Source organism: Daucus carota, chromosome 2 (genome assembly GCF_001625215.2).
Source record: "Daucus carota subsp. sativus chromosome 2, DH1 v3.0, whole genome shotgun sequence".
Classification (NCBI taxonomy): domain Eukaryota; kingdom Viridiplantae; phylum Streptophyta; class Magnoliopsida; order Apiales; family Apiaceae; genus Daucus; species Daucus carota.
The window spans coordinates 17818843-17890931 of NC_030382.2; the positions used below are offsets into that span (position 1 = coordinate 17818843).

The following is a 72089-nucleotide window of genomic DNA, read 5'->3' on the forward strand; positions in this document are numbered from 1 at the left end:
CTTAATCGTTCTAATTCGCCTAGATTTAAAGTAAAGGATTTGCGAATAATTTTAATCTCTGTGGACGAATCATAAATATTAAAACGGTGATCGTGCGCTTGCGATTTAAATGTTTTATTTCTAGCACATCACAACAAAGGCCTTCAGAGTCTACAATCTCAGAACCAAGGTGATCATGGAATCCATACATGTGTCATTTGATGACAAGAAAATTATTGGCTTAGCAGACATGGATGATCATGAAAGATTGCATTTTGAAAATGAAGAAATATTCTCTGATTCGACAAACTCTGATGAACAGTCAAACTCTGACTGTGAACAAAATACAGCAAACTCTGATGAAAATTTACAAGTTCATGATGATGAAGCACTTGTTGAGGGGGAGCATCAAAATGTTTCAGACTCTACCCAAGACTCATCAGAAAATGCTGACTCAAACTCATCAGAGAATACTGATTCAAACTCTGATAGCACAAATTTAGGGGGAGCTACAGAGAATGATCAACAGAATCAAGAGAGCATGGATCAAGGGGGAGGATCCAATGATGAAAATGGTCAACTTCCACATGCTAGGAAGTGGACAAAATCACACACACCTGATTTAATAATTGGAAATCCAGAAGCAGGTGTGCAAACAAGGACAGCTACAGCAAATGAGTGTTTACATCATTGCTTTATGTCACAAACAGAACCTAAAAAGGTGGAGGAAGCTCTTCAAGATGCTGACTGGATTCAAGCAATGCAAGAGGAGCTAAATGAGTTTGAGAGAAACAAAGTATGGACCCTAGTACCAAGACCTAAAGATAGATCCATAGTTGGTACAAAATGGGTTTTCAGAAACAAAACTGACAGTGAGGGTGTCATTACAAGGAATAAAGCAAGGCTTGTGGCAAAAGGGTATTCACAACAGGAAGGTATTGATTATGATGAGACATTTGCTCCAGTTGCAAGATTGGAGGCAATTAGAATCTTTCTGGCCTATGCTGCTCACAAGAAATTCAAAGTATTCCAGATGAATGTCAAGAGTGCTTTTCTTAATGGGAAACTGGATGAAGAGGTATATGTTGAACAACCTCCAGGCTTTGTGGATCCAAAGCATCCAGACTATGTCTATAGATTGGACAAGGCACTTTATGGACTAAAGCAGGCTCCAAGGGCATGGTATGAAACTCTGGCTCAATTTCTTCTTGAAAATGGATTTACTAGAGGTACCATAGATAAAACCCTGTTTTATTTGAATCATGGTAATGATCTGCTTTTAGTTCAAATCTATGTTGATGACATTATTTTTGGCTCCACTAATGCTAAACTCTGTCAAAGATTTGCCAAGCTCATGCAGTCTAGGTACCAAATGAGCATGATGGGGGAACTCAGTTATTTTCTGGGTTTACAAGTTAAACAGACTGAAGATGGGATTTTTATAAATCAAGCCAAGTATACCAGAAATCTTTTGAAGAAATTTGGTATGCAAGACAGTTCAGCTGCAACTACTCCTATGGCAACAGCAACCAAACTAGACAAAGATACTGGTGCATCAGTGGATATCACAAACTATAGAGGAATGATTGGATCTTTGCTTTATCTGACTGCAAGTAGACCAGACATCATGTATGCCACATGTCTATGTGCAAGATTCCAGGCAGATCCAAGAGAGCCTCATCTGATTGCAGTAAAGAGGATATTCAGATATCTCAAGGGAACCACATCTTTGGGATTATGGTATCCTAGAGAATCAGATTTTAGTCTAATTGGATACTCTGATGCAGATTTTGCAGGTTGCAAAATTGACAGGAAAAGCACAAGTGGGAGTTGTCAATTTCTGGGTGGAAGACTTGTTTCTTGGTACAGCAAGAAGCAGAAGTACATTTCAACATCAACAGCAGAGTCAGAGTATATAGCTGCAGGCAGCTGCTGTGCTCAAATTCTTTGGATGAAGAATCAACTGTTGGACTATGGGTTATCCTTTTCTAAAATTCCTATTTATTGTGATAACCAAAGTGCTATTGCTATGACAGGAAACCCAGTTCAACATTCTCTGACAAAGCACATCAGTATAAGATATCATTTTATAAGGGAGCATGTGGAGGAAGGAACCATTGAACTTCACTTTGTTCCTACTGAACAGCAGCTAGCAGACATTTTCACCAAACCATTAAGTGAAGCAACTTTTACTAGGCTGGTGAACGAGCTAGGCATGATATCAGGAACTGAGTAAACATAATGGTTAGATCTTTCAAATTTGAATTGTCAAATTACCATATGTTTTGCTCACAAATCTGTCATAATATACTCTGATTGTTAAACTCTGATGACATTCTCTGATGATATACTCTGTTTGTTAAACTCTGAATGACATTCTCTGACGCCATTCTCTGACGATATTCTCTGATGTTTGTAAACTCTGAATCTTGATAAATGATCTCATTTTTATTTCTCTGAGACACTTAACCTGTGAAGATACTATGAAGCATGATCTGAATTAGTAATCATGAATCTTAGTTAAGTTCCTTAATCTTGATCTCAATTTTGTGCTACTATTTTACACTATATGCATATTGATATCATTGAGACTCTATTACTTCACATATCTTAATTATAAGTGAGACTGATTAATTTGCATTTTCTCTCAGTAAATTAGACAGTGTTTATAAACTCTGATGCTATACACACCCCTGGAAATAAGCATAGTACTCCTTTGAGATCTTAGATGTCTATATGACAGTGACTGGGAAGACCCAAACATTTACTGGTATTAAGTAATTGCCAAGATTCTATAATCTATGGTGACCAGTCACAATCTCTGATTACTGGAGAAATACTGTTGCTAAATTATATTTAAAGGTCGTGATTCATTTACACTGAAAAGCGTCCTTGGAAAAAAAAAAGGGGTTAGTTTATTTTATATATTTCTCCATCAGAGTATGTCTGTTGTCTATGTCTTGAGAGTTTAAATAAATTATTCCTGTCTACCTTATAATTACGAAATTGTGAAATTCTCTAGTCTCTGATTAAATATGTTAAATCACACACATTATTTCACAAGCACATTATTGAGCTATGGATTTTATAACAAACTCTGATTTATTGATGAATATTCTGAAAATTATGTCTTTATTCTGAGGTATTTAGAAATTTATTTGATGTAAATCTCAGAGTTTAAAATTCGAGAGATTTGATCTTGATTTTTTTAAATCTTGTAAATTTCAGGAGTTCAAATATTCAGAGAATGTGAAGAGAGTATTCTAAACGGATGTATTGTTAGTGGGTTTACATGAAAAACATTTTAATAGGAGAACGTGTAATCAGCATTTATAACTGCACATGTTTTACTGCGCTCATGATTATTACTCTCTTTTCTCCATCCCACTAACTCTCATCTACCAGTTAAATTCTGACAGGTGTACAGCTGAACAAAAGCCCAAACGTGAACAACTACACAAAATCTGAAGAGTTTATCACATCAGATTTTATTGCTTCTTTTCAACTTATACACCTCATTTTACACACACTCTCTTCACAAACTCTTAATCTTTTCTCTCTGCAATTCAAATCCTCTCTCACACATTTTCTCAAACACCTTCCTTCACAAACTCTGTCCTAATGGCAACTACAGCTTTTACCTTTGCAGGTGTGGAATTTGTTCCCAACAATCATGCTGCCATCCTTGACATCACTGATGTTCCAAGTGATTATCATCCCTTTCAGCAACTCTTGGCACAGAGTGTCCTTGCCACTGCCCTTACAGCTCCTGCCAGACTCTCAGGAAGTCAAATCATTACTTTCTGGAGAACAGGGCATTATGACAATGGTGGTGAAGCTGGGTCACCATCCATTGTATTTGAGTATGATGGAGCACAGTATTCTGTTACTCCAGCCACCGTCCGAGCAGCACTCAACCTGCCAGAGCATGCTGGGTACATTACAAATGGAGATGCTAATCTCAGAACAATGATGATCGATTTGGGCTACTACGATTCTCTGGATAAATTGGGTCAATTGAAGTGTCCAGGACTCAGGAAGGAGTGGAGCTTTTTCTTTGATTGCATTACCAGGGCTTTCCAGAAGAAATCTACAAACTGGGATGCCATTCCAATGGACATGCTGCAGATTGGGTATTCTCTGATCTATTCTACTAATTTCGATTTTTGTAGATTAGTGATTAGAAATATTGGTGAAAGAATGCATGAAAATCGTAAGATTATATATTTTTCACGATTTTGCCAACTGTTGTTTAATGCCACTGTTGGAGAAGTGGCTTTTGATGCTGCAGATGAGATCAAATCTTTTAAACTTCATAAAAGGGTTTTCAAAGATCTCATATCTAAAGATGAGAAGAGACCAGTTCTCAGGCCTCTACAGATTCCAGCTCCATTAAGAGCTAGGCTGAATATGCCTCAGGCACCACAACAACAGACTCAACCCCAACCTCAACATCCAGTTTCACCTAAAGTCACCAGGAAACCCAGATCATCAACACCTAAACCATCCAAATCTACAAAATCTGATGCCCCTTCTACAAAGAAGACCAGAACCTCTGTTGCTACACAAGTTCTGAAGACAAAGTCTGATAAACCAGCAAACTCTGATGCTGTAAACTCTGATGCTGTACACTCTGATCCAATAAACTCTGAAGCTGCTTCTCCTCAAAAGCAGAAAAGAAGGAGACTGGTTGCAGCCTATGATTATGATGATCTTGAACCTGCACATGAAATAACCTCTGAACCTTCTCCTGCAACAAACTCTGAAAATCTACAGACCAGTCCTCAAACAAAGCCAGCAAGATTTAAAAGAAGGGCTAACAAGGCTAAGAGGACAAGGGTGCCCATAACTGAGATCACAGATTTTACTGTTGAAGAAGAGCAAGCACCATCCACTACAACTCCTGATGATCCATCTCAAGCTCTGATGGTGCTTCCTCTTCAGGCTGTTCCAATCTCTGCTGCCACAACATCATCTACTTCATCTGAAGTAGATGAGGAAATTATATGCAAGGAGAAAGCTACAGATCAAGCTGAGACACCAGTGTCTGATTGTAACAATCCAATATCTGATCATGGACCCTCCACACCAATTCCTCATTCTCCAATGACAATTCCTGAGGGTGCCATTGTTCATGATACAGCTCCAAAAACTACAAGTCTGATGTAGTTGATGAATCTGACAAGGTAGCATTGGAAGCACTGCAATCCCTTGCTAAGGCTGGTGAAGAGCCTAGCAAATCAAAAGCTGATGCTCAAGAAAAGTCTGTTCAAGATCCAGTTGAGAAAGTTGCTAATCCTGCATCAGATAATGATGAGGATGATGACAGTTCAGATGATGACAATGATGACAATGATGATGAAGTTCCTTTGTCACATTTACAGCAAAAGTGGGAGTCTACCAGCCAGTATAATGCCAGGCTACAAACTCTGGACACAAACTCTGAGCCACTTCCCAGGGATCTTCAGGTTGATCCACCAAGTGAAGTATGGGATAAACTCTGGCTGAGCCATCAACATTCTCTGGAGCCAGCAAAAGCTGAAGATTTTCTATCTATGGCAGAGAATAAAATCACAAACTCTGATGTCACAAACATACATTTATGGTCAAATAGATTACATAAGTGAAACAGCTAGCACTCCCTTTGTTTCTTTGTAGCAACTGTTTTAAAATTTCTAGTTGATTCTCATGAGTATTTTTTCTAAACTCCCAATATAAAAACATATATTCCAATCAAATCTTTCTCCTACCGTCTTCATTTTATGAAAAATAATCACTTACATATCAGAAGAATTTACGAGAAATGATAAATTAAATAAGCACAGGCCACAATAGTTGCGGTACCGTTAAGAATCTTAAGATATTATTTTTTTTATTTATTTATTTATTTTTTTTTTGAAAATGAGAATGAATCTCAACAATATGAAACAGCAGTTCACCGTGATAATTCTTTCATTCAAGAAAGCTTATTATCTAACCGTCGGACATGCAAGATGACCGGGGAAATTTAGACAATAAAACTTTAATGTCCGAAAAGAAAAACCCGTCTTCTTCCAAGAATCCTGAGAATAGAAGAAAGAAAACAAGAATAATATAAGTCGACATATATAACACAGGGCTTTCCAGAAGAAATCTACAAACTGGGATGCCATTCCAATGGACATGCTGCAGATTGGGTATTCTCTGATCTATTCTACTAATTTCGATTTTTGTAGATTAGTGATTAGAAATATTGGTGAAAGAATGCATGAAAATCGTAAGATTATATATTTTTCACGATTTTGCCAACTGTTGTTTAATGCCACTGTTGGAGAAGTGGCTTTTGATGCTGCAGATGAGATCAAATCTTTTAAACTTCATAAAAGGGTTTTCAAAGATCTCATATCTAAAGATGAGAAGAGACCAGTTCTCAGGCCTCTACAGATTCCAGCTCCATTAAGAGCTAGGCTGAATATGCCTCAGGCACCACAACAACAGACTCAACCCCAACCTCAACATCCAGTTTCACCTAAAGTCACCAGGAAACCCAGATCATCAACACCTAAACCATCCAAATCTACAAAATCTGATGCCCCTTCTACAAAGAAGACCAGAACCTCTGTTGCTACACAAGTTCTGAAGACAAAGTCTGATAAACCAGCAAACTCTGATGCTGTAAACTCTGATGCTGTACACTCTGATCCAATAAACTCTGAAGCTGCTTCTCCTCAAAAGCAGAAAAGAAGGAGACTGGTTGCAGCCTATGATTATGATGATCTTGAACCTGCACATGAAATAACCTCTGAACCTTCTCCTGCAACAAACTCTGAAAATCTACAGACCAGTCCTCAAACAAAGCCAGCAAGATTTAAAAGAAGGGCTAACAAGGCTAAGAGGACAAGGGTGCCCATAACTGAGATCACAGATTTTACTGTTGAAGAAGAGCAAGCACCATCCACTACAACTCCTGATGATCCATCTCAAGCTCTGATGGTGCTTCCTCTTCAGGCTGTTCCAATCTCTGCTGCCACAACATCATCTACTTCATCTGAAGTAGATGAGGAAATTATATGCAAGGAGAAAGCTACAGATCAAGCTGAGACACCAGTGTCTGATTGTAACAATCCAATATCTGATCATGGACCCTCCACACCAATTCCTCATTCTCCAATGACAATTCCTGAGGGTGCCATTGTTCATGATACAGCTCCAAAAACTACAAGTCTGATGTAGTTGATGAATCTGACAAGGTAGCATTGGAAGCACTGCAATCCCTTGCTAAGGCTGGTGAAGAGCCTAGCAAATCAAAAGCTGATGCTCAAGAAAAGTCTGTTCAAGATCCAGTTGAGAAAGTTGCTAATCCTGCATCAGATAATGATGAGGATGATGACAGTTCAGATGATGACAATGATGACAATGATGATGAAGTTCCTTTGTCACATTTACAGCAAAAGTGGGAGTCTACCAGCCAGTATAATGCCAGGCTACAAACTCTGGACACAAACTCTGAGCCACTTCCCAGGGATCTTCAGGTTGATCCACCAAGTGAAGTATGGGATAAACTCTGGCTGAGCCATCAACATTCTCTGGAGCCAGCAAAAGCTGAAGATTTTCTATCTATGGCAGAGAATAAAATCACAAACTCTGATGTCATGTCAAGCCTCAAGGCTACTGTTCTTTATCTAAAGACATTTCATCCTGCTCAAGCTCAGACATCTAAGTCCATAGATGGTCTTAGAACAGATGTAGCCAGTCTCAAGGAAACTCAAACTATGGGGAAGAAAAGGACTCTACTACCTCTGAAAGATGATGTTAAGAAGCTGGTGTCTGCAAATGAATCTCTGGAAAAGAGGATGACCACCATTGAGTCTACTCAAGAGAAAATGTCCAAACAGCTTGAAGCCATCCAATCTTCACTTTCTCTGATAACTTCAATACTGATTCCTGATGAGGATGATGTCAAAAAGGGGGAGAGAGTAGCTAAAGTCAAATGCAAGTCTACTTCTCAAGCTCTGAAGAGAAAGAAGAATGATGATGATGATGATGTGGATGACTTCACAAAGCACAAGAGATTTCAAGCAGGGACTGGTGGAAGAGTTTCAAACTCTGACAGTCAAAAACAGTCTAAGCAAAGCACAAAGTCTGCTCCAACACATAATGTCACATCTGGATCAAAGCACAGACCAGTGGCTGGATCAGATAAACCATTGACTGATGAAGAGCTTGCTAGATTGATTTTTGAACAAGAAAATCCAGAAGCCAAATTGGATTTGGAGTTGATTGCTGCAGAGGAAGATGAGCTGAAGAAAGAACATGTTGAAGCTATAAACTCTGGAAAGATCCAAAAGCCTGCAAAATCAACTACCAAGCCAAAAGAAAAAGGGATATTGATCAAGGAAGCTACTGTTGCTGATCAGAGTTTACCAGTCAAAAAGATATACTATGAAGATGAGTATACATCCAAGGGAAAAAGCAAAGTAGATGAACACCTTGAGAAAGGCTGGGATAAGAAGAAGTCTACAACCTCTGACAAAGATCAAGTTGTAAAGGAAAAGAAATCAGAAGCTGCAATCTCTGACAAAGCTCATGTTGCAGAATCACAAAAAGGAAGATTAACCTCTGACATAGCTCAAGTTAATAAGGAAGCAAAGAAAGACACAACCTCTGACAAAGCTCAAGCTGTGTTCAAACCAACAACTACTCCACTGGCAGGATTTGCAAAGCCTAGTCTGATGACTGAGATAAACTTTGAAAAGGGCTCAATTCAACCAATCTCTCATCGTAAAGCAGGAAGAGATAAAGGAGGGCTGAGATCTAAATATGAAAAATTTGATCAGAGTATAGGATCAATGTCAACAGACCCCTCATCTCTCTGTGCTCCCAAGACTGGAGCATTGCAAGAAAGAATGGACAAATTAGATTCAGTCCAGCTGGTGAAGAATGACAGAGGAGATAGCATTCTTATCTACTTCATGTCTGATGGAACAGTGTTTAGAGTAATTGAAGCTGATCTGTATGCTAAACACTGGGAGGAATTGAGATATGTCTCACACATATTTCAAGTAAAGAACAAGTCATGTCAACACATCTCCAATCTGCTCAAAGATCAAATCAGAAGAAAGATGGGTATTACAGGAAACAAGAATGCTGGACCTTTTATTCCTAAATACTTCAATCATCAAGGACAGCTGGTTGAGATGAAGAAAAATTCAGCAAAAATAGTAACAATAGCTGGAATCAGTACTCTTGCATTCAATGAAGAGTCTGATAAAGCTTACAATATCAGGCTGGATAGAGACATGAGAAGAAACAAGATCTATGATCTCAGAGCTGCAATTTACCAAACTGGAGTTTCAGATCCAGAGCTAAGAGAGATCAACAGACAGATGATAATAGCACTTGAAGAAGCTGAAAGAGAACTCTTCAGAGGATATCTAAAGACAGCTCATGGTGTCTATGAAGCCAAGGAGTAAAACTATCTGTAAGGTTTAAAAGTTTTCTGTTATATAGCTAAACTCTGTTGCATTTGACTTATATGTTTTGACATCATCAATTATCTGTTAACTTGCACATAACATATTTATGCACAAGTTGGGGGAGATTGTTAGATATAATTGATGATTACTAATGTTCTAAAGTTTGTTTTAGAACAGGCGTGATCAGAGTTTAAACTGGAAGCTGATCAGAGTTTGATGAAGCTGATCAGAGTTTAGTAAAGTCTGACCAGAGTTTGATAAAGTCTGATCAGAGTTTACATAGTCAAGACTCGTCAGAGTTTACACGTGGAAAGAGCTCAGAAGCGGATATACTTCAAGGAAGGATAGAAGCGGAGGAGTGATTTGCTGACTATGGAAACTAAACAGAAAACTGGAGCAATCTTTGATTGATAGAATACATAGCTGATTTATAGGATATCAAATTAGAGATTGATTTTGTAACTGTGTCTATATAAACACAGATTAGGGTTACTCTATAGGAGTTGAGTTATCGAGTACATTATTAAGAACCCTAGCAGCTCTTAGTGATAAAATATAAATCACTGAGAGAGTTTTTGTAACCATTCAAGCTTTGTGAATAAGAGTTTATTGTTTTCAATCTCTTATATTGTCATACTGTGTTACATATTGTGATCACTATATCATCTTATATAGTGAGTTTATAGGACCTAACATATGTATTCTATCAATCAAAGATTGCTACTGTTTTCTGTTTGGTTTCCATAGTCAGCAAATCACTCCTCCGCTTCTATCCTTCCTTGAAGTATATCCGCTTCTGAGCTCTTTCCACGTGTAAACTCTGATGATCCTTGACTATGTAAACTCTGATCAGACTTTATCAAACTCTGGTCAGACTTTATTAAACTCTGATCAGCTTCCAGCTTAAACTCTGATCACTCCTGTTCTAAAACAAACTTTAAGAACATTAGTAATCATCAATTATATCTAACAATCTCCCCCAACTTGTGCATAAATATGTTATGTGCAAGTTAACAGATAATTGATGATGTCAAAACAAATAAGTCAAATGCAACAGAGTTTAGCTACACAACAGAAAACTTTTAAAACTTACAGATACTTTACTCCTTAGCTTCATAGACACCATTGGCTGTCTTCATGTATTCTCTGAGGAGTTCTCTTTCAGCTTCTGCAAGTGTTGTGATCATCTGTCTCTTGATCTCTCTTAGCTCTGGATCTGAAACTCCAGTTTGATAGATTGCAGCTCTGAGATCATAGATCTTGTTTCTTCTCATGTCTTTATCCAGCCTGATGTAGTAACCTTTGTCAGACTCTTCATTGAAACTCAGAGTACTAATTCCAGCTATTGTTTCTATTTTTGCTGAATTCTTCTTCATCTCAACTAGCTGTCCTTGATGATTGAGGTACTTAGGAATAAAAGGTCCAGCATTCTTGTTTCCTGTTATACCCATCTTCCTTCTGATTTGATCTTTGAGCAGATTTGAGATGTGTTGACATGACTTGTTCTTCACTTGAAATATGTGTGAGACATATCTCAATTCCTCCCAGTGTTTAGCATAGAGATCAGCTTCAATAACTCTAAACACTGTCCCATCAGACATGAAGTAGATAAGAATGTTATCACCTCTGTCATTCTTCACCAGTTGGACTGAATCAAGTTTGTCCATTCTTTCTTGCAATGCTCCAGTCTTGGGTGCACAGAGAGATGAGGGGTCTGTTGACATTGATCCTATACTCTGATCAAATTTCTCATATTTAGATCCTAGTCCTCCTTTATCTCTTCCTGCTTTTCGATGAGATATTGGTTGAATTGAGCCCTTGTCGAAATTTATCTCAGTCATCAGACTTGGCTTTGCAAATCCTGGCAATGGGGTTGTTGTTGGTTTAAACACAGCTTGAGCCTTGTCAGAGGTTGTGTCTTTCTTTGCTTCCTTATTAACTTGAGCTGTGTCAGAGGTTAATTTTTCTTCTAGTGATTCTGCAATATGAGCTTTGTCAGAGATTGCAGCTTTTGATATCTTTCCTTTTACAACTTGATCTTTGTCAGAGGTTGTAGACTTCTTCTGAGCCCAGCCTTTCTCAAGGCTATCATCTACTATGCTTTTGCCTTTGCTTGTATATTCATCTTCAGAGTATACCTTTTTGATTGGTAAACTCTGATCAGCAATAGTAGTTTCCTTTATCAGTATCCCTTTTTCCTTTGGTCTGGCAGTTGATTTTGCAGGTTTCTTGATTTTGCCTGAGGTTATAGCTTGCTCATATTCTTTCTTCAGCTCTGCTTCCTCTGCAGCAATCAACTCCCAATCCAATTTAGCTTCTGGATTTTCCTGTTCAAATAACAATCTAGCATACTCTTCATCAGTCATTGGTTTATCTGATCCAGCCACTGGTCTTTGCTTTGTTCCAGATGTGACATTGTGTGTTGGAGCTGGAGCAGACTTTGAGCTTTGCTTAGACTGTTTTTGACTGTCAGAGTTTGAAACTCTTCCACCAGTTGCAGCTTGAAATCTCTTGTTCTTTGTAAAGTCATCATCATCATCATCATTCTTCTTTCTTTTCAGAGTTTGAGAAGTAGACTTGCATTTGACTTGTGCTACTCTCCCCCCCTTTTTGACATCATCCTCATCAGGAATCAGTACTGAAGTTATCAGAGAAAGTGAAGATTGGATGGCTTCAAGCTGTTTAGACATTGTCTCTTGAGTGGACTCAATGTTTGTCATCCTCTGTTCCAAAGATTGATTTGCAGACACCAGCTTCTTCATGTCTTCCTTCAGAGGTAGTAAATGCCTTTTCTTGTCCATATTCTGAGTTTCCTTAAAGTTGGCTACCTCTGTTCTTAGACCATCTACTGACTTAGATGTTTGAGCATGAGCAGTATGAAATGTCTTCAGATATAGAACTGTAGCTTTTAGGCTTGACATGACATCAGAGTTTGTAATTTTATTCTCTGCCATAGATAAGAATTCTTCAGCTTTTGCTGGCTCCAGAGAATGCTGGTGACTTAGCCAGAGTTTATCCCATACTTCATTTGGTGGATCAACCTGAAGATCCCTGGGAAGAGGCTCAGAGTTTGGCTTCAGAGTTTGCAATCTGGCATTGTATTCGCTGGTAGACTCCCACTTCTGTTGTTGAAGAGACATGGGGACTTCATCCTCATTTTCATCATCTTCAGTTTCATCATCCTCATCATCATCAGATGCAGGATCAACAGCACTTTTAACAGGATCTGGAACAGATTTTGCAGAATCAGATTTTGATTTGCTTGGCTCTTCACCAGCCTTAGCAAGTGACTGCAATGCCTCCAATGCTACCTTGTCAGAGTTTGTAATTACATCATCTGACTTGTAATTTTCTGGGGCTGTATCATGAATTATGGCACCCTCAGGAAATTTCAATGGAGAATGAGGAATTGGAGTGGAGGGTCCACGATCAGATATTGGAGTTTGAGGATCAGACAATGTTGTCCCAGCTTCAGGTTCCTTGCAAACTATTTCCTCATCTACTTCAGATGAAGTAGAGGATGCTGTAGCAGTAGAGAGTGGAACAGCCTGGAGAGGATGCACCATCAGAGCTTGAGATAAATCAGGAAGTGAAGTTGATGGTGCTTGCTCTTCCTCAAGAGTGAAATCTGTGATTTCAGTAATTGGTACCTTTGCTTTCTTAGGCTTGTTTGCCCTTGCTTTAAATCTAACTTTTCTGGACTGAGGGCTAGCCTGAGAAGGTTCAGAGTTTGTTGCAGGAGAGGGTTCCAGATCATCATATTCATAAGCTGCAACAAGTCTCCTTCTTTTCTGCTTTGGTGGTGAAGCAGCTTCAGAGTTTAAAGTCTTAGAGACTGTCTCAGAGTTTACAGTAGGAACTGTATCAGAGTTTGTTGGCCTATCAGACTTTGTCTTCAGAACTTGTGTAGCAACAGAGGTTCTGGTCTTCACAGTGGAAGGGGCTGCATCAGACTTTGTAGCCCTTGATGGTTTTGGTGTAGATGATCTGGGTTGTCTGGTGGCTGTAGGAGAGACTGGATGTTGTGGTTGGTTTTGAGGCTGTTGCTGTGGTGCTGGAGGCAGATTCAGCCTAGCTCTTAATGGAGCTGGAATTTGTAATGGCCTGAGAACTGGCCTCTTCTCATCTTTAGATATGAGATCTTTGAAAACCCTTTTATGAAGCTTAAAAGGTTTGATCTCATCTGCAGCATCAAAAGCCACTTCTCCAACAGTGGCATTAAACAGCAATTGGCAAAAGCGTGAAAAATATATAATCTGACGATTTTCATGCATTCTTTCACCAATATTTCTAATAACTAATCTACCAAAATCGAAATTAGTAGAATAGATCAGAGAATACCCAATTTGAAGCATATCCATGGGTATGGCATCCCAGTTTGTGCATTTCTTCTGGAAGGCCCTGGTAATGCAGTCGAAGAAAAAGCTCCACTCCTTCCTGAGTCCTGGACGCTTTAATTGACCCAATTTATCAAGAGATTCGTAGTAGCCCAAATCAGTCATCATGGTTCTGAGGTTGGCATCTCCATTTGTAATGTAAGCAGCATCCTCTGGCAGGTTGAATGCTGCTCGGACGGTGGCTGGAGTGACAGCATATTCCGCTCCGTCATACTCAAATACAATGGATGGTGATCCAGCTGCACCACCATTGTCATAATGCCCTGTTTGCCAAAAGGTTATTATCTAACTCCCAGATAATCTAGCCGGTGCAGTAAGAGCTCGAGCCAAGGCACTTTGTGCCAGAAACTCCTGGATTACATGATAATCCCCTGGAACATCAGTGGTGTCAAGAATGGCTGCGTGGTTGTTTGGTACAAACTCCACACCTGCATAGGTAAACGCTGAAGTGACCATTAGAGCAGAGTTTGTAAAGGAAAGAAGGTGTTTGAGAAAGTGTGTAAGAGAAGATTTGAATTGCAGAGAGAAGAGCTTAAGAGTTTGTTGAGAGAGTGTGTGTAAAGATGAAGTGTATAAGTGAATAACAAGAAATAAAATCTGATTTGATAAACTCTTCAGATTTTGTTTAGCTGTACACGCTTGGGCTTTTGTTCAGCTGTACACTTGTCAGATTTTAACTGGTAGATGAATGTTAGTGGTATGGAGAAAAGAGAATAGTAATCATGAGCGCAGTAAAACTTGTGCAGTTATAAATGCTGATTACACGTTCTCCTATTAAAATGTTTTACATGTAAACCCACTAACAATACAGCCGTTTGGTACACTCTCTTCACATTCTCTGAATATTTAAACTCCTGAAATGTACAAGATTAAAAATCAAGATCAAATCCCTCGAATTTTAAACTCTGAGATTTAAAACAAAGAAAATAAATTTCTAAGTACCTCAGAATAAGGCATGATGTTTAGAAAATTCATCAAAAAAAATCAGATTTTGTCAAAAAATCCATAGCTCAATAATGTGCTTGTGAAATAATGTGTGTGTGGACATATTAAATTAGAGATTATAGAATTTCACAATTTCGTAATTATAAGGTAGACAAAAATAATTTATTTAAACTCTCAAGACATAGACAAGGGACATACTCTGATGAAGAAATATATAAAGTAGACTAACCCCCATTTTTTTTTTCAGGACGCTTTTCAGTGTAAATGAATCACGACCTTTAAGTATAATTCTGCAACAGTATTTCTCCAGTAATCAGAGATTGTGACTGGTCACCATAGATTATAAAATCTTAGCAATTACTTAATACCAGCAAATGTTTGGGTCTTCTCAGTCACTGTCATATAGACATCTAAGATCTCAAAGGAGTACCATGCTTATTTTCAGGGGTGTGTATAGCATCAGAGTTTATAATCACTGTCTAATTTACTGAGAGAAAATGCAAATTAATCAGTCTCACTTATAATTAAGATATGTGAAGTAATAGAGTCTCAATGATATCAACATGCATATAGTGTAAGATAGTAGCACAAAATTGAGATCAGGATTAAAAGAACTTAACTGAGATTCATGATTACTAATTCAGATCATGCTTCATAGTATCTTCACAGGTTATTTATCTCAAAGAAATAAAATGAGATCATTTAGCAAGATTCAGAGTTTGAAAACATCAGAGAATGTCGTCAGAGAATGACAATCAGAGTATAACAAACAGAGTATATTATCAGAGAATGTCATCAGAGTTTAACAATCAGAGTATATCATGGCAAATTTGTGAGCAATACATATGGTAATTTGACAATTTAAACTTGAAAGATCTGACCATTATGTTTACTCAGTTCCTGATATCATTCCTAGCTCATTCACCAGCCTAGTAAAGGTTGCTTCACTTAGTGGTTTGGTGAATATGTCTGCTAGCTGCTGATCAGTGGGAACAAAGTGAAGTTCAATGGTTCCTTCCAGCACATGCTCCCTTATAAAATGATATCTGATACTGATGTGCTTTGTCAGAGAATGTTGAACTGGGTCTCCTGTCATAGCAATAGCACTTTGGTTATCACAATAAATAGGAATTTTAGAAAAGGATAACCCATAGTCCAACAATTGATTCTTCATCCAAAGAATTTGAGCACAGCAGCTGCCTGCAGCTATATACTCTGACTCTGCTGTTGATGTTGATATTGACTTTTGCTTCTTGTTGTACCAAGAAACAAGTCTTCCACCCAGAAATTGACAGCTCCCACTTGTGCTTTTCTTGTCAATTTTGCAACCTGCAAAATCTGCATCAGAGTATCCAATTAGACTAAAATCTGATTCTCTAGGATACCATAATCCCAATGATGTGGTTCCCTTGAGATATCTGAATATCCTTTTTACTGCAATCAGACGAGGCTCTCTTGGATCTGCCTGAAATCTTGCACATAGACATGTGGCATACATTATGTCTGGTCTAATTGCAGTCAGATAAAGCAAGGATCCAATCATTCCTCTATAGTTTGTGATATCCACTGATGCACCAGTATCTTTGTCTAGCTTGGTTGCAGTTGCCATAGGAGTAGTTGCAGCTGAACTGTCTTGCATACCAAATTTCTTCAAGAGATTTCTGGTATACTTGGCTTGATTGATAAAAATCCCATCTTCAGTCTGTTTAACTTGTAAACCCAGAAAATAACTGAGTTCCCCCATCATGCTCATTTGGTACCTAGACTGCATGAGCTTGGCAAATCTTTGACAGAGTTTAGCATTAGTGGAACCAAAAATGATATCATCAACATAGATTTGAAATAAAACAGGGTTTTATCTATGGTACCTCTAGTAAATCCACTTTCAAGATGAAATTGAGCCAGAGTTTCATACCATGCCCTTGGAGCCTGCTTTAGTCCATAAAGTGCTTTGTCCAATCTATAAACATAGTCTGGATGCTTTGGATCCACAAAGCCTGGAGGTTGTTCAACATATACCTCTTCATCCAGTTTCCCATTAAGAAAAGCACTCTTGACATCCATCTGGAATACTTTGAACTTCTTGTGAGCAGCATAGGCCAGAAAGATTCTAATTGCCTCCAATCTTGCAACTGGAGCAAATGTCTCATCATAATCAATACCTTCCTGTTGTGAATACCCTTTTGCCACAAGTCTTGCTTTATTCTTTGTAATGACACCTTCACTATCAGTTTTGTTTCTGAAAACCCATTTTGTACCAACTATGGATCTATCTTTTGGTCTTGGTACTAGGGTCCAGACTTTATTTCTCTCAAACTCATTTAGCTCTTCTTGCATTGCTTGAATCCAGTCAGCATCTTGAAGAGCTTCCTCCACCTTTTTAGGTTCTGTTTGTGACAGAAAGCAATGATGTAAACACTCATTTGCTGTAGCTGTCCTTGTTTGCACACCTGCTTCTGGATTTCCAATTATCAAATCAGGTGTATGAGATTTTGTCCACTTCCTAGCATGTGGAAGTTGGCTACTTTCATCATTGGATCCTCCCCCTTGATCCATGCTCTCTTGATTCTGTTGATCATTCTCTGTAGCTCCCCCAGAATTTGTGCTATCAGAGTTTGAATCAGTATTCTCTGATGAGTTTGAGTCAGCATTCTCTGATGAGTTTGAGTCTTGGGTAGAGTCTGAAACATTCTGATGCTCCCCCTCAACATATGCTTCATCATCATGATCTTGTAAATTTTCACCATAGTTTGCTGTATTTTTCTCACAGTCAGAGTTTGTCTGTTCATCAGAGTTTGTCGAATCAGAGAATATTTCTTCATTTTCAAAATGCAGTTCTTCATGATCATCCATATCTGCTAAACCCATAATTCTCGTGTCATCAAATGACACATGTATGGATTCCATGATCACCTTGGTTCTTAGATTATAGACTCTGAAGGCCTTTGTTGTCAGAGGATAACCTACAAAAATGCCTTCATCAGCTTTTAAATCAAACTTGGTAAGCTGTTCTGGATGAGTCTTCAATACAAAGCATTTGCACCCAAATACATGAAAGTACTTCAGATTTGGCTTCTTTTTCTTCGCCATCTCATATGGGGTCTTGCCATGCTTACACTACACCATATATGGTCTATCCTAACATTGCATAATGATGTTGCCACCAAAAACGTTGCCTTAGATGCTTAAAATTTGATTGAACTGGGTGTATACCAACATCATATAGCGGTGTTGCCATTGATCCGAAAACTGTTGCCTTAACCACAAAAAAATCGCAATGCCAACATCTTGCCAACATCTTGTGCGATGTTGCCTTAGAGAAGAGTTAAAATAAAAGAGGGAAACATCCCGCTTTGTTTTAATAGTCAAATTTTTAAACAAAATTCAGCTGCAACCGCCTTAGAAAAAACATATCTCCTGCATATCTCAGACAATTAAAACAAAAATTAAAAACATATCTCTCATCTCTCTCTCTCAGACAAACACATCTCTCTCCTCGAACTCACTCTCTCTCAGACAAAACCTCCCTCTCTCTCTCTCTCCCGCATCTCTTACTCAATCTCTCCCGTATACCTCTCTTCTGAATCTTCTCCATCTCGCTCTTTCATCTCTTTCTCTCATCTCGTTCTCATATCTCTCATCTCTCGAAGCTCGAATCTGCAAAAATTTGGGAAAGGGGGCTGGTTCGACGACTTTAAAGAAGGAGCTCTGTTGTTTTTCTCTCGTAGCTTTAATTTGGTCGAACTCTAACTATAAGGTATCTCTCTAAGTTCATCTCGTTGATTTGGGGGTTTTAAAACCCTAATTTTTAATTGTTAATTTAGGGTTTCTTCAGTTGGGGTTTAATTGGGTGTTGATTAGGGTTAAATTTGTAAGTCAATTGAAAAACTCTTGGAGTGTGTTTGCTTATCTGCATTTTCCAAGTTTGTATGTGCATTTCTGAATTCTTACTATGTGTTGATTAGGGTTCCATTGAAAGACTTCAAGATATTGTTAGAATATTGGGCTGATGAGAAAATAGCGGTAACATGAAATATAATTTTCTTTGTCACTGCATTATTTATCTCTTAAGGGATGTTCGAATTGTTTTTTCTCTCTTTTTCAGAAAAAAGCAAGAACAAATTCAGAATCTCGAAGGCTTATAACTGAAACACATACTGCTGGAAGTAGGAGTTTCGCACAAATAAGTCACAATATGGTAAGTGTTTTCATTTAAATATTTGTTAGGATTATGCTTGTCCTTTTGTTTGTTTCTATAAGTATGAACTGGTTGATGTGGTGAAAACCTTTTTTTTTTTTGCAAGGCACTTGAAAGAGCATTGAAGGCTACCCGTGAACAACCACCAGCGCCAATATCAGATGCTGATGTTTATGTTAAAACACGCAAACGGGAAAGCACAAGAACATACAAGCTACCTACTGAAGTTGTTGAGAAAAAAGTGGTAAGTTCTCGGACTTCATAATTAGAATACAAATATAAATTATAATCTGTACTGTTATATCCTTGATATTTAGTTTTGCTATTTTAAATACTTTTTGGTAGTTGTAGATGATCAAGACATTTTCTTGCTCAATGTATGCATGTTATTGTTATAGGAAAATGTAAAGAAGCTGCTGAAAGATGGAACAATTGACGAAGCTGATGAAGTTGTTTATGGTGGGAAGGATCACAGTCGCACATTTTTAGTGGGGAGGCTTATTGAGAAAAGGGAACCAAAGAAAAAAATTGCACGCCCTTTGCCTACCATTCCAGAGAAGTATGTGGCTAGTTTAACTGAACAGATTCGAGATCAAATTGCAAAGGAGATGGAAGAACAAGTGCAGAAGAAGGTTGAAGATAATGTCAAGCTCATGATGTCCAAGCTGGCAGAAAAGAATCCAGGCCTTAATCTCGATATCGAGCTAACCAGTGCAACTGAGCCAACAGTTGAGCCATCACAGGCCAACAATGGCAGTGATTAACAGCCCTTGATTGATATTTTCCGTATTCTGAACTAAACATGTCCTTGCTTAAATTTTATTTAGCTTTTATATTAAGATGAATTTGTATTTTGGAGAAGTTGGAGGATCTCGTTTTATTTTGAAAGATGTGATGTATTTTGGAGTTGGGGAATTGTCAGTTAGTCAGTACTGTTTGAGGATTTGGTTGTTTGTTTGCTTGGAAACTTGATATTGTTATTTATAAAGGGATGATCTAATTTTCAAACAAAAGCTTGCAAATTTTTTATTTGAACCTGTTGCCATAGCTTAGAAAAATGTTGCTAAGAAAATTAATTTACAGTGTTGCTATAACATTAAAAGTGTTGGCATAACCATATAATTTGATTTTAGTTATACTTTATGGTAACATAAAAAGTGGTGTTGCTATCTAAAAGAGGTGTTGCTATAACCTTTAAAGCAACAGTATAATACATGTTGCTGTTAACCAAATAGATGTTGCCATACACTCTATGGCAACGTTATTTACTATGTTACCAAAAAATGGACAAAGTGTTAGCAAAACCTCTATGGCCACATGGATTTTCGCAACATCTTCGAAATTGGAAAAAATGTTGCCTTAAACACAATAGCAACATAAATGATGGTTTTAGCAACGAAAATTCGGTGTTAGGATAGACCTTATATGATGTAGTGTTATTAATCAGTGTTGCATTTTGAGTGAAACAAGCTGTTTGAACAGCTTCTGCCCAGAAATAAGTAGGTAATTTAGCCTCATCAAGCATAGTTCTGGCAGCTTCTATTAGAGTCCTGTTTTTCCTTTCAACTACACCATTTTACTGTGGTGTTCCAGGTGCAGAAAATTGTTGCACAACACCTCTTTCTTTGCAGAACTCTTCCATTGTTGAATTTCTGAACTCAGTTCCATTATCACTTCTAATGATCTTTACTTTGTCTTCAGATCCATGGTCCAGTTGCTTCACATGATCCATCAGATGCAAAGCTGTTTCATCTTTAGAGTGAAGAAAATATACCCAAGTGTATCTAGTATACTCATCAACAATGACAAGAGCATATTTCTTCCTTGCAATGGATGGTACATTAACTGGTCCAAATAGATCAACATGTAGAAGATGATATTGCTTCTTTATTGAGAATTCAGTCTTACTCTTGAAGGATGTCTTTCTCTGCTTGGCCTTTTGACATGAATCACATAGACCATCTGAAGTGAGTAGTGATTCAGGGAGTCCTCTCACAAGCTTTTTCTTTATAAGCTCATTTATGGAGTTGAAATTGAGGTGTGAGAGCTTCTTGTGCCACTTCCAACTTTCTTCTGCAGAGATTCTTGTAGATAAGCATATTGCTTTTCCTTCAGAGTTTGTAGGCAAGTTGATTTCATAAATATTTCCATGTCTGTGAGCAATGACTACCACCTTGCCTGTTGACTTGCTTACTATCTCACTGTGTTCTTCATAGAAATCAACATGATATCCTCTGTCACAGATCTGACTGACAGAGAGTAAATTGTGTTTTAGCCCTTGAACAAGAGCTACATTTGATATGATGACATTTCCAAGATTGATGTTGCCATATCCCAGAGTCCTTCCTATGTTGCCATCTCCATAAGAAACACTTAGGCCAGCTTTCTCCACAAACTCTGACAGCAGGGCCTTATTTCCAGTCATGTGTCCTGAACATCCACTGTCCAAGACTAGGATATTCTTCCTGTTGCCCTGCAATCACAAAGACCACTAATTGTTAGTTTTAAGGACCCAGACTTGCTTGGATCCCTTGGCCTTATTAAGTTTGTTAGCTTTTGCAGCGGAATTATCATTATCAGAGTTTGAGCTAACAGACTTTGGATCAGAGTTTGTACTAGAAACAGATTTTGTACTTGCAGAGTTTTTATTAACCTTTTTCAAAGAAGGTTTCAATTGATAATAATCATAATACAAACTATGATATTCTTTGCAAGTATAAATAGAATGCCATAAACTACCACAATGAAAACATGGATCTTGTGGTTTATATCTAATACTACTTTTTCTAACTCCAGACTTTGTAGGTAAGGAGTTAATGTCCTTGTTCTTCCTGCAAAAATTAGCAAGATGATTAGTATTTCCACAGTTATGGCATGTCTTCCTAGGTGCATTTGGAATAGGCATGTAGTTATTACTTTTGTCTATTCCAACCTTGCCATTTCTATTTTTCCTAGGCTCCTTGTCTTTGTTATCAGACTTTACCTCTTTAAGCTTATGCTTAAGCTGTTTCTGAGTCATTAGTCCTATGTTAACCTGTTTGGGCTTATCAGATTTTAAATTGTTGTTAATCTCTGATTCTGGTCTACTCTGTTTAGACTTAAAGGATTCAGCAACAAATTTAACAGGTTTAACCTTAGGTTTTTGAGTTTTAACAAACTCTGTTTTTGATGACTCAGCTTCTGTGTTATCAGTGTAACCTAGTCCCTTCTTCCAGTTTCCACTACCTAAGATATCCTGAGTAGTTTTGCCTGAATTAGTCCATGTCTTAATAATATCCCTTTCCTTAGCAAGTTCTGATTGAAGAGATGCATACCTTTTTAATAGTTCATCTTTGACAATGACAGCATCATCTCTCTCTTTCTGAACTTCTAACATCTGAACTAATTCTTTTTCTAGATAATCATTCCTTTTCTTTAAACTTAGAGTTTCAGATTTTAATCTTTCATTTTCTAAAGTCTGATCTCTAAAGCTGATATGCAAAGTTTTAAGGAATAATCTTAACTCAGTTATATCTTCAGTATCAAAGGCAAGAGTAGAATGAGGTACCTTTGCAGTAGATTCAGAGTTGTTGTCAGTGTTTGCCATCAGAGCATAATTGACTTCTTCCTCTGAATCAGATGTATCTGTCCAGTTTCCTTTCTTGGTGATAAAGGCTTTTTCCTTTTCTTTCTTGGCTTTCTTGCATTCAGATGCAAAGTGACCATTTTCACCACAGTTGAAACAGGTATACATGTCAGCTTTTCCAGCTTTTCCTTCCTTGCCCTCATTCTTCCTGAAGTTCTTCTTATCATAAACTCTGTCAGAGTTTCTGTCTTTCCTTGAGAAACTTTTGCCTTTGTTGAACTTTTTGTAAGCCAACTTCTTGAAGCTTTTCACCATCAATGCTGCTAACTGCATCATCTCATCATCACTTTCTTCAGAGTCTGAGGGAACATCAGAGTTTGAGTCATCAGAGTTTGATGACTCAATGTCAGACTTTGTGACATGAGCTTTTCCTTTGCTCTTAGCAGCTTCCTCTTGAACTTTTAGAGCAACAGACTTTGATTTGCCTCCATGACGTTTGCTCCTCTGCTCCATCTCAAGTTCATGAGTCTTCTGTTTTCCAAAAACATCATCAAGAGACATTTCTCCAAGATCAAGATTGTCTCTTATTGTAGTGACTTTCAAATCCCACTTTTCAGGAAGAGCCAGAAGGAATTTGAGGTTTGAGTCTTCAAGATCATATTCCTTGTTCACCAGAGATAAGTCATTCAACAGTTTGACAAATCTGTCATACAGATCTGTCAAGGACTCACCAGATTTTGAGTCAAAGTGCTCATACTCCTGTGTAAGGATGGTTTTTCTGTTCTTTTTGATGGCTTGAGTTCCCTGACATCTGGTTTCCAAAGCATCCCAGATTTGTTTAGTAGTTTTGCACCCAATCACCCTATTAGACATTGCATTATCAAGGGCACTGTGCAGAAGGTGTTTCACCTTTGAGTCTTTACCAATTGACAAGATGTCCTCAGGGGTATAATCTTTCTTCTCCTTTGGAATCATCTTCTGAGGCTCATCTGCAATCCCAACAGAGAGCTTGGTGGGCATATGTGGTCCATCATAGATCCTGTCAAGGTATTCTGGATCGACAGAGTCTAGAAATATAATCATTCTTTCTTTCCAGACTGGATATTCACACTACAACAAAAACACCATTAGACAACACTGATCAGACAACGCACGGTGAAAAAAGCGTTGTTTTAAAATAAGACACAACACTTTCTTTTCGTCCTCGAAAAACTATTGTCTAACACCTACGACCTACAACGGTTAAAAAAACTATTGTCTAGTAAATTCAATCAGACAACGGTTTCTCAACTGTGGTATTGTATAATGATGCATGTTAGACAACTGTTTTGAGAGCCGATGTGTGAAGAAACTTCAGACAATAGTTCAAGAAACCGTTGTTGTAATTAGACAAGTGTTTTAATTGTTGTGTTGTTTACGAGCAGTTCAAACAAGGGTTTCAAATAGTGTTGTGTGACTGAGAAGCTAACATACAAGTGTTTTTGTTAGCATTGTATGATGGCCTTATAGACAAGCCTTTACTAACTAATAAAATCATTGTCTGTTAGATACTACAGGACAAAAAATACCTTTTTATAATAAGACAAAATTTACATTTGACTAGTATTGTTAAAAAAACAAACAAAATAAAGATAAAAAATTTGATTTTTTTATACATGACTAATATTGTTAGTTCTCGACATCCGTACGGTTAGATCATCAAAATAAATATTTATAAATTAATACAGAGCTAATCATGCACATAACAAAGATTCTATCCAGTACTTTCTAAATTGTAAACATAAAACACATACTTATACTTACGTTCGAATTACAAAATTGTCTTGGTATTACAAATGAACAATACGTGTTTGCATATATGCATAATATAAATATATACTTTAATACAAAGAGTAGAAAAACAATAATTGATCAAGGAAATGTGAATTTTTAACTCATAAAAATGAAAATATATTATATAACGGTTTCCTTCTCATAAACCGTTGTCTACACTACTTTTCTACAACGGTTTTTCCCTGAAGCGTTGTTTGAGCCTAATTTAGACAATGGATTCTCTTACAACGGTATAACGTGCGTAACAGTTGTGTCATTTTCAATGATACAACAGAGTTACATATAGAAACCGTTGTCGGTTAGACATTACAGGACAAAATTTACCTTTTTACAATAAGACAAAATTTACGTTTGACTAGTATTGTTAAAAAAACATACAAAATAAACATAAAAAATTTTAATTTTTTTTATACATGACTAATATTGTTAGTTCTCGACATCCGTGCGGTTAGATCATCGAAAAAAAATTTAAAAATTAATATAAAGCTAATCTTATACATAACAAAGATTCTATCTAGTACTTTCTAAATTGTAAACATAAAACACATACTAATACTTACGTCCGAACTACAAAATTATTTTGGTGTTACAAATGAACAATACGTATTTCTATATATGCATGATATAAATATATTTGTAAAGACAAAGAGTATAAAAACAAGAATTGATCAAGGAAATGCGAATTTTTAACTCTTAAAAATGAAAATTTATTATACAACGGTTTTGGGCCCAATAACCGTTGTCTACACTACTTTTATACAACGGATTTTTCCCCAAGCGTTGTTTTAGCCTATTTTAGGCAACAGAGTCTCTTACAACGGCATAAATTTCGTAACCGTTGTGTCATTTTCAATGAAACAACATAGGTTCGTATAAATACCGTTGTCTTTTACACACTGTAGGACAAAAAATAACTTTTTATAATAAGACAAAATTGACATTTGACTAGTATTGCTAATAAAACATACAAACTAAACATAAAAAATTTTGATTTTTTTATACATGACTAATATTACTAGTTCTCGACATCCGTTGAGGCAGATCATCGAAACAAATATTTATAAATTAATACAGAGCTAATCGTATACATAGAGATTCTATTCAGTACTTTATTCTCAATTTCAAAATAAAACACAAACTAATACTCATGTCTGAACTACAAAATTATCTTAGGAGTACAAATGAACAATAAATTTTTGCATATATACATAACATAAATATATTTGTTAATTAGAGTACAAAAACGTTACAATAGAGATGATTATAAGTTATAATTATTAAATATAATGTATATATGAAAAATAAATGATTACATATTAAATTTGAGCTAATAATTATTTTAATATGCACAGAAGAAATAATATAATACATAATCAAATTATTAATACATAATTTAATAATATTTTATGTCAAAATATAAAATATTATATAATAATTATATATAATATTAAATATATAAATAATAATTATGTATATTGACAAAATACAACTAATTTTTTTAAATTTTCAATTATATTCCAATATTATAATATATATGTATATATATGAATTTAAGTAATATAACTTTTAATTATATAACACATACTTCTAATTGTTTTTAATAAATTATTTAAATTAAAATAATTTTAATTATTCTTATGCTACGAGGGTCACAGATCGGGGTAGTAACATAAGGTTGCAGGGCTGTTAATGGAGGTTGGGGATTGTGTGTTTGAGGGTCGGTGGCGACGCCACCACTGTTAATCTAAGAGTGGATTGGGGGTCGCAGATCTGGGTAGCACAAGAGTTGTAGCACAACTGGGTACATGCCAAATGTGTTCTCCACACTCTCTCTCATCCATTTTGTCTCCATTAGAGGTGAACCCTTCTTTAATTTGTCTGAGCTCTGTATTAAATTCACTGGATTAATCAGGTTCGCTGCTTCTTTGTGATTTGTATTTTTTGTTTTGCTGTTTTGATTTGAAGTCGTGAAGAATTTGAATCTAGAAGTTTTGATTTTATGCTTTCAAATGAAGATTATTATAACACTAGGGGGTTTATTATGTCTAAATGGAAACAGAACAATTTGGAGGCGGTCTTCATTTTGAGTATCCATGTGGTCCTCTTGCATCTGGGTTTGCTATGCTTTTCACACGAGATTAACTGAAATTTATGTTTGTGGGCAACATGAATCTCTTATCTTATTTATGAGTTTAATTTAGTTTATTTGTGTTTGCGTGGCTTGAATTTGTATTTCCTCACTACTGATTGTTATTTTTTAAATTATCCATGTGATTTGGGCTTATATCAGGTGTTCTCAGGGGAATTTTCAGGGGAACTTTAAATTAGGTCATTAAGTTGCAGTTTTGGTAAATTGGGGCTTTCATTGTATATATTTGATTACATACAACTGTTAATATTTGAGCAGGCAAAGCTCTGGCAAGGCTCAAGAGCTCAAATGAAGACATATCGATGGGGTGACATGTATGGCTAACAATCCGAGTAATTTAAGGTATATTGTTCTTGACACTGGTTTTTAGCTTGTTGTCTTTAGTTTAGTTGTGAATAATGAGATGGTGCAGAAGCTCATTAAGTCTGCAATCATTTATAAATTTTATAGCATTATTAAGCAAGGTTTGGGTGTCTAGGCTAGATGTGCTTTGCTCATAAAATAAAGGTAAGAACATAAAAACAACATTGCAGAGTAATCAGTTGGCTATCTATCCGAGAAATTTTATAGCATTGATAAATAGTCCATTACAAATAAGAATAAATCACCCTAAAAAGCCGTGTAATAATTGGCAATACAGACTCAACAAGGAGAAAACAAACACAGGGGCTTAGTAAACACTATTAAATATGGATAAAAAATACGATTAACATTGCAAAACTAAGCCGGGACAAAATTCTAATCAGAAACTGGATTAGGAATGCTAGGAAACACAACATCAACTATGAGCATAATAAGTGATAAGCCACTATGAACCTCATCTGATTGAAAGGAAATAAGTCAAGGTCATTAGAGTTTCCATGAACAATACAGGCAGCACTGTTCTCAAATTTTTGCAAACATATTAGTAGGATTCAAATTCTCGTTCTTGTCACTATTCATAATATGATTAAGAACTGAAGTATGATTTGATATTTTTTTTTAATATCATCTCAGGCAAAAGAAGGGTGCATGGCCTTTTACTTGAAGGTAAACTGGTACATAAATTAGTGCATGCTCTATACCATGTGTTCTCTACTTTAATCAATACAAACATCTATATTAATATAGTTCATGTTGTCGAATACTGGTTGTTGCCTTTTTCTGCATTTTTTTTCAGTTGCTAATTATAAAAGCATTCACTAGATACTCTTGTATGTTTCTACATGCATTTAAAACGTGAAATTTAATAAAACTTTAAAGACTATCAAAAAAATAAAAGTATAGTGAGTGCTTAGTGTTTGTGATTTTTATATGTATATATCATAGAGTGATCTCTCATTTACTTGTGTTCTTGCAGTCATCAAACACGAAAACAATATGATAAGGGAACCAACCGTCCCAAAGAAAATCCTGCCAGCATTCCTCCAAGTTCTAGATAAACTTTAGATACTACAATTACGGCAGCACCAAGGTTGATGGAGCTCACATCTATAGAAACACATGCTGAATGATATGCAAGGCCAGGTTGATTAATTTTTGTGAGGTTGCAATTAAATGTAGATTCATGTATGTTTTATTTATTATATGTATTTTAGGTATTTATATATTTGGGATTTTCCACCCTTAGTGGAAATATTGGTGGATATTAGATGGTATATGTGGTTGGTTGTATCATTGGTTATTAACACATAATGAAAATTTTTGTTTACAAATTTTTGGCTTGTTAATTACATTCTCTAGCCTAGTTTAATCGAGTTATGTGAAATCATTGTATATTATGTTTTTAGCTAATGGGATAATATAGGACCATTGTCATATATAACATGATACAATGGCCATTATTCATAAAAAACATTGTCTCATAAAATTGAAAACAATGATTTTTGTTACAAAACCATTGTCTAAGCAAATGACTTGCAATAATGATGAAACAGAAACAATTGTTAAAACATGTAAAAGACAACTAACATTATAAAGAAAACCATTGTCTGACATAATTAAACACAATAACCTGGGTAATTAAAATATTGTTAGAACATGCCTTACACAAGTAGGCTGGTGTTCTAAACCCGTTGTGTAAGAGAGGAAATAACAAGCATCTCTATTTCAAATATCGTTGTCCGATCTTCTTACTAACAAGTGTAGCTAACTAATGAAACCGTTGTTGCAAGTCTTATTAACAACACGAATTTGGAAAATTACTGTTGTTATGAGTCGTTTACAACAACATTTCCTTTTAAGAATCCCGTTGTTGTTTCTGGGTGTCGCACAACACTTTATTAAATGTAAACTCTTGTATTGCTCAATCTCAGACAACGGTGCGCCCGTTGTCTGATATGCATATCAGACGGCGCCTTGATAGACCACGGTTTTCCGTGGTTTCAGACAACGGGCAAAAACCGTTGTCTGATGCAGTTTTTGTTGTAGTGTCAGATGCCTTAAGAACTGGAACTCTAAAAGACGAAGCTTGTGATTTTTCAGACATGATTGTGATTAAGATCTCACTGTAGTTATCTTAACAGAGCTGGCTCTGATACCACTTGTTAGGTCCTATAAACTCACTATATAAGTTGATATAGTGAACACAATCAATAACACAATATGACAATATAAGAGATTGAAAGCAGTAAACTCTTATTCACAAAGCTTGAATGGTTACAAAAACTCTCTCAGTGATTTATATATTATCACTAAGAGCTGCTAGGGTTCTTCTAAGAATATACTCGATAACTTTACTCCTATAGAGTAACCCTAATCTGTGTTTATATAGACACAGTTACAAAATCAATCTCTGATTTGATATCCTATAAATCAGCTATGTATTCTATCAATCAAAGATTGCTACTGTTTTCTGTTTGGTTTCCATAGTCAGCAAATCACTCCTCCGCTTCTATCCTTCCTTGAAGTATATCCGCTTCTGAGCTCTTTCCACGTGTAAACTCTGATGATCCTTGACTATGTAAACTCTGATCAGACTTTATCAAACTCTGGTCAGACTTTATTAAACTCTGATCAGCTTCCAGCTTAAACTCTGATCACTCCTGTTCTAAAACAAACTTTAAGAACATTAGTAATCATCAATTATATCTAACAAAGCATAATTTTCCCACGTCGAGAAAACAAAGACCAAAGCATGTCGCATATGTATAAATAGAGGCATAATGCCTAGCGTTTGAATTACTTACCTGGATGCGATCAATGGGCGATCAATAAGGCTCATGGCCTAGGTCAGTGACCTCCATTGCACTAAGGTTCATGGCCTAGGTCGGTGACCTCCATTGCACTGAGGAGGGGCCCATTGATTGTTAACTATAAGTTACTTTAGACTTTAGGGCTATGTACAAAATATTTTTACTAGTCACAATTGATTTTGCAATTTTGAGAAATTTATGAAATCGATTTCGTGAAAAATTAGTAAAAATATGTTTTTATGGTAGCGAGCCCAACAACCTGAGATTTGGTAAAATAAAAACGAAAACAGGAAGCAAAACCTTTAAAAACCATTTAGCACCTCTATTACCAGGACACAGTAAATTTCAGTAGCCTAAATCTAACACTTAGTCTAAGATTTGATTTGTATTTTTAAAGAATCATGCTTGTATTTGGATATTAAGAAGCAATATATTCAACAACTCGTATTTTTCTTTTGATAATTAAACACATGCACATACCCGCCTTGTCTTTGACAAGATTTGGACCCTCGATAACCCAATCAAACTATACTGTACTTTGCAATTTCATATAAACATAATTTAGATAAACATTATAAGAAAACTTGATCATACACCATTCATTGATCATACACCATTCATTGATCATACACCATTCATAACAGATGGTAAAAGTTTTACGCTGCTAAATTAGTTTGTACAAAAGTTATAAATTCATTCACCAAGGTTAGGCCAACGACTTGTAGTATCATATGCACATTTCTACTTGTGGATTTTAGTCTTAAAGTCAAAGTGAATTTCCAAAAGTTAGCCTTAAAAGATTAGTTAGTCCCTCATAAACCTTGTATCCATTACAAGGGATAATCCCCTGCTTCATCGTCAACGTCTTCATCATCATGGTTTCTTAAGATTTCACGATCCATTGAAGATTTTTCAATACTAGTACCCTGAAATTGAAATTATCTTCATGAACACAGGAAATAGCATTTCAAAAATGAATATTCGCTGCAAATACAAGAAAAACAAGAGATTAAAGCTTCACGCAATCAAAACTAAAACTGAAGAACCCCCCCCCCCTCCGTTTAACACACTTATATGAATATTGTTAGAATTCAAACCCTCATAAGTAGTATCAATAATGCATGGAAAATTGGCTTGCTGGAATCATGGATTCAACATTCGTGCACACAACAGCCAAGAAGAAGAATAACTGCAAGAGACAATGACTCCAGGTTTACTGGGGTTACATAAATAAGAATAGTTATCTGAATAAAAGGATAAGTAGCTGCCTAGTCAATGTTTACCGCTTCTGGATAATTATAATACAAACTGGAGCAGCTAGATGGTAGCACGTAGCAATAACTCTTTTTCTCTGTTCAACATAGAAAACTGCAGGTCAATTCAGAACCCTAAATATAAGGTGGGCTGGTACAAAGTTCTGATGCAGTGTTCTCCACCTTCAGTAAAAATACGTTGGTCATATGCAGTGACAGTTCTGCACGTGGCAGAGGTGGCTTTAACGGTGGCTACTGTGGTGGACGAGGACGAGGAAGGCAGTCCTTCAATAGAGGCCAGAATTCTGAAGGCTATCAGCCATCTGGTCGTGGTCAAAATTTCAGAGGCCGAGGACGAGGCGGATATCACTAACGAGGTGATAAGTCTCAATATCAGTGCTATAACTGTAATAAATATGGTCATTTCAGTTATGAGTGTAGAGCACCAAAGGTGAAAGGAAGAAGTCATTTTGCAGCAGCAAAAGAAGACAAAGATGTTGGCACTACAATGTTTCTCACTTACAAAGGAGATGGGGAAAGCAAGAAGAATGTTTGGTATCTTGACTCAGGGGCCATTAATCACATGACTGGCCAGAAGGAGTTATCCACAGAGATAGACGACACCATCAGTGGAGAAGTTACTTTTGGTGACTCGTCAAAGATTCTGGTCAAAGGAAAAGGTACTGTCACGATCATGTCAAAGAAAGGTGAAAAGAAATATATAAATGATGTTTATTATATTCCTGTATTGAAAAATAATATCATCAGTCTTGGCCAACTTGTGGAGAAAGGATATAATATACAGATGCAGAACAATTGCCTCATCAGAAATCAAGCTCGGGAATTGGTTGCGAATGTGGAGATGTCAAAGAATCGTTTGTTTATGATTGATATGCAAACGAAGGTATAGAAGTGCTTAAAGTTAGTCATTAAAAATAACTCGTGGTTGTGGCATTTGAGATATGGTCATCTTGGATTTTATGGCTTGAAATTATTGTCGAAGACAAAAATGGTGGACGGTTTTCCAGAAATCAACGAACCAGAAAATTTGTGTGAAGCGTGTGTAAAAGGGAAACAACATCGACAAAGTTTTCCCGTTAGGAAGTGATGGATATCCAGGAGGCCATTGGAGATTGTTCATACAGATATTGCTGGTCCATTTGATATCTCATCACTTGGTGGTAATAGATATTACCTAACATTTATTGATGATTTTAGTAGGAACTTGTACATATTATCACATGCACAAGTTGGGGGATATTGTTGAGTATATTTGATGATATCAACATTTACTATCAGAATATGAAGATCAAATTTTGTCTGAGATCAATACTTGACAAGCACAGAGTATATGAGAGTTTATCGTCAGAGAATGTTTCTCAGAGTTTGCCCCACACATGGTTGGTAGGAGATGATTGATCATAATCAAGAAGATATATACGGCAAAGATATGTCGGTTCTAGGACTTTAGTAATTAAAAGTTATCAATCATATGATATGTACTGTAATGCATAAATCATGTTAATCATATATTTAATCGATAGGCTAGTTGTGTAGTATATAAGCATAGATTAGGTTTACACTATATGTGTTAAGTAACATAGTTATGGTGTAACCTAGCAACTCTCAAAATATATGTTCATGCTTTGAGAGAGTAGTTGTTATTCAGTGTCCATGAGTTTTTAGCAGTCAATACAAAAACTTTTTTTGGTTCAATTGTGTTTATCTTTTGAATTAATTGTTACCACTGTATTCAACCCCGTTTTTATTGTGGACTAAGGCCTATCATTTCTAATCGAAAATTTTGAATATATAATACTTGAGTTAGAACTCCATTTAAGATGACTACACTTGACTTTTTTTATATATAATCATGTGGTTTTCTTTTACTTCAATAATCGCAAAAGTACGGTGTATTATAGTGACAAAAAATTGTGATGAAATTATATAATGATTTATTCACAAGTCTTTTATCTTAACTACAACAAATGTGCATTACAAGCCTCTTATAAATTCTCAATATAGAATGAATGACATATATCTCATGCAAGAAAATATTAGAATTAACATATTGTGTCCCTAAAATATATTTTCAAAAAGGATGCAAACTTTCTCACGATACTCCAATCATCACTCGTAGGCCTTCCATCAATGTTATTCAACTTGAGATGTTTTTTGTATCTAGGCTCTTGTGTATCATACCTATCAAATGCCCTTTCAGATTTCTCCACCACATCTAGCGTCTCATATGTTGAATTCCATCTAGTATCCACATCTAGAATAAAAGATCTTTTTACCTCAACTATCTCATATTTTGCACATTTCATAAACACCACCTCTTTAGCTGGTGAATGTCTTATATATTTACCGGAATTTCTCACCCTATTAATTGATGCATCAAATATCCCTAACCCATATTTGCCAACTAAATTTAAAATATGAGCTGAGCAACACACCTTATGTGTAAGTTCTCTCCATTCAAAACACTAGAATCCCAATTACTGATTCTACCTTTTAATCTCTCTAATGCAATATCATTAGAAATAGCATAATCTATCGTGATAGATAACACCCCAGTAATTCACCACTCCACCAAACACTCCTCAATAGCCAATACAATTGCCTTACCTTCATGGCTAGTAATCGGACAAAAGTTTAGTATTCTTTTATGCAACTTCCAATCTTTGTCAATAAAATGTGCGGTTAAACACATATAATTAATTTTTTGATTAGAAGTCCATGTGTCCGTACTAAGGCAAAGACGTTTTATTTGTTCAAGTAATGAGACATTTAAATTATTTCTCCTAAGAGCATACATTCCATAAGATTCACGTGCAACCGTCCATCTTGATGGAATTTGAAACATTGGTTGCACGGTAGCCTGAAATTCTCCGGAACCCTCCCCAAACTTAAATGGAAATTCATCAACAACAATCATCTTAATATAGTCCTCTCTCGCCAAATCCTTGTCAAAAGTCCAACTATTCAATGTTGTGAGGCCACTATCTCTATTATTTTAAAAAGCTAATTTGGATTGATCACCTTGAACACTATATAAGTTGCAAGTTTTCAAATGATGATGCAAACTACTGTACCAGTACTTGAAGAATTTGCACTTAACTCCTTACCACGATACTTGCACTTTGCTTTCATTTTGTTGTCCTCACTTTCAAATTTAATATAGTGATCCAATATTCGAGCTCTAGATTCCATTTTATTTTGCTTTCTCGGCTTTGAAGCTATTGTTTCAGTTTGAGTTTCGAGTCCATCTTAATAATCTCCTTCGTATTCCATCTACAAATATAATAAAATAACTCATACAAGTCCATGCTTGGAAGTCTATTGTGCCTACTGTTGTGTATACAACTATACAACTATACACAAGTATGTAACATAAATACACACAAATCTGAAATACACATAACTCATAACACAAGTATAAAATTCCCCAATTGGCAGTGGCACGCAAAGAAACAATAGCCACAAATCGATTCAAGAATAATGACATAAAACTGAATCGATTCAAGAATATATACCTGGATGCTGGATCACACTGGATGTGGTTGGGTTTGATTCTTTGAAGTTTTGAGCTCAGTTTGGAAGCTAATCGCAGCAGGTCGTAGGCTTGAGGCTCGTAGGTCGCGATGGAAGTTGATCGGTAGTTAATGAACTGGTTTCTAATTAGTTATTTAGGTTTAGGCCATAGTCTTAGTAGATACACGATTATAATGTTGGAATATTTATATTATTCACCTAAATACTATTTCTTATAAAGTAATAAAATCGGTTAACCATTCGGTTTTCGGTTATTCGAGGTTTAAAAACCAAAAAACCAAAATTTAGCTACCAAAAACCGAACTGAAATTTAATTTCGGTTAACCGAACATAAATTATTTTGGTTTTTCGGTTCGATTTTCAGTTAACCGAACCAAATGCACACCCCTACCTAGGAGAAGTTATATGTACTCAAGACCTATGAACTTGAGTTCCAAAAAGATGAAAAAATGGACAAAGGATGAAGGAACGGAAAGAGTGTGGCCTTCGTTGCAGAAAAGGATGAAGAACATGGGATGGCACTTTAGAATGTGAATACTAAAGCTACACCAAACTAAAGCTACACCAAATATGAATGCTTGTGAAGGGAGGACATAAGCTGGTAAAGGAGATGGAAAGCTGATAGAAGAGGATGATGAATCTTCTACACAAGCTGAGCTTGATGATATTGATGCAAATCTGGCCTTTTGTCTTATAAAATTCTTCAAGCATAAGTTCAAAGGAAACTTTTTTTATGTGTAAACCATTTAGAAGGAGTAGTCATCCAAAATCATCAAACTTGGTTAACAGATCAAAATTTAAATGTTACAACTGTGGTCTAAGTACTTGGTCAATTCTCTAATGAGTGCATAGAACCCATAGCTGAAAGGAAAAGCTCCTCAACTGAATATATTGATTACATAAAGAAATACTTTAACCTCTTAAAGCAAAAGAAAAGAGCATTCATCACTACGGAGAAAGTCTGGGCAGCTGTGGAGATGATTCATATGATGATCTTCTTGTGAATATTCCTTCATGGCTAAAGAGATGAATGAGAAGCCAAACACCTATAAGCAGTTGATAGTTAAAAACCACTAACACTTCTGAACTTTCTAATATTGTGAATGCTAGAAAATTATTGATGACATGTCAAATGAAATATAAAATCTTATAGTTTCTCTAAATCATTAACCAAAATTGTAGAATAAATAGCGCTAATGATTTATTGTTTGAGAGAAATGCTACACTAGACTCTGAATTACCTCAGCTTAAGAAAATCAAAAGGGATACCAATATAGCAAGGAAAGATATAGTGGTTGTGTATAAAACAGAGGAAATATTTAAAAAGCTGTTGGAAAGAGAGCAAAAAATTATTGCTAAGTGAAAGGATACCATCAATGTCATTGATGGTACGCAAGCCTCGAACAAAGATAGAAAAACCTTTGAAGAAGAAGTTGATGAATCAACAGATGATGATCATCCGTTCACGGATAATCCACCAACCGATAACAGTTATCCATTGAAGACTCGGAAATCAGTTAAGCTGAAAAAGCTTAATAAAAGATTTGGGTTCATCAACAAATATTTTGTAGGAGAAAGCAACAAAACCAATGGAGTTGAAAAAGCAAATATAGGGCACTTACCTTTTGACAGATAACTTGAGACGGCTCAAGGACTTCCATACAAAGATATATATTATATTTATTTTTTTGGCGCTTAACATATCCTAATTTGAAAATTTCCACGTGAAGTCATACTTTGCTTAAAGTCATACTTTGGACAACGAGCAGACATTCCGTCTAAAGTTAGGAGCAAACGACAGTTTCTATAACATCGTCAAAAGCTCCACAAGCTTAAAAATTTAAAATATTCAATGTCATCAAGTACTTTTGACGGCATGTTGACTTTGAGTTAAATTTAAAGTGGTCCATTGTTCTCATGAATTTCGCATTGGCGTCAAAAGCTCACTTACAGATATTAATACACTCACCAACCAAAAGAAATGATCTTCTTCAGCTTTATTTTTCTGTGATGAAAAAATACACTAGTAGTTTATTGTTCATCTTTTTAAGGACTTCGCTGTATAGTATATTTTGCACTTAAACTAAACACAAATAATTGATCTTAAGGAGTCAGAGTGACAAATGAATTATTATCATGTTATATATTACTTGCCCAAAAAATCATATATGGAGTGTTATTATAGTAACAAAAATTTGTCAAAATATTATACATTTATCTTTGTTACAAGGGTTTTTCCAATATATATAGCAATAAACATTTGATAAAATCGTTATGTATATTCTTGAGAGATATACCACAAACTAATAATAGGGTAGTAATTTTGAAATAAGGTAGTAATTTGTCCTGCATAAAAGAAAATCTTAATTTAAAGTTGATATGCTTTCCTTTTGACAATTACAAATAACTAGCACAAGGTTTATATACCAATGTATCCTAAATTTTAAAATCAGATTACAAACTAGTTTAACTATCACTACAACAAAAACTGCATCAGACAACGGTTTTTGCCCGTTGTCTGAAACCACGGAAAACCGTGGTCTATCGAGACGCCGTCTGATATGCATATCAGACAACGGGCGCACCGTTGTCTGAGATTGAGCAATACAAGAGTTTACATTTAATAAACTGTTGTGCGACACCCAGAAACAACAACGGGATTCTTAAAAGGAAATGTTGTTGTAAACGACTCATAACAACAGTATTTTTCCAAATTCGTGTTGTTAATAAGACTTGCAACAACGGTTTCATTAGTTAGCTACACTTGTTAGTAAGAAGATCGGACAACGATATTTGAAATAGAGATGCTTGTTATTTCCTCTCTTACACAACGGGTTTAGAACACCAGCCTACTTGTGTAAGGCATGTTCTAACAATATTTTAATTACCCAGGTTATTGTGTTTAATTATGTCAGACAATGGTTTTCTTTATAATGTTAGTTGTCTTTTACATGTTTTAACAATTGTTTCTGTTTCATCATTATTGCAAGTCATTTGCTTAGACAATGGTTTTGTAACAAAAATCATTGTTTTCAATTTTATGAGACAATGTTTTTTATGAATAATGGCCATTGTATCATGTTATATATGACAATGGTCCTATATTATCCCATTAGCTAAAAACATAATATACAATGATTTCACATAACTCGATTAAACTAGGCTAGAGAATGTAATTAACAAGCCAAAAATTTGTAAACAAAAATTTTCATTATGTGTTAATAACCAATGATACAACCAACCACATATACCATCTAATATCCACCAATATTTCCACTAAGGGTGGAAAATCCCAAATATATAAATACCTAAAATACATATAATAAATAAAACATACATGAATCTACATTTAATTGCAACCTCACAAAAATTAATCAACCTGGCCTTGCATATCATTCAGCATGTGTTTCTATAGATGTGAGCTCCATCAACCTTGGTGCTGCCGTAATTGTAGTATCTAAAGTTTATCTAGAACTTGGAGGAATGCTGGCAGGATTTTCTTTGGGACGGTTGGTTCCCTTATCATATTGTTTTCGTGTTTGATGACTGCAAGAACACAAGTAAATGAGAGATCACTCTATGATATATACATATAAAAATCACAAACACTAAGCACTCACTATACTTTTATTTTTTCGATAGTCTTTAAAGTTTTATTAAATTTCACGTTTTAAATGCATGTAGAAACATACAAGAGTATCTAGTGAATGCTTTTATAATTAGCAACTGAAAAAAAATGCAGAAAAAGGCAACAACCAGTATTCGACAACATGAACTATATTAATATAGATGTTTGTATTGATTAAAGTAGAGAACACATGGTATAGAGCATGCACTAATTTATGTACCAGTTTACCTTCAAGTAAAAGGCCATGCACCCTTCTTTTGCCTGAGATGATATTAAAAAAAAATATCAAATCATACTTCAGTTCTTAATCATATTATGAATAGTGACAAGAACGACAATTTGAATCCTACTAATATGTTTGCAAAAATTTGAGAACAGTGCTGCCTGTATTGTTCATGGAAACTCTAATGACCTTGACTTATTTCCTTTCAATCAGATGAGGTTCATAGTGGCTTATCACTTATTATGCTCATAGTTGATGTTGTGTTTCCTAGCATTCCTAATCCAGTTTCTGATTAGAATTTTGTCCCAGCTTAGTTTTGCAATGTTAATCGTATTTTTTATCCATATTTAATAGTGTTTACTAAGCCCCTGTGTTTGTTTTCTCCTTGTTGAGTCTGTATTGCCAATTATTACACGGCTTTTTAGGGTGATTTATTCTTATTTGTAATGGACTATTTATCAATGCTATAAAATTTCTCGGATAGATAGCCAACTGATTACTCTGCAATGTTGTTTTTATGTTCTTGCCTTTATTTTATGAGCAAAGCACATCTAGCCTAGACACCCAAACCTTGCTTAATAATGCTATAAAATTTATAAATGATTGCAGACTTAATGAGCTTCTGCACCATCTCATTATTCACAACTAAACTAAAGACAACAAGCTAAAAACCAGTGTCAAGAACAATATACCTTAAATTACTCGGATTGTTAGCCATACATGTCACCCCATCGATATGTCTTCATTTGAGCTCTTGAGCCTTGCCAGAGCTTTGCCTGCTCAAATATTAACAGTTGTATGTAATCAAATATATACAATGAAAGCCCCAATTTACCAAAACTGCAACTTAATGACCTAATTTAAAGTTCCCCTGAAAATTCCCCTGAGAACACCTGATATAAGCCCAAATCACATGGATAATTTAAAAAATAACAATCAGTAGTGAGGAAATACAAATTCAAGCCACGCAAACACAAATAAACTAAATTAAACTCATAAATAAGATAAGAGATTCATGTTGCCCACAAACATAAATTTCAGTTAATCTCGTGTGAAAAGCATAGCAAACCCAGATGCAAGAGGACCACATGGATACTCAAAATGAAGACCGCCTCCAAATTGTTCTGTTTCCATTTAGACATAATAAACCCCCGAGTGTTATAATAATCTTCATTTGAAAGCATAAAATCAAAACTTCTAGATTCAAATTCTTCACGACTTCAAATCAAAACAGCAAAACAAAAAATACAAATCACAAAGAAGCAGTGAACCTGATTAATCCAGTGAATTTAATACAGAGCTCAGACAAATTAAAGAAGGGTTCACCTCTAATGGAGACAAAATGGATGAGAGAGAGTGTGGAGAACACATTTGGCATGTACCCAGTTGTGCTACAACTCTTGTGCTACCCAGATCTGCGACCCCCAATCCACTCTTAGATTAACAGTGGTGGGGTCGCCACCGACCCTCAAACACACAATCCCCAACCTCCATTAACAGCCCTGCAACCTTATGTTACTACCCCGATCTGTGACCCTCGTAGCATAAGAATAATTAAAATTATTTTAATTTAAATAATTTATTAAAAACAATTAGAAGTATGTGTTATATAATTAAAAGTTATATTACTTAAATTCATATATATACATATATATTATAATATTGGAATATAATTGAAAATTTAAAAAAATTAGTTGTATTTTGTCAATATACATAATTATTATTTATATATTTAATATTATATATAATTATTATATAATATTTTATATTTTGACATAAAATATTATTAAATTATGTATTAATAATTTGATTATGTATTATATTATTTCTTCTGTGCATATTAAAATAATTATTAGCTCAAATTTAATATGTAATCATTTATTTTTCATATATACATTATATTTAATAATTATAACTTATAATCATCTCTATTGTAACGTTTTTGTACTCTAATTAACAAATATATTTATGTTATGTATATATGCAAAAATTTATTGTTCATTTGTACTCCTAAGATAATTTTGTAGTTCAGACATGAGTATTAGTTTGTGTTTTATTTTGAAATTGAGAATAAAGTACTGAATAGAATCTCTATGTATACGATTAGCTCTGTATTAATTTATAAATATTTGTTTCGATGATCTGCCTCAACGGATGTCGAGAACTAGTAATATTAGTCATGTATAAAAAAATCAAAATTTTTTATGTTTAGTTTGTATGTTTTATTAGCAATACTAGTCAAATGTCAATTTTGTCTTATTATAAAAAGTTATTTTTTGTCCTGCAGTGTGTAAAAGACAACGGTTTTTATACGAACCTATGTTGTTTCATTGAAAATGACACAACGGTTACGAAATTTATGCCGTTGTAAGAGACTCTGTTGCCTAAAATAGGCTAAAACAACGCTTCGGGAAAAATCCGTTGTATAAAAGTAGTGTAGACAACGGTTATTGGGCCCAAAACCGTTGTATAATAAATTTTCATTTTTAAGAGTTAAAAATTCGCATTTCCTTGATCAATTCTTGTTTTTATACTCTTTGTCTTTACAAATATATTTATATCATGCATATATAGAAATATGTATTGTTCATTTGTAACACCAAAATAATTTTGTAGTTCGGACGTAAGTATTAGTATGTGTTTTATGTTTACAATTTAGAAAGTACTAGATAGAATCTTTGTTATGTATAAGATTAGCTCTATATTAATTTTTAAATTTTTTTTCGATTATCTAACCGCACGGATGTCGAGAACTAACAATATTAGTCATGTATAAAAAAATTAAAATTTTTTATGTTTATTTTGTATGTTTTTTTAACAATACTAGTCAAACGTAAATTTTGTCTTATTGTAAAAAGGTAAATTTTGTCCTGTAATGTCTAACCGACAACGGTTTCTATATGTAACTCTGTTGTATCATTGAAAATGACACAACTGTTACGCACGTTATACCATTGTAAGAGAATCCATTGTCTAAATTAGGCTCAAACAACGCTTCAGGGAAAAACCGTTGTATAAAAGTAGTGTAGACAACGGTTTATGAGAAGGAAACCGTTATATAATATATTTTCATTTTTATGAGTTAAAAATTCACATTTCCTTGATCAATTATTGTTTTTCTACTCTTTGTATTAAAGTATATATTTATATTATGCATATATGCAAACACGTATTGTTCATTTGTAATACCAAGACAATTTTGTAATTCGAACGTAAGTATAAGTATGTGTTTTATGTTTACAATTTAGAAAGTACTGGATAGAATCTTTGTTATGTGCATGATTAGCTCTGTATTAATTTATAAATATTTATTTTGATGATCTAACCGTACGGATGTCGAGAACTAACAATATTAGTCATGTATAAAAAAAATCAAATTTTTTATCTTTATTTTGTTTGTTTTTTTAACAATACTAGTCAAATGTAAATTTTGTCTTATTATAAAAAGGTATTTTTTGTCCTGTAGTATCTAACAGACAATGATTTTATTAGTTAGTAAAGGCTTGTCTATAAGGCCATCATACAATGCTAACAAAAACACTTGTATGTTAGCTTCTCAGTCACACAACACTATTTGAAACCCTTGTTTGAACTGCTCGTAAACAACACAACAATTAAAACACTTGTCTAATTACAACAACGGTTTCTTGAACTATTGTCTGAAGTTTCTTCACACATCGGCTCTCAAAACAGTTGTCTAACATGCATCATTATACAATACCACAGTTGAGAAACCGTTGTCTGATTGAATTTACTAGACAATAGTTTTTTTAACCGTTGTAGGTCGTAGGTGTTAGACAATAGTTTTTCGAGGACGAAAAGAAAGTGTTGTGTCTTATTTTAAAACAACGCTTTTTTCACCGTGCGTTGTCTGATCAGTGTTGTCTAATGGTGTTTTTGTTGTAGTGTATATATCATAACATAATTTATCAATAAATTTCTCAAGATAAGAATTTGCACAATATAAATATTTGATCATTGGATTATTTAATCGATGGACCATATTTTACTTGGATAGTTTAATTTTGGTCAGAGAAACAATATCTAATAAAGTATTTATATTATTTTGTACTAGGTGGGCTGTTAGGTGGGCTTTTAGTTAACTATTTTGTCTGCATGAAGTATAGTTGGCCCATTATGGTGCTAATAATAATCAATACATATATTAAGAAAGAAAACCCTAATTAGTGTCTCGAGGCCACAATCTTTCAACTATATACAAAAATCGCAAGCTTCTACCTCTTCATTTGGCTGCTGGAGATTGATCTTCTGCTATACATTGACAGGTATTGATCATCTAATAATAGTATACCATTCAATTTATATATTTGATAATTTTGTGTGAGGTTCATGTTTTCTTAATTTCTTAATGAGACCCTGTGAGCATAGGAGACCTAACATATCGTTCAATTTATATCATCTTGAATACTCTATTAAATTAATTTACTCATCTATGTGAATTTAATGTGTTTTAGATCTGATTAATAGTATTGTAAATGAATTTAGAACCAAATGATATCTTAGCTTATTCTACCAATATCTACATTTAAATATTATCGGCCTCTGTAGTGCCTCTTTAGTATATATCACCTCATTGGAAAATATGCATTTTTTTTTCTCCCATCATCTAGTTGGTCTCTTTTTTTATCAAATAAATAGATATTGACAATAATTTAAAAGCTTACAACTATGATTAACTTGTCTTATTCCCACTCCAACCATCTTATATATTGTTTGGTTAGACGATGAAATGAGATCAAAATAAGGAAAGAAATTGTTTGGTATGAGGCTATAATTAACTCTATATTAAATCCACCTTTATGTATAATGTGTTTAGTATTATTTAGGTATTATGTGTTCTATAGGCTCTTAATGAAGTTAAGAAAAAAAATTATATTCTTAGCAATATTCATTTTAGGCTAATATTTATTTCCCTTGTAAACATGTGATTTGAGAAGCACTAAGGAAAACTTTTGTATTCAAAAAAGTAAAAGTAAAATTTTCTTTTTAATATACCTATATACAAGGTTGTCCTTTAAATATCATATTCACTATTTTAATTTTATATAATTACCCAAATTATATTATAATATACATTACACAATGTTTTTTTTATCTCTTTCAAGTGCTATAAAATTTGCACCTCTATCTCTCCTACATTCTTGAGCCAATCTTCTCTATTATTGAAATTTTCTAAAGGAGTGTAGTGATAATCCTTTTTGAGTTGTACCTTATTTTTGACCAAAAACTAATTATGCTAATATTTTCATCTAATTATTGCTACCAAAAATATGATAGTTTTTTAAAGAAAATTGAAAACCATGATCATTAATTATGAAATTTTCACTCGATTTCATAGTATTTTATTGCATAGGATTTGAACTCAACATTGAGGTTATATTATTATAATAGTATTACACACAAGTGTCAAGTATCACATTAATTATATATTTCTTAGAGCATTTTATCATTCAGTGATAATACACAAGTACGTCTTTCTCCTTGTCAAAGGTTTAATGTGCTTGACACCATTATCATGTGATGTGCTATACCGACAACATGAAGGAGTCATAAATTCATTTATTGTTATTAACGGAATATTTATTAAACAATACCAAATATATCTTTGTAGTACTAATGCTTTCTTATACTCGTGTATATGCTCATCATTTCCGCGAGATCATCTCAGAAATACCGTATTATCGTAAAATACAATACAAATGATAAACAAAACTATATGTCAAATTATGAATTGAACTTAATTGAAAAGATTAAGAGTTGATTTTAGGCTAAAAGGTCATGTGTCTTACTAATTTGATGTACTAGTTGTCTTTTCAATCTAAAATTGCTACATATTTAAAATCTCAAAAAAATAGTCCCGTAAGGTCTGAACCAAGATTAATATATTCGCTCAAGTAGAATTAAAGTTACTTTATTAGGAGTTGAGTTGATGCATGTTGTTGATATAAAATATGATCGTAGTAGACTTTTTTTTAACATCTTAGATTTGGAAAAAGTGTGTATGTGAGCACTCTTTGGTTATGATGTCAAAATTTTGTTCCCTCTTATTTCTTGTATTCTCAAAATTTATTTATTTCTTGTAATTTCATAATTTAGTATATAACACAAATTTACTAGACAGATAGGCACACATGATCCATTGTAGAAGCATGAATTTTCAGGATATGACCTTCTTTCTAAAACAACTCCCTTCTATAATCTAATATCATAAAAAATTATGAACATACTCATAGATTCTTACTTCAACAAATTACGAGCTATGCTTTGAGCCGAAGCGCAAGTCCAACAATTTATCTAAATGAGCTTCTAAGCTCAAGTAGAGGGAATGTAACATAAAATGCTGCTCCAACAGTATTAAAGGGATTCTCTAAATCCCCAAGACATCCTCAATATCACTAGTTAGGTCATATGGTTTTGCGGAATCCCTAAGCCATACTCAATATCACTAGTTAGGTCATATCATATTTTTTGGTAACTAGTAATCATTCCCTATTTTATTTTTTCGAAAAAAATTCAATTTTACCCCGTCCATGTCGGAGACAGCGGGGCAGTCGTTACACCTTTGGTGCACAGAGCCTCTAGAATAAGGAGGCTGCCATCAACCATTGACCCCACTATTTTGTAGATCTTAGGTCATTTATCCCCACTATATTACCCCTTTCATATTTGAAATACATAATTATGATCAGAAACATGATGAATATAGGGACAACTCTTTACTGGTTTAAATATATTATTATAATAAAATGAGGAATATATATAAAAATCGTTGTTGGAAGTCCACATACAAATTAGTAATGCTAAATCACTAAGATATTTATTTTATAATATATATAATAAAATGCTTTAGAACACTTTTAAACTTACTCTAAATATCGGTATTTTTATCATACTTTAGAAAGTTTGGAACTTGATGCCCATATACTAACCCTAAAAAACACCGTTCACCTTTGAATATATTTTTAGTCATGACTCCAACTTGTTCTTGTTAAAATAAAAATACTATTTCTCTTTCTTTTAAGTAATCAACGTTTTTTCTAAGTCATAAAGAAAGATCTTTCAAGTTTAAATTGCAATAACACCTCTATTAATTAATTGCCAAATATTTAAAATGATTCCTTCTGTTATGGAACAGAAAACAAAGGGGGTGAGCAATTCGTGCTTTGGACTGGTCTCGATGTGAGATGCCTACGTATCTTTTGCTAGGAGAAGAATCAAGTCCAAAACGTAGTTCTAGTTATGAGGGGTAGAGCCCTTTATATAGATGCTTCGAAGTCAGAAGCTGAATAGAAGTACGATTCTAGGTATCAGACTTTGAATCGAAGTAGGCTTCAGTGCCAAGGATAAGACTAAACTCTTATTTTCGAGTGTTAGTGTTTATCCCGAACTCCCGGACATTTACCCGTGAGAGTTAGTCGTCTTGCAGGACTCGAGTTCGTGGCTGGGACCTTAATTGGGCCTTAATCCTCTTGACTGTCCATATGTGAGATTCGGGTCTTTAATGGGCCGACGCTGGTTTTATGATAATTAGATAACTGCACGGGCTTTCTTGGATCGGACCTTAACATTTAATTAATCCAATCCCCATCATTTGCCCCCCAACTTCCGAGAAATTTCGTAGTAATTTATCGAAAGTTTACAAAGGGTTTCCATAAGACCGTCAGGACTTTATTGAATATTTGCCGCTAGTTTTCGTATGATGCATTGTGTATTTCGTCGAATTTCTTGTCAAAGTATCATTCTCGAGTGTCCCTGTATTTTTCGGAGGCCTAATTCTATTTTATTGGAATTTATATGATTAAATTCCAATTTTCTAGAATCTTTCGGGCCTTTAAATAATTTTCAAAATAATTTTGAAAATCACGTCTTAATTTCCAATTTTTCCTAATTGTCAGGATTTTTCCTTGTATTTTTCCAAATTTTGGGGAATTTTTTAGTATTTTTATAAAGAATTAAATAAATCTTTGATAAAAATTCATCCCTCTCCAGGAGATGCTTCCTTGGCGTGGGTACCCCCGCCAAGGAGGCATCCAACGAGCAACGCCGAGGAGACATGTCTCCTGGGCGTTGCAGAGTGTTACTTCATGCGTCCAGCCTCCTTGGCGTGGCTATACCCGCCAAGGAGACACTTTTAGCTGCCACGCCTAGGAGGTATGCTCCCAGGCGCGTGCGTGCTCTGTCAGGAGTAAAATGTCTCCTAGGCGTGGGTACACCCGCCAAGGAGACATAATTTTGTAGCACGCCTAGGGGAAGTGCTTCCTTGGCGTGTTTGACAACGCTTCTCATGTGCAATACTTCCTTGGCGTTGGTGGCCCTGCCAAGGAGACATAGTGCTACACCACGCCTAGGAAATATGCTTCCTGGGCGTGGTTGACTTTAAGGCCTTCATATGGCTTTAATTGTCCATGCTTCCTTGGCGTGGGTAACACCGTCAAGGAGACATGTTGCTACACAACGCCTAGGAAATATGCTTCCTGGGCGTGGTTGACTTTAAGGCCTTCATATGGCTTCAATTGTCCATGCTTCCTTGGCGTGGGTAACACCGCCAAGGAGACATGTTGCTACACAACGCCTAGGAAATATGCTTCCTGGGCGTGGTTGACTTTGGGTAACCCCGCCAAGGAGACATGTTTATAAGTAACATATTTTTCTATAATTGTCTTGGGAGCATGTTACCGTTATAGGTTGTAGGCCCTAGTCTACTCCTCAGGCCTATATATATTTTTCTTTTCCTTTTAATTTTCAGGTGCATATCGGAATTCTCGAGATCCTTCTAGAAAGGGTCGTATCTTTTCAATTCCATGGGCTTCACGCCCTTTAAAATGCCCCTTAACCGGCCCAAAGCCCATTTGACTGGCTGTAGGCTGTGAACCCTAGGGTTTACTGGCAAGTGAACCGGTTGAGGGTTTCTATAAATTTAGTGACTGAGAGTATCATTTCTCATTTCACTCAAAACACTTCACAAGTCCAAGAGCTTAAACACTCTCAAACACTCTCTAGTTTTTAGTTTTCTCTAGTTTTTCGGCGATTTTCAAAGCGACTTTTCCGGCGATCATCAGGGATTCTCCAGATTCCGGCCAATCTTCAAGCGTGTTTTCCAGTTTCTGAGCAATCTTCATCTTTTATTCATCAGTTTCTGGGTTTCCTACCTTCATCCGAAGAAGATCAATGGCTGACTCTGCATCCTCCCAGCAATCCCAGCAATCCCAACTTTCACCGGCTGCTAGCACTCACGTTCGCCGAGGTAAAAAATCCCTCGTCCATGCTAGTGTTGTTTCGTTACGTGATTTACTTAGCGAGTTTGGTCAGGCTTTTCCTAATCTTCACCATCTTGACGCCTATAACCATCCCTCTAAGTACAAACAAAAGGATGTAGATATAATGGCTAAGTTGTTTGGGATAGAGCACCCGTATAGGGCCGTGGCTCCAGGCCCAAATGATAGGGCTTGTTACCCTAGGCCTGGGGCCATTAGGGTTTATAAAGAGATGTTTTATGCGGGCTTCAGGCTTCCTCCTCCAATGTTTGTTTATAGGCTGTTGGCCGAGGCCCGGGTGTGTCCAACCCAACTTCAGCCCAATGGCTGGAGGTTTATTTACTGTTTTTTAGTCCAATGTAAAAAACACAATTTAGAGCCCAGTGTAACGGTCTTTAGATATTTGTTTAAGTTTGTAAATGCACCGAATGACGAGGGGGTCAAGATCCAATATAGGACTTTGGGCCGCAGCATTTTCGTCTCGGATTCGGCCCCCGACTCCTTCCCTCGTTGGAAGGGTCAATGGTTTTATTTGTATATGGAGGGGGCGGATTGGGCCGATTACTTTTATTCTCATTTTAGTCGGGCTGAGGATGGGGCCATGAGGTCCCTTAAACTAGGGGTCAAAGAGAGAGCGGCCGTAAAGATTTTGACTGAGGACTGCCTCCATCATAGTTCCCTGCTCATTTCGGAGGCCTCGCTCCAAAGTCATGGGCTCAGTGATTTGGGCCCTGAGGGTAAGCCCATCATGGCCTTTAAATTCGACTTATCTCTTAACATGTTTCGCGAGTACTTATGTTACTTTTCTTATTTGTCTTGCAGCCCAAGCCGCTCTTGTAAGTATTTTCAAGAAGCGCGAAACCGCCGCTTCTCAGGCGGTGGTTACCGAAGTGTCTCGCGAGAAGAAGTCGCGAAAGAGGGGGAAGTCCCCAGTAATCGAGAAAGTTCCGGCCTTTCTGGCTCCTCGCGAGGTGGCCATCGAGGAGGATTCAGGCCCCTATGTTGTGGAGTGGGGCCTTCTCAAAAAGGATACTGTGGTGGGAGATTCCCGGGCCACCGCGGAGTGGTCCCGGAGCGAGATTACTCCCCGGGACCGAGCCCACGTGGTGGAATCGTCCGAGGATCTCCAGATCGAGCTTCTGGGGGCCCAAGCCGTGGCGACGGTGAGCCCAATGCACAGTTTTTAAGTTTTATTCTTACTTAGATAATTTTCTCTCCTTCTAACTTCATCCTTTTGTGTAGGTCAACACCTATCTTCAAGCTGCGGTTCACAACTTGAAGACGGTCAGGGCCGAGAAGTCGATCGCGGAACGCGACCGCGATCGCTATTTCGAAGCCTCGACTGCTAACTTTGAGCAGTTTCGGAAGGTGGAGGCCGAGCTGGTGGCCGAACAAGAAAAGGTTCGCACGTTGGAGGCAGAATTGGCTCGGGTTCGAAAGGAGGCTGTGGAGGACTTTAAAAAGTCCAAGGAATTCGAAGACATCCTGGCCGCAGAGTTTGACTCATCCTTTCCTGAGACTTTTAAATCCTGTTGGGAAAGGATTATTGACGAACTCGGTTCTCAGATCGAGCGAGTTACCTTGGAGCGATTCCCCGTCCCGAAACTTCCCGGGGAGGAGACCCCTTCCCCGATGGCGGTCGAGGATCTCGGGGATTCGCATCCTGTGGACTCCCAAGGTTTAGAGATTCCAACCGAGAATCTCATGATCCTAGACTCCAACCAGGAGGAGAAGGAACTTGGGAAAGGAGGGGAGGCCCAGGATGAGGCCCAGGATCCTGAAGCCCAGGAGAACGAGAAGACCCAAGATGAGCTTTTTGATGATGGGCTTCCTTAGGCTAGGCTTTCTTCCAGCCCTTCGTGGCTTATTTATGTAATTATTCAATTACTAGGATATTTAAACCCTTCGGGGTTTTAACTTATTTATTTAAGTTAACTTTGTTTCATATTTTGCATATCGCGCATTTAATATTCCTTACTTAGAATATTTTAGATTAACTCTCGTAAGATTCGTTAATTCAAATCTTTAAATAGTCACAGGAACTTTAACTTTCATGAATCGGGATTAATTCAAAGTAACTCTTACTCAGAATTTCAAAACTCCAAATTGTCTTCTAATTAAGATGACCCTTCTGGGTTAGTCGACTTTTAATCGTCATATTATATCTTAGGATTTACTTAAAGTTTTCTTCAGCTTCAAGCTTTTCTCTATGTTCAGGACGTTGTATCCAAAGGAAAACATAACTTAACAAAATCAAGGCTAAAAATCCTCAGGACTTTCATTAATATCATAGTAAAAGAGATAAACTATTCTTGAATTCAACTATATGGCAGTGGTCGACATGACCTTATTCTTGTGATAACTACTAACTTCTATAGGATAAGCATCAGATATAATATATCTTCAAGTTGGTCGTGTGCCAACTTCTTGGGACTTCAATTCCTTCAAGGGTTTGAAGCTTGTATGAGCCATGGCCCGTAACAGCCTTAATTTGATATGGGCCTTCCCAGTTTGGAGCCATCTTGCCTTTGGGGCCAACCCCAGATGCCTCGATCTTTCTAAGTACTAGATCTCCTTCTCGAAAATATCGTTCCTTAACCCGTAGGTTATAGTAGTAGGAAGCTCGCTTCTGGTTTTCCACAACCTTGGCATGAGCTTCGTCACGAATCTCATCAATCATATCAAGTGCAAGTCTCATACCTTCTTCATTGGCTTCTGGCTCATACTGCTGGACCCTGGAGGATGTATGAGTGATTTCAAGTGGCACCACTGCCTCGGCTCCATAAGCCAGCTGAAAGGGGGTTGCCCCAGTTGAAACCTTACAAGTTGTTCGATATGCCCATAGTATAGGGAGTATCTCATCGGCCCATGATCCCTGGGCTTTGTCAACTCTTTTCTTCAGTCCATCAAGGATTATCCTATTGTCCACCTCAGCTTGTCCATTGGCTTGAGGATGGGCAACTGAAGTGAAGCGTAACTCAATCGAGTAATCCTCACAATAACTTCTAAACTCAGTATTATTGAACTGAGTCTCATTGTCTGTAACCATGACTCGAGGTATTCCGTACCTGCAGATAACGTTCTCCCACACAAATTGAGCAACTTGCTTGGTGGTTATCTTGGCCAACGGCTTGGCTTCAATCCACTTAGTGAAATAATCAATCGCAACCAATAGAAACTTTCTCTGCGCACTAGCAAGTGGAAACGGTCCAAGAATATCCATCCCCCACATTGCAAAGGGGATAGGAGTATTGATAGATGTAAGCATCTCAGGTGGCTGTCGTACAACGGGTGCAAACCTTTGACAACGATCACACCTTTTCACATAGTCTTGAGCGTGCTTTAGCATATCTGGCCAATAGAATCCAAGGCGAGTTACTTTATGAGCTAATGCTCTTCCACCGAGGTGTTGGCCACATACCCCTTCATGACCTTCTCTGAGGGCTTCTCGAGCCTCATCCGGCCTCAAACATCTCAAATAAGGGATCAAAAACGATTTTCTATATAAGGCCCCCTCAATGAGTACATACTTAAGGGCCCTTACCTGTAACTTTCGTGCTTCATCAGCATTAGGCGGTAGATGACCGCTTTGTAAATACAACTTAATCTCATCCATCCAAGTGGCCCCTGTGTCAATTGGGGCAACTAACTTTGCTTCGATGCTTGGGGTTCTCAAAACCTGATAATAAACGCTTCCTGAGCATACCTCATCATCGGAGGATGCAAATTGTGATAAGGCATCAGCCTTGGTGTTCTCCTCCCTTGGCACATATTCTACCAAGCATTCTTCGAATAGTGCCATCTGGGTCTTTACAATCCTTAGATATTTCAGCATAGTCTCCTCATGGGCTTCAAACTCACCATTCACTTGGAAGACTACAAGCTTTGAGTCACCACAGACCTTCAAATTCTTTACCGTCAAGGTTCTAGCTAGACCAAGTCCAGCTATTAATGCTTCATACTCTGCTTCGTTATTAGTGGTCGGAAATTCTAGCTTAATAGCATATTCCACTATAAAGCCATCAGGGCTTTGGAGCACGAGTCCTGCACCACTACCTTTTGTTTTTGAAGCCCCGTCAAAAAATAGTAGCCAATATTCTTTAGGTTTTTCTTCCTTAGTAGGTTCTTCTACCTTGTCTCCTTGCCCCCCGACTTCCTGGTTGCTAATGGTGCATTCAACTAGGAAGTCAGCTAAGGCCTGAGCTTTAAACGCCGTTCGAGGCTTGTATCGGATATCAAATTCTCCAAGCTCAATTGCCCACTTGATCAATCTTCCACTAGCCTTAGGGCTATGTATAACATTTCGGAGAGGTTGGTCTGTCAAGACTTCTATCTTATGAGACTGAAAGTAAGGTCTCAACTTCCTCGAGGCCGTAATCATGGCCAAAGCAATCTTTTCGATCACTGAGTAATTGAGCTCCGCTCCATACAGAACCTTGCTCACATAGTACACTGGTTTCTGGACTTTGGATTCCTCCCGAACCAGGACGGCGCTTAGCGCTTGTTCCGAGACAGCTAAGTATACATACAGGATTTCACCCTCTACGGTTTTTGATAAGAGTGGTGGCTCTGCCATATATTTCTTTAGATGTTCGAAGGCCACTTGGCTCTCATCCGTCCATTAAAAATTCTTAACCTTCTTTAATGCCTTGAAGAAAGGCAAGCACTTGTCTCCTGACTTGGATACAAACCTTCCCAGGGCTGCAATTCTTCCTGTCAGTTTCTGAACATCCCTTACACTCTTTGGGGGTTCCATATCTAGGATAGCTTTTATCTTGTCGGGGTTGGCTTCAATACCACGCTTTGAGACCATTAGACCCAGGAACTTCCCAGAACCGACCCCAAAGGCACGATTTGCTGGGTTTAACATCATCTTATGCGTCCTCAGGACTTCAAAGGCCTCTCTAAGGTGTTCAAGGTGATCCGCTTTGTTCAAGCTTTTCACCAACATATCGTCTACATATACCTCCATAGTCTTACCAATCAGATGTTTAAACATCTTGTTTGCAAGGCGTTGGTATGTTGCTCCTGCATTCTTAAGTCCAAAGGCCATAACCAAATAACAAAATACACCAAAGTCAGTGATAAACGATACCTTGGGTACATCGTCCTTGTCCATCCGGATCTGATTATATCCGCTGAAGCCATCCATGAAACTCAGCATCTCATGGCCAGCAGTGGCATCTATCAGTGTATCAATTCTTGGAAGAGGAAAACAATCCTTTGGGCAAGCGTCATTTAGGTCAGTGAAGTCTACACACATCCTCCACTTCCCATTAGCTTTCTTGACCATAACAGGGTTGGCCAACCATTCTGGAAATTGAATTTCCTCAATAAACCCGGCTTCCAGCAACTTATCGACCTCCTATTTAATGGCTTCTTGCCTTTCGGGAGCGAAATTCCTCTTCTTTTGCTTAATCGGTTTCCTATCGGGATTCACATTCAACTTATGGGTCATGAATAAGGGATCAATACCTGGCATGTCAGCCGCTGTCCAAGCAAAAACATCACGATTGTTCCTCAAGAACCTCATTAGTTCCTGCCTCAGGTCTTCCTGAAGTAAGGCTCCAATATAAGTAACCTTTTCGGGTTCCTCAGTATACAATGAGATTGGAATCAAGTCCTCGGCGGGCTTGCCTCTTCTTTCTTCCTCTTCTCGGACATCGAGATCCTCTATGGGTAGTACTTGCCCCCCAGTTCCTCCAGATCTTAGTGCCCCAATATAACAGCTGCGGGCCATTTTCTGATCTCCTAATTCTTCTCCAATTCCGTTCCTAGTCGGGAATTTAATCTTCATGTGGTAAGTGGACGGGATTGCCTTAAAAGCGTGTATCCCTGTCCTCCCAAGGATGGCATTATAGGTCGACGAGGCTTTAACAACCAAGAAATTTATCATACATGTGGCTTGTCTAGGTTCGGTACCCATAGTTACAGGGAGTTGGATCATGCCTTCAATCTTGGTTTCCACATTGTTGAAGCCATATATAGGCATATCCGAGGGTGTCAGTTGAGTATCGGAGTATCCCATCTTTTCATAGGCATCATAGAACAAAATATCCACCGAGGCTCCATTATCAATGAGCACTCTCTTTACAGATGAGTTTCCAATCACTGGTGTAATTACTAAGGGGTCATCATGGGGGAATTTTACCTTCTCGAGGTCGATGTTATCGAATGCCATTGCATAGTCAATTTTTGCCCGCTTCAGGGGTTCTCCAACTATACTCATTACTTCCCTCGCATAAGCTTTCCGTGAATTGCTTGAGGTTCCGGCTGCTGTAGGCCCTCCGGAGATCACGTTAATCACAGGCCCTCGAGGCTGGGTTCTCTTATCATCATTGTCTCTTCCACGGCTGTCATTGTCCCGATAATTTTTGTCTCCATCCTTGGTGAATTTGGACAACTTGCCTCTTCGGATCAAGAATTCGATTTCGTCCTTCAGTTGTCGACAATCATCAGTCTTATGCCCCGTGTCTTTGTGAAATCGACAATACAAATCTTTATTTCGTTTCTCTGGGTCGGTCCTTATGGGCTTCGGCCATCGAACACTCTCATCCTTTTCGATCTCCAGTAGGATTTGACTCCTCGGGGCGTTGAGCCTAGCATATTCGGTGAACCTTGGCCCTACCTTCCTTTTAGCAGGAGACTTCTCATCATCATCCTTTTTGGCATATTTGTTCTCAGCGTTATACTCGGCGTCGTTCCCACGTTTCTTAAAATTGGTGTTCGGCCCTTGGTTACTCTGGGATTTCCTTAGGCTTTCTTCTGCCTTAATATACTTCCCGGCTCTCTCTTGTAAGTCGTTCATATTATCAGGGGCCCTCTTGGTTAGAGACCTGCGAAAATTGTCATCAGTGGTACCTTGCTGGAGTGCAATCATGGCTACCTTCTGATCTAGGTCCGGAACCTTCAAGGCTTCTTTGGTAAAACGGTTCATATACTCCCGGAGTGATTCGTTTTTACCCTGGTGTAAATTCATCAATGAGGCGGAGCTTTTGACGTGAGTTTTGCTTCCAACGAATTGTCCTATGAAGGCCCTGCTCAGGTCAGCAAAACAGGAAATAGAGTTTGGAGGTAAGCGACTATACCAGTGCTGAGCCATTCCGCTCAAAGTTTGAGGAAAAGCACGGCACTTAATTGCTTCCGTAACGGGTTGGAGTAACAGAGCGTTCATGAAGGTTCGAACATGATTGGCGGGATCACCCGTGCCGTCATAAGCTTTAGCGGTTGGGAGCTTAAATTTTCGAGAGATTCTCGCATCCATTATTTCTTGCGTGAAAGGGGGAACGGGGTTATCGGGATCACCTGCTGGTAGCAAGTGAATCTGATTCATGACATTCTGACGAGGATTCTCATCTCTTGGTTCCGGAGGCGGCAACCTTGCCTGATCCTTCTTCAATCGTGCAATTTCTTCCTCATAAGCACGGATTCGATCCTCATAGGCTTGGTTCGTTGCTCCTCGGGGCTCATTAGCTTCCTGCCTATGGCGGCGTCGACGGTGTTGAGTATGATCGGTATCTCTTCTCCTCCGAGGGGGGGTATCACGCTCTTGCTCCGACTCTGAGGAGTCATAATCAGTTACGTGCACATAGTCATCACCCGTGCCTCCACGAGTGGTTGTCGTGACGGTTGAGTAATGCGTGCCGGCGTCGGTGACGGTTGCAATCACTCGAGTCAGAGGGGGCAGCGAGCCAAAGGTCAGCGGAAGAGTAGTCTGAGCAACAGTGGTCCCAAGCGGGATAGCGGCAGTGACGGGAATGGGCTCAGTAGAGACTCCAGTGGTGGTTCGGCTGTGTGGAACATGGATTTCGGAACGTGGTCCGGTTGGATTCGTCATAGTTGTTGTTTCGTGTCCCACAGACGGCTCCAAATGTTATGGAACAGAAAACAAAGGGGGTGAGCAATTCATGCTTTGGACTGGTCTCGATGTGAGTTGCCTACGTATCTTCTGCTAGGAGAAGAATCAAGTCCAAAACGTAGTTCTGGTTATGAGGGGTAGAGCCCTTTATATAGATGCTTCGAAGTCAGAAGCTGAATAGAAGTACGATTCTAGGTATCAGACTTTGAATCGAAGTAGGCTTCAGTGCCAAGGATAAGACTAAACTCTTATCTTCGAGTGTTAGTGTTTATCCCGAACTCCCGGACGTTTACCCGTGAGAGTTAGTCGTCTTGCAGGACTCGAGTTCGTGGCTGGGACCTTAATTGGGCCTTAATCCTCTTGACTGTCCATATGTGAGATTCGGGTCTTTAATGGGCTGACGCTGGTTTTATGATAATTAGATAACTGCACGGGCTTTCTTGGATCGGACCTTAACATTTAATTAATCCGATCCCCATCACCTTCCTAAAACAGAAGTTTCTCTTCTCTTCTTATTCAAAATTTATCGTCATTTTAACATTATGTTCACACTTATTTGATCAACAGAAATATGTTGGTTATCATAATATATGGTGTTAAACTCTAACTAGCTTCTTTTCACATGTGTGAAGTTATTAATTATATTAAATCCACTATCTAGGTGTTGGTGTGAGCATAAAAGATATATATGGTTCCCTATAACTACATATGGTGGATGCAAAATGAGTATAGTGAAGAGACCATTTGATATTTAATGCATGAACTAAATATGTTGGATGTAAGTGGGCAGTTGATTTTTATATGAAAATTACTAGCTACCCAAAAATTGTTTCTAAATACTTTTCCCAAATGCTAGTTGGCGGTGTTTGATTAGTTCCACTTACCTTAAAAATAATGGACCCCTATATGCACATGAACCACCTAATTAAAATCAGTTTCATGTCATTTAATAAAATAATAGGGGACAAGATTTGAGATATATAATATTATTGTTTTTATATTATAAAGATTACTGTTTTTGATAAGTTTTGTAACATAAAAAATCGAAATTGATATTTTTTAGGAAATAGTTGGGACGAGTACTATTTGTTTACCCGGTAACTCTTAGACATATGCGTGACGTGCAGGGTTGTGTGGCATGGAGAAGAATAACTCCGATAATACTGTTTCCCGACGTAGAGAGGTGCCCAGAAAGATCAACTCCATCTTCATCGATTTTAGCAGTTACCAAATGAAGCAAGTTGGTGGATGATAGAGTATATATTTATATATATTTTATATGATATTATTCCTCATATTTATTGTATTTTGCATTTAATTGGATATTTATTTAATAGATTTTAATGTTTTATTGTAGGAAGCAAGGAGTTCCTAAAGTTGGAAGGAATTGGATTAAAAAAGCTTAATTTGAAGATTAATTAGAAGGAAATTCGGATTTGTTGGATTATTTGCACTTGACTCACTGTTTTGGCCATATCTTGGATTCTACAAGTCAGAATTGGGTGATCTTACAGCCCACGCGAAGTCCAATATCCAAAATCCAATATAATCAGCCCATGAACTGAAGAGAAAAATCTGCTACGAATTTTACTTGGAGAATCCAATTCTGTTTGGGAAACTATTTTGTATTTCCGTGTAAGCATTAAAATCATATATATTTATAGGGATAGACATTAGAGGAATATGGAGTATTGTATAATTAGGTTAGGTTAAAAACACTTTTGTCTCTTCTTCTTCAAGACTTCGGGATTGAAGAATCCATTGTATAATCCATCCTTATTTTCTTTTATATTTATTATGCTAGAGTAGATTTTATTCTGGAATTGAGTTGAACTCTAGTTGTGGTTGATGCATGATTTTTCGATGATCTTTGGTTGATAAGGTTATTTGCTCTTGCTTGACGTGATTTTGTGTATTGTTTGAACCGATATCTATCTACCATCGGAAGTTGGATTTAGATGGTTGTGATTTATCCAATAAGGACATGAACTTCTCCATGGAAATAGGTAGAAGGAATTGTTTGGAAGTTAGGATGTTGTGTTTAATGTCTTTAAACTGCATGATACCATGGAAATAGGCTTGATTGTATGTTAGAGAAGCCATTAATACTCGGAAGAGGTTATTGGTATTTTATAGGGCGCATCTTTCCTCTTGGGTGGGTTGTCTGATTAATTGTGGGAGAAGATCATAATTGCATCGATTTTTAGTTGATACTTGATACTAGATATTTTTAGTTAATTGTTTTCTATATTTTATTTGTATTAGTTTAGTTATATCTCCATCTTTTATTGTGTTACTTGATTAGTTAGATTGAATCGAGAATAACTAGTGTTTGATACGTTTGTCTCTGTGGGAACGACTCTGAATTACCCTACTACATAGTTAGGAGGTTTGTTAGATATATTATTATTTGACAGGCACGCGACAACCTTGTCAAATTTTTGGCGCCGCTGCCGGGGACAAAGCAGTATTAGATTAGTTTGTTTTTGATAAGATCCAACTATTTTTTTTTGTTGCTTCGGCTATTATTCTTGTTCCATTTAATCCTTCACTTGTGATTTTCTTGTTTCTTGCAATATTTGGGTTTCAGGTTTTCTACGACAAGAAAGTAAGCAAGTGAATGGAGGAAGAAGAAGAAAGCATGGAAGCACTAACTAAGGCTGTGCATAAAATATCTCGAATGGTCGATGAACTGGAGTCGAGATGTTCATATTTGGTTTCTACTTGTGAAGTTTGCGGTATGAAGGGACACACTCAAAATTTTTGCCAATTTAACACCCCTTATTATCCAAACCAAGCACCATATTGGGATGGTAATTTTGATTACACTACCAATTACAACTCTAACAAAATACCACAGTACAATCCATATCCTAGCACAAATAACTCTGGTTGGGAAAATTATCATGATTTCTCCTACCAAAACCACTCATATCCACCACAAAAGTCTAGCTTTGGAAACTTTTATCTCCGAATTTGCTCAAAGTCAACAATTTAATCCTCAGTTTGAAGAGATTCAAGTTAGTCCATGCCAAGTTCAACCACCTGAAATCAACTACCCTCAACCACCACAAAACTCCAACTTGGAAATTCTTTTGGAAGAATTTATTTCTACACAAGAGAAAAAGAATGAAGAATTTGAGACAAGTCTCAGAACCAACAAACAGATCCTCGATGAGATGAAAGCTCATACCAAGTCGATGGAAAACACACTGGCTCAAATAACTCAACAGGTAACTCAATTTGTAGAGATGCGCACTCAAACAGACAGTGAACCGACGAGTCAAATTGATGATGCAACTTTGTGGAATGGTGAGAAGGTCAAAGAGTCTACAAATAAGGTAAATATCGGTAAGATAATTTTTGATGATGATGATGATGATGATGATTTTGAAAGTCTTACTCTTATTGACCCTTATACTTCTCAAGAAATAAACAAGTGCGAAAACTCATGTGATAATAATGATGTTGATTTCTTAGATGACTCTTTTTGCATGCTATTTGATGTGGGTGATAATATATCTGTGGTGGAAATTGATTTGGATAAGGATGTTGTGAATTCAATTGTTGTAGATGATATGAAACCAAATTTGAATGAGATTGACTCAACTGATGTTAGGATCGAGAATATGTATATGCTTTTCGTCGATCAAATTTGGGAGAATTTTGTGAAAAGTAACTATAAACGTGTTAGGGATGATTTTTATGAATACTTTCACATACCCAATTTTCTTGAGCATCATATATGTCTCGTGTGTCAATTTATATATCTTCTTGGTAATTTGATTGGTGCTCACATGATTAAATTAATTGAAATTAGGAGATATGTACATTTGTTTGCTTTTTCACCTCATTGATAGATATTAGTCATTTAAATAAGTCGAGCTAATGACAATAAACAAGCGCTTCTTGGGAGGCAACCCATGATTTTTAAGGTTAGTAATTTTCTTTTTAGATTAGAAACTTTTATTTGTATTTTATTTTTACTCCCTTAAGGTGCCTTGACAATTTTTGTGAAGTGTTTCAGGAATAAATTAATAATTTATATCAACTTTTGGAGGTGAAAGGAAAGAAAAAATAAAAAAAAATTACGGTTCGAAATTTTGTGTGCCGGGCGTGTGAATTTACAGCTGCCAGTGCGAAAGCTACTGGTGCGCACTTAATTCCTCGCAGGGGATTCGAACCCCATCCAACTGGTTTGCAAGGTTGCAGCACAACCGCTTGTCCAAGTCCTGCACTAAGTTAGATTCCCTAAATCTAATATCTGTAGCGATCATGGAGCTGAATAATCAACAGCCGCACTTCAAATCTACACTTCGTGCTCATGAACTTGGGGAGTAATTCTAACTTTTCTTTTTGTATTTTCTTAGGAATATATTATTATTATTTTATTCATTGAGGGCAATGAACCATTTAAGTGTGGGGATGTGTTCTTAATGAATGAAAAAATCCAAAAAAATTATATATGATTAAAATAAAAAAAAAATAGAAAAAATAGAAAAAAATTGCCTTGTCTTAAATTTAGGAAATTCATGTAGTTGCATTAGATTGGAGCATGTAGTTTTTTTAGTAGTTATTTGTTACATATTTTATGATGTCACAGGTATCTAACTTGTTTAGTGTGGAGAATCGATATTAGAGTTTATCTGGAAATCAGAGTTTGACGACTGCCAGCTGGATCAGAGTTTAACGAAGATCAGAGTTTGCAGGCGGCTGATTTCTAGGAAAAGATCTGGATAAACAAGGAAGGAGAATATCAAGGAGATTATGCAAATCAGAACAGGAAAAGGATAGCTACTGATTAGATTATTTTAGGAAGCAGATAATTGTAAATCAATCAGTAGATATCGTGAAACTGTGTATATAATCACAGCTTAGGGTTTACTCTAGATGAGTTATCAATTGAATATCATTCGTGTAACCTAGCAGCTCTTAGTGATAAAATATAAATCACTAAGAGATTATTTGTAAGCTACTGTGATTTGTGAATAAGAGTTTAGTTGAATTATTCTCTTATACTGGTGTTCTGTTATTGATTGTGTTCACTATATTGATTCATATAGTGTGTTAATTCGGCCTAACAAGTGGTATCAGAGCCAGCTCTGTTGATATACCTACAGTGAGATCTTATTCACACAATCATGTCTGAGAAATCACAAACTTCAAACAGTAGATATGAGTCACTTAGGGTTCCGGTCCTCAGGGCATCTGAATATCCTATCTGGAAAGTTAGAATGGCTATGTTTCTGGAGTCTACAGATCCAGAGTACCTGGACAGGATTTATGATGGTCCACACATGCCAACAAAGCTCTCTGTTGCAGTTGGAGATGAACCTCAGAAGATGATCCCCAAAGAAAAGAAAGACTATACTCCTGAGGACATCTCATCAATCAGTAAAGATGCAAAAGTAAAACACTTGTTGCACAGTGCTCTTGATAATGCTATGTCAAATTGGGTGATTGGATGCAAAACTGCAAAAGAAATATGGGATGCTTTGGAAGTCAGATGTCAAGGAACCAAAGCCATCAAAAAGAACAGAAGAACCATACTTACTCAAGAGTATGAACACTTTGATTCAAAATCTGGTGAATCATTGACTGATCTTTATGACAGGTTTGTCAAGCTGCTGAATGACTTGTCTCTAGTGGATAAAGAATATGATCTGAAAGACTCAAATCTCAAATTTCTACTTGCTCTTCCTGAAAAGTGGGATTTGAAGGTAACCACTATAAGAGACAATCATAATCTTGAAGAGATGTCTCTGGATGATATCTTTGGAAGATTGAAAACTTATGAACTTGAAATGGAGCAAAGGAGCAAACGACATGGTGGGAAACCCAAACTAGTTGCTCTAAAATTTCAAGAAGAAACAGCTGTGAAAAGCAAGGGAAAAGCACATGTCAAAAAGTCTGATACTGAGTCATCAAACTCTGATGATGACTCAGACACTGATATACCTTCAGACTCTGATGACAGTGATACTGAGATGATGCAGCTGGCAGCATTGATGGTGAAAAGCTTCAAGAAGATGGCTTACAAGAACTTCAACAAAGGGAAGAAGTTCTCAAGGAAAGACAGAAACTCTGATAAGAAGGCCTTCAAAAGGAATGAAGGCAAAGAAGAAAAATCTGGAAAAGCTGATAAGTCTAAATACACCTGCTTCAATTGTGGTGAGAAAGGCCATTTTGCAACTGAGTGTAAGAAAGCCAAGAAAGAAAAGGAACAAGCCTTTATCACAAAGAAGGGAAGCTGGGCAGACTCATCAGAATCAGAGGAAGAAGTCAACTATGCCTTGATGGCAAATATGGACAACAACACTGAGACTGTTGAAACTAAGGTACCTCATTCCACTCTTGCCTTTGATACTGAAGATATAACTGAGTTAAGACTGTTCCTTAAAACTTTGCATGTCAGTTATAGAGATCAGACTTTAGAAAATGATAGATTAAAATCTGAAATCTTAGAAGTTAAGAAAAGGAATGATTATCTTGAGAAAGAACTAGTTCAGATGCTAGAAGTTCAGAAGGAAAGAGATGACTCTGTTTTTGTTAAAAATGAACTCTTAAAGAAAAATGCTTCTCTTGAATCAGAACTTGTTAAGGAAAGAGAGATAATCAGAACTTGGACTAACTCAGGAAAGCCTACTCAGAATATCTTAGAAAGTGGAAACTGGAAGAAAGGTTTAGGATACACTGATAAAAATGAAGCTGAGTCATATAAACAAGAAACCATTAAAATTGAAAAACCTAAGGTAGTACCAGTAAGATTTGTTGCAGAATCAAAGGAACAGGACAAATCAAAGACTGATATACCTAAACAGGTCAATATTGGTTTAATGACTCAGAAACAGCTTAAGCATAAGCTCAAGGAGGTTAAGAAAGAAAACAGGATTAAGGAACCTAGAAAAAATAATAATGGGAAGGTAGGAATTAACAAAAGCAACAATTATATGCCTATTCCAAATGATCCTAGGAAAACTTGTCATAATTGTGGTAATCCTAATCATCTTGCTTCTTTTTGCAGGAAAAATAAGGACATAAATGCTATGTCTCCCAAATCAGAAGTTAAGACTAGGAATGCTAGATTTAGACCAGAAAATCCTTGTTTTCATTGTGGTAGTTTATGGCATTCCATTTACACTTGTAAGGAATACCATAGTTTATACTATGATTATTATGAATTGAAACCTTCTTTGAAGAAAAAGATTGATTCTCCTAGTTCAAAATTTGTAAAAAAGTCTGTTAGCACAAACTCTAATTTAAACTCTGATAAATCTTCCGCCGCTGCTAGACTTAAGCACAATCTGCTGAGCATAAGTCAAATCTGTGACAGAGGATATCATGTTGATTTCCTGGAAGAACACTGTGAGATCATTAGTAAAAGCACTGGAAAAGTTGTTCTAAAAGGATATAGACATGGGAACATCTATGAAGCCAAGCTCTCTTTAAACTCTGAAAGCTCTGCAATGTGTTTACTTGGCAGAGCCAGTATTGAAGAAAGCTGGAACTGGCACAAGAAATCATCTCACCTGAACTTCAACAATATAAATGAGCTAGTGAAGAAAGATCTTGTGAAAGGACTTCCAAAATCAGTTTTTACTCCAGATGGACTCTGTGACTCCTGTCAGAAAGCAAAACAGAGAAAGTCTTCATTCAAAAGTAAAACTGAGTCCTCAATTCTTGAGCCATATCATCTGCTTCATGTTGATCTTTTTGGACCAGTAAATATAATGTCCATTGCAAAGAAGAGATATACTCTGGTCATTGTTGATAAATTTACCAGATATACTTGGGTATATTTTCTACACAGCAAGGATGAGACATCATCTCTGTTAATTGAGCATGTCAGACAACTGGACAAAATTTCTAAAGATGCAGTAAAGATCATCAGAAGTGATAATGGCACTGAGTTCAAGAATTTTAAGATGGAAGAGTTCTGTAAAGCAAATGGAATCAAACAGGAATTTTCAGCACCTGGAACACCTCAGCAAAATGGTGTTGTAGAAAGAAAGAACAGAACTCTGATTGAAGCTGCTAGAACCATGTTGGAGGAAGCAAAGTTACCAACTTACTTCTGGGCTGAAGCTGTGCAAACTGCTTGTTTCACACAGAATGCAACTCTGATAAATAAGCATGGGAAAACTCCATTTGAAATGGTCAAAGGCAGAAAACCAAATCTTAAATACTTCCACATATTTGGGTGTAAATGTTTTGTTCTGAAAAATCATCCTGAACAGTTGACCAAATTTGATTTAAAAGCTGATGAAGGAATCTTTGTTGGTTATCCTCTATCAACAAAAGCCTTCAGAGTTTACAATCTGAGAACAAGGGTAATCATGGAATCCATTCATGTGTCCTTTGATGATAAGAAAATTACTGGAATGGAAGATTTTGCTGATCATGAGCAACTGAGATTTGAAGATGAAGATGCATTCTCTGATTCCATAAACTCTGACTCTGAGATCATATCAGAGTATGTCACTCCAACTCACCAACCTCAAGCACATGTTGAGGGGGAGCACTTTCAAAATGAAAATTTGGATGAAAATGTTGCAGACTCGGCAGAAAACTCAAACTCTGATTCTGACTCCTCAAACTATGATCATTCTGCATCAGAGAATCATGAGAACACATCTTCAGGGGGAGCATCAGAAACTCAGAATGCTCATGGAGATAGCATGAATAATGGGGGAGAGGCATCAGAGAATCAAAATGATACTGGCATGGATTATGGGGGAGGATCTAGTTCCAGAAGTCAACTGCCACATGAAAGGAAATGGACAAAGTCTCACACACCAGATCTGATAATTGGAGATCCAGATGCTGGAGTACAAACCAGAACTGCAACAGCAAATGAATGCTTATTTCACTCATTCTTATCTCAGACAGAACCAAAGAAAGTGGAAGAAGCCTTAAAGGATGCAGACTGGGTAACAACAATGCAGGAGGAGTTAAATGAATTTGAGAGAAACAAAGTCTGGACATTAGTACCAAGACCAAAGAACAGATCAATAGTTGGTACCAAATGGGTGTTTAGAAACAAAACAGACAGTGATGGTGTAATCACAAGAAATAAAGCCAGATTGGTAGCTAAGGGATATTCTCAGCAAGAAGGAATTGACTATGATGAGACATTTGCTCCAGTTGCCAGATTGGAAGCAATCAGAATTTTCTTGGCTTATGCAGCACACAAGAAATTCAAAGTGTTTCAGATGGATGTAAAGAGTGCTTTTCTAAATGGGGAGCTGGAGGAAGAAGTATATGTTGAACAACCTCCAGGATTTGTGGACACAAAATTTCCAGATCATGTCTACAGACTGGATAAAGCACTGTATGGACTAAAGCAAGCACCAAGAGCATGGTATGAAACTCTGGCTCAATTTCTTTTGGACAGTGGTTTCAACAGAGGTACAATTGATAAAACTTTATTCTATCTCAACCATGGTAATGATCTGCTTTTAGTTTAAGTTTATGTAGATGATATCATTTTTGGATCTACTAATCCTAAACTCTGTAAGAGATTCTCAAAGCTTATGCAGTCCAGATATCAGATGAGCATGATGGGAGAGATGAGCTATTTTCTGGAACTTCAAGTCAAACAGACTGATGAGGGTATTTTCATTAATCAGTCTAAATATACTAGAAACTTGCTAAAGAAATTTGGCATGCAGGATAGCTCAGCTGCTACCACTCCAATGGCAACAGCCACTAAGTTAGATAAAGATACTGGATCACCAGTAGAAATTACTAACTATAGAGGTATGATAGGCTCACTACTATATCTGACTGCTAGTAGACCTGATATCATGTTTGCTACCTGTCTCTGTGCAAGATTTAAAGCAGATCCAAGAGAACCACATCTTGTAGCAGTCAAAAGGATATTCAAATATCTCAAGGGAACAGTTGAGATGGGACTCTGGTATCCCAGAGAATCAGACTTTACACGGATTGGTTACTCTGATGCAGATTTTGCAGGGTGCAAAATAGACAGAAAAAGCACAAGTGGAAGCTGTCAATTTCTTGGAGGAAGACTGGTTTCCTGGTTCAGTAAGAAACAAAAATCAATTTCCACATCTACTGTAGAGGCAGAGTATATTGCTGCAGGAAGCTGCTGTGCTCAGATTTTATGGATGAAGAATCAACTACTGGACTATGGGTTAACTCTGACTCAAATTCCTATTTACTGTGATAACCAAAGTGCTATTGCCATGACAGGAAATCCAGTACAGCATTCCATGACCAAGCATATCAGCATAAGATATCATTTTATCAGAGAGCATGTGATGGAAGGGACAGTAGAACTTCACTTTGTTCCAACAGATCAGCAGTTGGCAGATATCTTCACAAAACCTTTGGCTGAAGCAACATTTACAAGACTTGTAAACGAATTAGGGATGATCTCTGGTCCTCTCTAAACTCTGATACATTGCATAATATTAAATCTGTTAGTAATTATTGTTATAAACTTGATCTTCAACTGCATCTGTTATTCTCTGATCTAAACTCTGATGATTATGCACTGATATGACAAACTCTGATATTTAAACTCTGACCCGACAAACTCTGATGGCATGAATTTTCACTGATATGAGATATCCCTGTGTATAATGTGTTGCAAATACTTGAATTAGATCATGAAAAACTCTGGAGTTTGATTTTTGGGACATTACATATGTGGAAATCTTTGTTACACAAATCATGATTTAAACTTGTTACTTAGACTGCCTTACTTCTTAAATATTAGATAAGTATTCAGTGAAGAACTTGCTCTACTCCCCTTATGAGCTAAGAGTAATTAGGTCTCAGATATGGATCACAAATTTATTTCCTCTCAGAAAAGAAAAGAAAAGAAAAGAAAAGACAAAAAAAAAAGAAAGAAAAATCATTTCGGGTACTCCTTTGAGATCTTAGAAATTATGTGAAAGGCAAGATCCATGTGCACTGCTGGTATTAAGCAAAATGCATTAGAAAATTGTATTTTTTCTTGGTGACCTTTCACATTCTCTGAACACTGGAGAAATACACTGAAATAAAAATCTGATGGAGGTTATGACTCACTTACCCTGAGAAGTTTCCTTTCAAAAGATACTTGTCTTACAAACGAGAGAAACCTTATACTCTGATCCATAATGTGAGAAACTCGGCTTATGAGATGGTTAAAGCATCTTCGGTACATCTGATTCTTTCTAATTTTATTTAAGAAATTTGCCAATCTCTGTTGCAATTAAAGGAATCATGTTAACACACACTTTTCACTCCACATCTGTGATTAACAAAAATTTATGACATCGAGTGATTTTTGATTAAATTCAAATAATCACTTGCAAACTACGAGGAAAAATTGGTTGTCAGATTTTCCTTATTTATCTATCATCAGTGCAAAATTTTATGACTAATTGCTGTTTTGTCTCATAATCTGCCATTTATTTAAACTCTAGTCAATGGTCAATTTTTTGATTCAATTTGGAGTTTAAATTAAATGAATTTTGGTCAGATAAATATTAGATTTAATTGTCAAACGGTACAAAATCCATTTGAATTCCTGAGTGGAGAAAAACACGGTAAATAATTGTGTTTTCTCGAAAATTGTTGCACTGTAATTCAGTTTCACACTCCACTACACGCCTGTCATGATTACATCTCCACTACTTCACATTCTGACCGTTATGCATCTGCCACGTGCCCCACTAACACCGAGAGTCAGTACATCGTGTATACACACATATATATCAATTTTGAATTTTAACTTTTTCACTTGTTACACACGATTTTTTACTCTCTCTCTCTCAAACTCTCTTCTCATTTTCTCACCAGCATTTCATCAAACACCCTACCTGCACTACCTTAAACTCTCATTTTTTTTCAGGAATCATGTCAACAACAGCTTTTGAGTTCGATGGAGCGAAGTTTGTCACCAACAACTACGCTGCCATACTAGATAACGATGAAGCCCCCAAAGAGTTTGATCTTATTCAGGACTTCTTGGCTCACAGTGAGCTAATGTATGCTCTGACTCAGCCGGAGTCCATATCTCCATCTCAGGTTCTCACCTTCTGGAGGACTGCTAATTATGATGATGAGGGTGACCATGGTTCTCCATCTCTGACCTGTGATTACGAGGGTCAGGAGTATGTTGTTTCATCAGCGACTATCAGGAAGGCTCTTCATCTTCCTGAAGAGAAGAAGTTTGATTCCTCAGTTCCTACTCAAACTCTGAGGGACGTGATGATTTTCCTTGGGTACACAGCAAGTACTGACAAGATGGGAGAACTTAAGCGTCCACATCTCTGCAAGGAGTGGAGCTTCTTTTATGATTGCATCACCAGGGCTTTCGGCAACAAATGTAGCAACTTTGATGCCATCCCTATCTTCAGTCAACAGATTGGGTATTCTCTGATTCATAATCTCAAATTTGATATTGCTACATCTATCTTGAGATTCATTGGTGATAGGAGACAAGAGAATATGAATATAGTGTATTAATGTTAGATTCTGTCAACTTATATTCTCTTATTGCTTTCCTGATGTGCCCATTCCTGAAACTGGTAATGAATTACCCTTTAAGATCACCAAACGTGCTTTTACTGATCTTATTAAGAAGGATAGCAAGAAACCACATGTCCCTGTATTTGCCATTCCTGTGACTGTACAGGATAAGTTAAGAGTAGCTTTACCTGATAAGTATACAGCTCTATTCTCTGATGAGAATATTCCACAACCTTCACCTTCTACTGTCGAACCAGAACTAGTCCCAACCTCTGGTCCTTCCCAAAAGGGGCCAGTTGTAAAATCTACTCAAGCATTAACCTCTGGTTCTTCCCAAAAAGGGCCAGTTGAAACATCTTCACCCAAGAGGATTCTCAGATCCACTAAATCCCCAACCAAACCCTCCCCTCCTCCAAGAAAAAGAAGATTTCTGCAGAGAATATCAGACTCTGACTCTGATGATGCACCTCCTCCTCCTCCACCAGCAAAGAAACAGAGAAAGAAGATCAAGCCAACCTCAATCACTGATCTGACTGTTGAGCCCTCTCAGGCAGAGAATCAAACTCAGGCTATGATTCCATTCTCTGAGCAACCTTCAGGTGCAGAGCCAATTCTGATTGAACCCCTCTCTGCAGTTCCTCTTGAAACTACAGAAGCTGATAAACAAATGTCAGAAGCAATCTCAGATCACACTGATCAAACAGCAGGGACTAAGTCTGATGAAGAGTTGAAGTTGAATCAGGAATCTCTGATTCAACATGAAGAAATGATTGTAGCTGATGCTAAACTGTCAGAAAGAACTTCTGATGACCCAAGTAAATCAGAAGAAGCACAGATAGAGATGGTCTTGCAGATGATTCAGGACTCTATGTTACAGTCTGAAACAAATGTTGCAGCTCCTGCTCAGGAGATTCCCACAACTGCAAACTCTAATGCAGCTACTGAAGCTCTGGAATCTCATACTCTGAGCATCTTTGCTGATGATATTGATGATGATGGTGCAACAGAAGTTACATCCACTCCTATCCAAGCTTCTGGTCTTCACCTCCTAATCTCTGAGCCAGTCAGAGAAACTACATCAGATAGGGCTATTTCCCCAATTAAGGCACTGTCACCAGTCAGGGAATCTTCTCCTATCATAGCTCCTACAGTTCCAAGTTCCCCACTTCCATCCTCTGAGCCTGCCAGAAGAAGAGTCTGCACCTTAACTTATTGTCAAAGGATGTGCAGAGCTACACCTACTTCTATTGAGGACAGACTTACTTCCATTGAGGCCACTCAAACTTCAATGCAGTATACTCTGGCTGATTTGAGCGCTTCTGTGGCTCAGCTGGTTCAGGTTCTCACCTCTGCTGATGTCAAAAAGGGGGAGAAAATATCCAAAGACAAATGCAAACCTGATCAGCAAATGAAAAAGAAAAAGCCAGATGGTGATGAAGAAGGGAAAGGGGAGATGACTGACAAACAGCCAAAGCTGCTGCAAATCAAGGAAAAACAAAGGAGTAATAAGGATGCAAACTCTGAGTAACCCAGAGAATCTCAGAAACACAAGTCTATGGAACTGACTGTTATGTCTCAAGTTCAGAGCATAAGTAAAGCAGTCAGAGATTCAGATGTCATATCCAAAGAAATAGCTCTTGTAAATTCTGAGGTTGAAAAGAAGAAAGAAGTTCAAATTTCTGGAGCTGACAAGCTAATTGAGGCTGGAGATCCTGAGTCTCAGAAGTTCTGCCAAACTCTGAGATTCAGAGGTAAAGAAACAACTCTATTCTACAAATCTCCTTCCTTGCAAATCATTGATGAAGCTGTGGCAAGGAAAATATTTGAACAGGAGAATCCAGGAGTAGATATAGAAGCCATCAGACTAGAGGAAGAAAGACTGGCTGCTGAGAAGAAGAAGATCAGCAAGACAAAGTCTGATGAGCAAAAACAGATTACTGATCCCTCACAAAAACAGAAGATTCCAAAGCAAAAGGGAATAGTAATCAGTGAGGTGAACTACACTGACATCGATAGACCAAGAACCAGGTCTCAAACTCAATCTGAGTCTGATGCAGCAGACAAAGGGAAGAAACCTGTTGATGGAGTTCCTTCAGTTCCTCCTGTGATAAAGAGATCAGTGATCAAGATAGCATCAGAGAATCCTTCTCAGAGGATGTTAAAGCTAAGCAGAAATGCAAATATAATTACTGATGTATCTGATCAAGTAGAAGAAAAGGAAGCTGGTTAAACCAGAAGAAGAAAGGGTGATGACAGATCAATCTCTGACATGACTTTAACCTCTGACAATGCTCAAGTTAAAGCTTCAGTAACAGAAGAAAAGATTGACAATGCTAAAGCCTCCTGGCTGAAAATAAACTCTGAGAAGATCCAAGATCAGAAGAAAAGAAGTCTCTATGGAAGCCTTGGTACAAGTTTGTACAAGGAAAGTCCAATGCTAACCAGAGTAAGAACTCATGGAACCAGAGGAAAGGAAGCCTATGATACAACTGGTCTAGGTCACAGGAAAGAGAAAATCCAAACAGGCTCAGCAACTACTTTCAGAGATCCTTATCCTCTGACTGAAAAGTTGGGAGATGCTGTCACACAGAAGGATTTAGACAAGGTTGAGTCAGTGCAGATCCTTATGGATACTCATGATGGCACAGGAGACAAGGAGAAAATTGCCATATTTCTGGAGTCTGGCAGAGTTTATAGAATCTCAGAAGCTGATTTATTACTGAAATCTCTGAGAGAGCTGGAACATTTTCACTACATGTTGGAGATTAAGAATGAAGCTACTCAGAGATGGTCTGATCTGATGAAGAGGAATATCAGTGAAAAGAGAAGATTTTATGGAGTAAAGTCTGATGAGGAATACATTCCACAAATAGCTCAAGATGATGGTACTGAAATTGGTATGGAAAAGAATAGCTCTGTGATGGAGACTATTGCAAATACCAGAATCTTGGGTTATAACAATGAAGCAGACAGGCCAAGAGTAATACAGCTTGGAGAGGCTATGCAGAGAAGCAAGGTAAATGCCTTGAGAGCAGCTATCTATCAAACTGGGGATGATACTGAAGAGCTCAGAAATGTTAAAGCCTAGATGATACAAACCTTGAAGCAGAAAGAAGAGAATCTGATAAATCAGCTTGTCAGAGAAAGCTATGGATATAGGTTGATTTGATAGGTGGTTCTGCTTGTTCTGTAAGTAGTAATTAATTTTGCAAATTAATTATTTCATGCATTTGTCCTTGATTATTTTTGACATCATCAGTAAATATATAGAACTTGTTCATTCTGTCTAATGTACAAGTTAGGGGAGATTGTTACATATTTGATGATGTCACAGGTAACTAACTTGTTTAGTGTGCAGAATTGAATATCAGAGTTTATCTGGAAATCAGAGTTTGACGACTGCCAGCTGGATCAGAGTTTGCAGGCGGCTGATTTCTAGGAAAAGATCTGGATAAACAAGGAAGGAGAATATCAAGGAGATTATGCAAATCAGAACAGGAAAAGGATAGCTACTGATTAGATTATTTTAGGAAGCAGATAATTGTAAATCAATCAGTAGATATCGTGAAACTGTGTATATAATCACAGCTTAGGGTTTACTCTAGATGAGTTATCAATTGAATATCATTCGTGTAACCTAGCAGCTCTTAGTGATAAAATATAAATCACTAAGAGATTATTTGTAAGCTACTGTGATTTGTGAATAAGAGTTTAGTTGAATTATTCTCTTATACTGGTGTTCTGTTATTGATTGTGTTCACTATATTGATTCATATAGTGTGTTAATTCGGCCTAACATTATTTGTTTATTTTTTTCTTTTAGGTTGCATTTGCATAATTCATGAGAGTATATGATACCAAGTTAATTTCTTATAATGAGTTTATTTGCATAATTTCTTGGCTAGTAGTCTTGATCATATGTGATGTCTTGCATGCTTACAAATTGCTTCTGCGGAAATATTAATTCCACTATAAAATGCTCTAGAGACGAGACTTAGGTTAACTTAATTCTTGAGTCTTAGCTATGAGTCGAGCATAGAATTTTGACTATTCTCTTTTGAGCTTAGAGTATGTAAATCTTAAGTTTGGGGAACCTGTGGGATGTATATGCTTTTCT

General features: G+C 36.8%; 2 protein-coding genes and 2 long non-coding RNA genes across 5 annotated transcripts; 2 read left to right on the plus strand and 2 right to left on the minus strand.

Moving 5' to 3' along the window:
- Nucleotides 1-12287: 12287 nt before the first annotated feature.
- Nucleotides 12288-14287, minus strand: LOC135150406 (uncharacterized). The gene is made up of 5 exons (XM_064086693.1): nt 14122-14287; nt 13337-13575; nt 12814-13147; nt 12458-12741; nt 12288-12347 (listed from the first exon to the last, which is right to left on the minus strand). The coding sequence occupies exons 1-5, from the start codon at nt 14285-14287 to the stop codon at nt 12288-12290; spliced, it is 1083 nt and encodes a 360-aa protein (XP_063942763.1).
- Nucleotides 14288-17871: 3584 nt separating this feature from the next.
- Nucleotides 17872-19868, plus strand: LOC135150407 (uncharacterized). Its single transcript, XM_064086694.1, has 5 exons — nt 17872-17876; nt 18742-18799; nt 18882-18974; nt 19081-19218; nt 19373-19868. The coding sequence occupies exons 1-5, from the start codon at nt 17872-17874 to the stop codon at nt 19736-19738; spliced, it is 660 nt and encodes a 219-aa protein (XP_063942764.1). The 3' UTR covers nt 19739-19868.
- A 6149-nt stretch (nt 19869-26017) lies between these two features.
- On the plus strand, nt 26018-28668 carry LOC108208668 (uncharacterized). Its single transcript, XR_010288409.1, has 4 exons — nt 26018-26229; nt 26780-26863; nt 27518-27550; nt 27861-28668. It is a non-coding gene; the product is annotated as an uncharacterized LOC108208668 (long non-coding RNA).
- Nucleotides 28669-37240: 8572 nt separating this feature from the next.
- Nucleotides 37241-39880, minus strand: LOC108203532 (uncharacterized). Of its 2 annotated transcripts, XR_010288411.1 has the most exons (4): nt 39680-39880; nt 39046-39129; nt 38359-38391; nt 37241-38048 (listed from the first exon to the last, which is right to left on the minus strand). It is a non-coding gene; the product is annotated as an uncharacterized LOC108203532 (long non-coding RNA). The 2 variants fall into 2 exon arrangements; XR_010288410.1 differs by having other exon boundaries at nt 39046-39880.
- Between the last annotated feature and the right edge of the window lie 32209 nt (nt 39881-72089).

Bases quoted from the DNA above. Each gene is read 5' to 3' on its own strand.
- LOC135150407 (XM_064086694.1), top strand. The intron at 18,975-19,080 runs GTAAGTGTTTTC...TTTTTTTGCAAG, and splicing joins CACAAATAAGTCACAATATG to GCACTTGAAAGAGCATTGAA. The intron at 19,219-19,372 runs GTAAGTTCTCGG...TTATTGTTATAG, and splicing joins AAGTTGTTGAGAAAAAAGTG to GAAAATGTAAAGAAGCTGCT.
- LOC135150406 (XM_064086693.1), bottom strand. From the start codon at position 14,287: ATGGTCACTTCAGCGTTTACCTATGCAGGTGTGGAGTTTGTACCAAAC. The intron at 13,576-14,121 runs GTTAGATAATAA...GGGTTTTCAAAG, and splicing joins ACCGGCTAGATTATCTGGGA to ATCTCATATCTAAAGATGAG. The intron at 12,348-12,457 runs GTATGGGATAAA...TGTCATGTCAAG, and splicing joins AGGTTGATCCACCAAATGAA to CCTAAAAGCTACAGTTCTAT.